The sequence below is a fragment of the Pinus tabuliformis genome, chromosome 3_2, assembly GCF_031772625.1.
Source record: "Pinus tabuliformis cultivar Carrire ecotype Pingquan chromosome 3_2, CPIR1, whole genome shotgun sequence".
NCBI classification, from domain to species: domain Eukaryota; kingdom Viridiplantae; phylum Streptophyta; class Pinopsida; order Pinales; family Pinaceae; genus Pinus; species Pinus tabuliformis.
This window is the reverse complement of record NC_142302.1, coordinates 757,811,548-757,883,636: the sequence shown is the minus strand read 5'-3', so window position 1 is coordinate 757,883,636 and position 72,089 is coordinate 757,811,548. Positions and strand designations below refer to the sequence as shown.

At 38.3% G+C, this 72,089-nt stretch overlaps 1 protein-coding gene and 1 pseudogene across 1 annotated transcript; one reads left to right on the top strand and one right to left on the bottom strand.

Annotated features, from left to right (window-relative positions):
* Nucleotides 1-32,211: 32,211 nt before the first annotated feature.
* LOC149182820 (PI-PLC X domain-containing protein At5g67130-like) lies at nucleotides 32,212-57,893 on the bottom strand (annotated as a pseudogene).
* A 1,364-nt stretch (nucleotides 57,894-59,257) lies between these two features.
* LOC149182819 (UPF0481 protein At3g47200-like) lies at nucleotides 59,258-60,430 on the top strand. The gene has a single exon (XM_089414694.1). It carries the CDS (start codon nucleotides 59,258-59,260, stop codon nucleotides 60,428-60,430), a length of 1,173 nt encoding a protein of 390 aa, XP_089270820.1.
* Nucleotides 60,431-72,089: the final 11,659 nt, after the last annotated feature.

Below are 72,089 nucleotides of genomic sequence, written 5' to 3'. Positions count from 1 at the left end.
ATTTGAGTAGGATCCTTCAGAAGTGAGGAAATTTACAATGTCTGGATCGTCATTGAATACTCTCCAGTTGGTGATGTTCTCAGGGATGGATGGTTTAAAGATTAATTCTATTGAAAACCTATCGGGACTAAAATCTTCGGAGGGAATCAGTCTAGAGGCTACGTTAGCTAACAGGTCTGCGCTCGCATTTTGGAGTCTTGGGATTGACGAAATATTGAATGCTATGAAATGTGAAGTCAGATCTTGTACTAAAGATTGATAGTGCTTTAAATGACTTGACAAGCAATGTATGGTGTTACGTACCTGTTTGACGACAATTTCGGAATCTCCAAAGACTTGAAGATACTTAACATTCAAGCCGATTGCTTTGTATAGGCCTTGCATCAAGGCTTCGTATTCCGCTGTATTGTTTGTGCAATCGAACTCAAGTCTGCATGTAAGCATGGTCTTGTTCCCATATGGGTTAATCAGAACGCATCCTGCTCCTGCTCCCTCGTTAGATTTAGAGCCATCAAAATATAATTTCCAAAATAAAGATGTATTTACAGAACTATCTAAGAAATTAAAACACCTTGAATCATCAGTTTGGGAAAAGTTTTCAACTTGGGACACAACTGAATTTTCTAAGTAAGGTGAAGTGTGAGTATTGAAATTGCCGAGGAAAGAATCTACCGAGTAATTGCCTATGATACTGCTGTTGTATGCTATTGCTTCGTTCTCTCCTTCCAATTCTGTCACTATGTACTTTTGGTGCAATTCTCGTTCAACCTTTATTTGATTGGGTTTGCCGTTGTAGGGTAACCACATGTGCGACCAGTCGGTTGAGAAATATCCGTGGAGTTTCTCGGACCAATCCCTGCTAAGAATTAAACCATAGAATTCAGGGATATCAGCTACTAGAATGTCGATAACCTGACATACTTTCGGGTTAGACGACAATCTTATGGTCACTTGGTTAAGTTCACCAATCACTTCGACTTGAGATCGATCAAGTTGAACTATGCGTACTGCAGATTTCTGAGGCTGAACATTCAATTTGGCACATATTGATCTGGGTAGAATATTCATTGAAGCACCAGAATCAATCAGGCAATTGTGTACGTTTTTATTGAAAATTTCATAAGTGAGGAGAAAAGGAGGAGTATGGGATCTTGACCTTCCTCCAATCAAGGCAATGTCATTCGGATCAATCTTATTGATCATGTTGGTTGGAGGTCTTCCCATGTTGTGGGAAGCTACAGCTGTAGGTAAAGATGTAGTAGGCATGGCATGTAATTCCTTCATCATTATTTTCTGTTGATGTTTCAATCTGCTCAATTCGTAAAGAGTGATATTAGCCCTAGTCTTTTTCATGTCATCGATAATGTTATACTCCATTTCATCCGACACTATCAGTGTTCTTGATGGAGGTGCTTGATCTGATTGGATTGGGCTAAATTGGGTCGCTCTAGCGGTTGTTTTCTTTGTTGCGACCTTATCTTTTGTTGCAGGGCTTGCACCCTTCTGTTTAGGGGTAGTTTGGGGAGGATCAAGTTGATTTTTTCTTCATGTGCTAACCGGAAATGCTTCTTGATCCTCTTCTTGTGGGAGGATGAAATCCCACATTCCTTGTAGTTCCACAACTTCTTCATCATCGGTCTGCCCTTCAGTGGTATTTTCTTCTTCTTCTTCTTCTTCAAATTCGACGTTTGAGACAGCATTGGGTGGTTTCACCTCCATGGGAAGGTTTCTTTTAAAAGATATGTAGGGCTTTTTTGAAGAAGTTTCTGCTACTTGCTTTCTTATGTCAATCATCTCATTGGACATGGCCTTCAACACCTTTTGTAATCCTTCCATATCGAAAGGATCTTTCGTTTGCTTCTTCTTGGTGTCTTCTTTGAAAGAGATCTTCTTAGATTTGCGTTCTTTTATTGCAGATCTCTTTTCTAGGGCGACTACGCGTTTTTCTACTGCTAACGCCTCAGTTAAGTTTTCAACTAAAGTCGTCTTATTTGCCCTATCTACGAAGATAGCCAAGTTAGATGGTAAGGCCGTGATGTACCATTCACATCTTACTTCCTCGCTGGGTTGAGAAGCAGCGGGAATCTTGTTGAGGATCTTATTGAACCGTAAATTGAAATCTTTAATGGGTTCTCTAGCCTCAGCTTTAAGATTAGATAGGTCATTGATCAATGTCGCTGTTGATCTGTCATCGCCAAACTTGGTGAGGAATTGACTCTGAAAAATGTCCCAACTTGTGATGGACCCGGAAGGTAACGAAAAGTATCATGACCCGGCTGTTCCTTGCATTGTGTAAGGAAAAAGTCGGACGACAGCATCTTCGTTAGTAACTCCGTTGAGATTAACAGAAAGCATGAAATTATTGATATGCTCTTCAGCTAGCATGCCTATTTCTGGATTGAATTTAGGTAGCCACTTCTCAGGATGGGCCGGTATTGGGCTCAGGGGTGGAGGCATTAAAACCGCCCCAGGATTGTTCCATGGAGACTGGGCCATCGTTGAGCCGCTAGTTAATGAGAGTGCAGAAGACGGTCCCTGATGCTGAGAAGGTGAAGGTATTATGATCGTTGATGATTGAAGAGGAAGTGTGGAAGATGGATGAGTGATTTGGGATGAGGATGTGGGTGGTTGACTTCGCAGTGAGGGTGTTGAAATGGACGAAGTGGATGAAAGAGTCTCACGGTCAGACTCTGGTGGAGCTTTCCTTGCTCTTTTCCTAGTAGGAAGAGGGAGTTCACTTGGTTGAATACCAAATTTTTCACTCTTCAATCTGGTCAGAGGGTGAGCAGGATTGTACTGCGAAGTCACACTGCTGTTAGATTTATCAGACCTATGAGAAAAAATAGAGAATCCCTGGAGTTTACGAATCAAAGTTTGAATTTCAGGGGGTTCAATAATGAGTTGGTCTGATATATTGGAGTAGGTAGCAGCGGTGGATACTCGAGTGACTTGTAACTCCGGGTTTAACCGTAGTGGAGAAGTCGGGGGAGTTGATGAGGGTGATTTACTCTCAGAATGGCATTTAGATTTTGACTTAGTTGCCATTCATAGTTCGTGCCCTCCTTCTAGCACCAAATATGTTGAGGGCCCCGAAATCGGGTCAACAACAAGGGGGATACCCACCCGGTCGGGAACCTGGTTGGCGGCTCCTTGCCCGTTTGGTGTAGCGGGTCCGACTGGGGATGATGGGACCAGCTTCCCAATCTAAAAGATGTGTGTGTGTGTAGATTTTGAAGATACTAATCTAAAGGTAATTTTAAACTAATTTAATTCTAGACTCTAAACTGACTCTATGCTACTGTAATCTAACAAAAACAGCACATCTAATCTATACTAACCCGAGGTAAAATTCTTTCATTATTCGATCTAAAAAGATTTCATACAACAACTGGTAATAAAGATCATTCAGCTATCATAAGAATATAAATCAATTAAGATGAACCATTCTGCATAAAAAGTTAGGCAAAACAGTTGTGAACAACATATCGCATAATCAGTTATTCATATGTCAAGCACAAACAAATGATTCCACCGTACAAAAGTGCCAAATGGTAATCCAGACATTCATACATTAACATATAAACAAACCAGCTGTATATCACTCTAAGAATATGAGCAGAAATTAATCAAGAGATAAAAGTACCATTTATGACTGATTTTCAATCACAAAATTCAAGCAATAACGATTTATCTCTACTTACTTCTAACATCTACTAAGAGTACAGAAGTGCAACATTAGTAGCAGACATTAAAATGCAAACATAAATAAATCTCGATCCATCCATTCATCAAAAACCCCCTCCGAGGGTGCAAAAGTGCATGTTCTGAGGACAAGTTTTTTGACAAATTTCCAGACCCTTCTCCAAATGGCATGAGAAGGGTTAAATACTACTAACTAACTAATCTTAATTACACAAATTTAGGGAACGGCTTCAAATGACCGCCCTTTAACTAAAGAAAATTTATTTCTAAAAATTGAATCTAATTTCTAACCGTTTCTGTATCTTCTCCTTAGTGCTGTAAGCAATGTGAGGTTCGCCTGGAAAGAGTCAGCTGGTTGTCTTTTCCTTTTGCTCGGGCGATGAAAGTAGAAATAACAAAAGCTGGCACCTCTTTCTGACAACCTAGAAGATATTTTTGAAAATCTTCCTCTGGCTGGGTGTTTTTTGCTGTGTGTATACTTAGTATAACCCAGATTTCTTTCAAACTGATTGTGTTGTTGCTATTTCGGTTTCCGACCGTGTGAATGACTCAATGAGTTAGGGATTTCGTTGCCTGAACAATCTTACGTATTGAAAATTGCTTCCATTCTTTGTTCCATGCTTTTATGAAGCATCATCCCTTTTGAGCGTTTTTCTTTTTTGCTTTACCCAATCTGAGCTTCAGGATCTTTTGCAAACATGCTGCTTTTGTGCGCCTTTGACTCTGAGTCTTGGATAGTCTATTTTCATCAGTGTCTGTGGAGTGATACTCTGGACTCCGCGGCTCTGCTGCATGCGGCATTCATTTGCAAAGGCATCTCCTCTCTGTTCTTCAAGTATTGGCGTTCTCCCCTTTTCCTTAGATGTTTCCTGCATATAGATTTATATCAGTTACTGCCTTACAACTTACGCAAAGGAAAAGAGATATGACAAAAATATTGACATGAAAGCTTTAAACTCTAATGAATGCATAATCATGACACTCATAAGGACTTGACTCTTCGAAAAACGCAACATGATCATCTTTGGATACTCAGGCGTGCAATCATTAATTTCCCTTAAGGTGAGCGCTCGATTTTGGGTTTATAGATCATGCCGAAGAAACTTTGCGATGAGTGGTTTCTGCGATTTGTATCGCATCAATTAATAGTCTCATTCGTTGCAGATCGCAAATCGCAAAATCGCAGTTTGTAGGATCGCAGATCGCAATATCGCAATTTTCATTTGTTCGTTGTGTGCTGCTTTTGCGACGTTTGCGATATGCGACGTCGCATATCGGCCGTCGGTGATTCCTTTTTATTTTCTTTTAAGGGCGCTTTTAAAATATGCGATGCGATGAATTTCGCATCGCTTTCTTTGCAGCTTATTTACGCGCATAGGAAAACTCTTCACTCTCTCTCTGCGATGAATTTAGCTTTTAGGGAGTTAAATACAAAAATTTGGATAAAAATGTTTTTGGGATTTTTTGTTAAGGGTCCCCCTTTGCTTGATATTATTGCTAATACTAAACAAAGAGGGGGGTTGTTGGTGACCACAACACGCTGTGAAAAGGTCACGAGAAGTAAAATCTTCCCAAGTAATGCTCTGCTGTGCCAACTGATGCATCACTATGATTTTGATCAATGCATAATGATAGATGCTTTTATGTTGATGTTCTGGGCTCTTCCTTTGTACTAAAGGCACCATCCTCTCTATGTTGTGACACATGAAAAATGGAATGTTCATCATACGTACCCTTGTAAAATGCATCAATAAACGGACATGGTACGCGTAGAGACGTGAGAATCTACCCTCGCAACTGAAATATCGAATGATGAGTTTCATCAATGGTGCATACTCATCCCTTAGGAATCTGAAAGGAAAAACTGCAGTCAAGTTTCTTACACATCCGGGCTTAATATATGGCTCATAGTGAAACCTGTCTAACTGCTGGCATTTACTCCATTCCTCCCCTACATTTGGTATCCCAGTGGCCTGAGCAATAGTCTCGGGTGACAAGGTGAAATTCACTCCGGCAAGGTTTACATGACCATCCTGCAAATGTAGAACAAATAAACAGACTAGTTCCCGATGATGCTGGATTTGTGAGATCCGCACACAGTATTAAAAACATGATAGATACCGAAAACAGTCCATTGCAAGTGGACAAGCTTGCAATTGAGCCAAAGAGGTAGGCTCCTCCCTGACATGCCGACCACCGTTGCCACCTTTGTGATACCTCCTTGGCACACTTACCTCTGGTGTAGAATCACTATCATAATCCTGCTCATAAGCTGACTCGGTCTCTGACATGTTATATATGCTGATATACAACTGTGTGCAAAATTTGACTGTAGACTTTTGCTTTTTCTCAAAATGCTATGACCAAGGGGACACAAATATACAAGGGAAATGTTAGGAAAGGGGAAACATTAGGGAAATGGGGACAATGGAAATAAAACAAGGAATTTAGGAAAGGGAAGGGACATGAAGATCTTGAAGTTTTAGGGTTTGGGATGAGGTAGGGTAGGAAAATGTGTTTGTAGTAGAAGGGAGGGGTTAAGATTTGAGGGAGAATAGTGTAGGGTTTTATGAGGAATTATTGGGGAAAATATTGATGAATATAGGGGATGGGGAATCAAAAGGAAATAGGAAAATGAGAACCTTGGTTAACATTTATTTTTGAAACCCTACAACAATCTTGGCATTTAAATTCTTACAGCAAATTAACGGACAAGGAGGGTTTTATACTTGGTTTTCCATAGCAAATATATCATAATCTTTTACATAAACCGTCCAAAAACCAAGAACAAGCCGTGAATGTAAGCCTACCTGTGATTTGATGCTTGAGAAGAGGCGTTTTAGTGTTTTCTGGCCATGTTTCTGGGCATACACTTCAACGCGTAGCGCGCCTCACCCAACACGCTGCGCACTCCTGATGCGTAGCGCCCGTGCAAAATTACACTGAAAATTTCGGCCTGATGCGTAGCGCGCCACCGATGCGTAGCGCGCCCAACCTGATGTGTAGCGTGCCCTGGAAACTGCCCGATTTGCCCTCAAATTCACAAAATCGCCTTAACACAATGCTATTTGCTTTTGGAATGTAGAATGGGTTGCAAATGAGGAGAAACATCTTCATATAGACTCCTTTTTTATTTTTGTTTAACCTAAAACCCATTTCCTTATGTTTGGCTGTTGACACTTTTTGAAAATTAATAGGCTTTGACCTTTTTGATTTCCCCTTTAAAATTGGTTGAAATAATGATTTTCTCTGATATTTTTTTGCAGGAATAGCTTTGATATGCTCTGGCAAAGGAGACGAAGGCTACACTTGAACAATTGAAGAACTGAAAATTTTGACAATTTTTTACAAAAATGAGATGGCGACTTATCTTCAAAACAGAGTTTTGAAGAGAAGTCCTAATTCAGCTGTACAATGATGAAAATTATTGAAGTGATGATCTATCAAAGTCATCCCTCTGGCCTGCTGGTCTTCTAAGACTTTTCAAGACAAAATTGACTCAACCCTAGACCTAAGACCTAAAAATTTAAAACATGATTGTAAATGACCTTTGAAGACTTATTTTAATAAACAGGCTTGAGCCCGCAGTGCCAAGCACGAGGGGAATGAATGACACAACCCACTCCATCAGAGTTATGGCATGCCTAACGAAATGCAACTGATCAAAACTGGTGGGACACCTAATCATGAAATGCAAAAGAGCTTTGATCTCTGATGGAGGGATGACTAGACCGACTCTAACATTGGCTCCAATGGGGATGGTAGCTCCTTGGAGTTGCCAAGAACTGCAGATCTCTGTAAGAGCTAGACAGTGCCTTCATCCATTGGGTGATGGAGACATTATTTTCGACACAAAAACTTGAGAAAAACCAAAAACTGCTTTGACCAAACTAGACTCAAAACTAAAAGATTTAGACAACTGACTTGACAAACTTAGACTAACTAACCTTCATTTTCAGAATTATAGCCTTCACCTCGGGCCCCAGACTGAAGATGATAAGTTAGTTTACATGTACAATAGAATAAAAGTAAAATGATATGTACAATGATGATGAAATGAGCAGAAAATACTCAGAAGTAATATCTCTTTAACAGCCGACCATTAATCGGCCCTCCAGGACATTCATCTCCATTCATTTCTTTGAGAAGAAAAGCGTTCTGACCACGATATGCTGCAATCTTATAAGGACCCTTCCATAAATTGTCAAATTTGCCGTGCTTTCCCTTATCTTCATGTCGAGCATCCCATCTCAAAACTACCTCATCTAGCTGAAATGTGTCCGCCTTTGCTTTCCGGTCATAAATCTTTTTGATGCGCTCCTGCAACTTGCAAGTGTTTTGAAATACCTCCTCCCGTGTCTGCTGTAAATGAATCATTTGATTAATCCTTCTCTGCATAGGATCTTCCTCACTACCCGCTTCTTGAAGCAATTTGACTACTGGGACAGCAAGTGAAGTTGGAAAAACCGTGTCTATTCCGTACACCAACTCGAAAGGAGACATGCCAATAGACTTTTTCTGACTCACCCTATCAGCCCATAGTGCATTTATCAACTTCTTGTGCCAGCCCTTTTTACTGATTTCCAACAATTTCTTAATGATATTGACCAAAGATTTATTAGATGACTCCGCCAATCCATTTCCTTGAGGATGATATGCGGTTGAATGTCCCAAGCTGATGTTGTACTTATAACAAAACTCAATCATCCTTTTTGACTTAAATGCTGCTGCGTTATCTGTGATTAACTTACTTGGGCATCCAAAACGTGACAAAATATTGGTTTCAAGAAAAGAGATAATTACCCCATCCGTGGCTTGTCGAGTAGGAATTGCTTCAATCCATTTTGTGAAGTAGTCTGTGGCTGTCAATATCCATCGATGCTGTCCTGATGATGCCGGATGAATTTCCCCGATGAAATCCAATCCCCACTGCTGAAATGGTGCTCTGACCTCAATTGGTTTGAGAGGCAATGGCTGTAGTTTCTGCTTCCGTTCGAAAATTTGGCATTCATGACAATTCTTAACAGCGTTATATACATCTGAAAATAATGAAGGCCAATAATAACCTGCCCTTAGAATCTTGTTCGCTGTTGTTTTCCAAAACAGATGGCCTCCACAGTCACCTCTATGAAAGTCTTCCAGAACTCTTTTGGCTTCCTCCTCTACCAAACAATTCAATAACATTCCACCAGGGTCTTTCCAATACAATGCAGAATTTAGTATGTAGAATTTTGCAGCTTTCAATTTCAATGTTCTACTTTTGTTTCTAGGCATTCCGGGAGGTGAAGACAAATGCTGAAGTACGTATAAAATGTCAGCATACCAAGGAGAAGAAAGAAACATTTCAGATACCTGAACGGATGAATTCTCCTCATCTTCATCAGACATGGCAGCAATCAAATTTATGTCTAGAACTTGCAAATTCGTTTCAGCCATTAACTTGGCGAGTCCTTGACCTTTGATCAGCTTGGTTGGTTTAATCTCCACATCATACTCTAGCAACGCAGCAATCCACTTACCCCGCCTGCCTTCTGGATCTGCCTGTACTAAAATATCTTTAACTGCTGCATTAGGAACATAAGCTAGAACATGGGAATGCAATAAATACACACGGAAATCTTTCAAGGCCTTTACAAGCGCAAGTGCTTGCTTCTCAATGATGTTATATTTTAAGGCTCCATCTCTTATAATCCGACTGAAAAAAGCAATGGGCTTTTCAACACCTTCCCTCTTCTGCATTAATACAGCTGCCAAAGTATGCTCAGAAGCAAATGAGAACAAAATAAAATCCTGAGTATAGTCGGGGCTGATCAAAATAGGAGCTGAAGAAAGAGCTAACTTCACTAAATTAAATGATTTCACCGCCTCTTCGGTCCACTTTACCTGACTGTCCTTTTTCAACATGCTCGTGATTTCTCTAAGATGCTCTGCTAGATTTGGAATGAAGCGACACAGAAAATTCGGTTTACCATTGAAGGACTGTATTTCTTTCTTGTTCCGTGGCTGTTCAATTTGCTGAATGGCTTCAACACGTGTAGGGTCAATACGGATGCCATCTTTAGATATGATGTGACCAAGAAGTTTGCCCTCCTCCATGGCGAAAAGACTCTTTTTCGGATTCAACGAAATGCCATATTTTCTGCACTTTTGGAAAACAATTTTCAAATGATACAAATGTTCCTCATCAGAATTTGAAAACATGGTTAAGTCATCAAGATAAACAACCAAAAACACATCTTTCTCATTGGCGAAAGCCACGTCCATTGCGCGCTGAAAGGTGGCGCCCGCATTTTTCAATCCAAACGGCATCTTTGCATAATGAAACGTTCCCCATGGAGTGGTGAATGATGTCTTGTCACGGTCATCTTCATGTACTAAAATCTGATTGTATCTGGAATAGCCATCGAGTAGTGACATCCTTGATGCTCCAACTACTCGCTGCAATATATGGTCCATTTTGGGCAGCGGATAATTGTCTTTTAAGGATACTTTATTCAAATTTCTGAAGTCAATACATAAACGGATTTCACCTGTTTTCTTCCTTACAGGTACCAAGTTTGATATCCAATCTGAAAATCGGATAGGCACAATGATTCCTGACTTATACAATCTGTTTACCTCTTTTTCAATTGATTGCAGCAGCTTCGGATTGATTCTCCTCAACTTTTGATGAAAAGGCTTCTGATTTGGCTTAATAGGAATAGTATGCTGAATGATATTTGTGTCATATGTTTTCAGAGCTGAGTAATCCCATACAAAAACATTAGAAAATGAAGACAGCAATCTGATATACTCTTCTTTTACCTTTGGTGACAATGACTTTGATAGCTTTACCATCTTGGGATTCTCAGTTGTCTCAATGTTTACCTCTTCAACACCTTTTTCAGTCGGTCTTAATGTCGGTTTGCGGGCCACATCATCTTGGTCAAAAAGCTCCTCTAAAGGAATCAATCCCTTAGGAATAATGTTATCTTTAAGTTGCAACACGTCCATTTGATTTACTTGTATATTATCACTACCATCATCATGTTCAGTATCTATTGAGGTATCTTTGAACTTACCCTTATTTTGCAGAAACTGATAAATATCTTCATCATCTTGAAAGACCTGCCAACACTGCTAATTGTCTGGGACGGTGGGACGATGTTTCACATGAATCTCAAACTTGTTTCTAGGATTCATCGGAATTTTTAGATTACTTGCTGCTTTAGCAAGTCCATCAGCAACACCATTTTGTGTGCGAGTCACACATGTCAAGGTATGATCAGAAAATAACTTCAAAATATCTAAGACTGCATTTTGATATGCCCTCATACGAGGATGCTTGGCCTGAAACTCACCCTTAACTTGCTTTATCACCAACTCGGAATCACCATAGACTGCAATCTTCTTCGCTTTCAGCTTTCTAAGAATCTTAAGGCCAGCAATGAGAGCCTCATATTCCGCCTCATTATTTGAACAGTCAAATGCTAGTTTATAGGAACACACTCTCACCTTGCTTGGAACTTTGTCTTGAGCGGAAAAGGGACTTCGAATCCACACACCAATACCAGCACCATCACTACCTACTGCGCCATCAAAATCCATGGTCCAAAGACCATCTTCATCTTCTTCCAAGTGTTGAAATTGTGTTAGCTCTGTTTTTTCTGTTTGTTGCCCCTTATCCTTAGCTGATTGCTCCATAGTAGCTTGTTTTTCTCCTCTTTCCTTTTGCAGAACTTCTCTGAAATTTTCAGTGATCTCTGGTATATCTTCCGCCTGAACTAACTGACTATCTAGATCATTAAAACTATCAGCAAATAAAACAAATGACTCCAAATCTGTATGTACATAATTTACAGGATGATTGATTGGCCTCTCTTTGCTGGTTATCGTGTATTTCATCTTTTGCTCTCGATATAGCTTTCTCATTTGACCGAAGACTGGAATTGTAGCATAAGAAAAGTCTAACTGTAGAGTGCCCTTCAACTTAGCCCCCCAAGATCTTGAAAGTAGCATACCAAAACGTGGAGGAATGTCCGCCACAACCACATCCATCAAAACATTCTTTGCTGGGATTTGGTCTAAGCTAACAACCAAATCTTTGATGAGCCCGATACATCTTATACGGCTAGAATCAAATGAATACAAATCATGATATTTCCTTGTAATGTCTAACCCTGGCTTCTCCATGATCGCCTTTGGCATCAAATTGTGCGAAGCACCCGAATCGAACATAGCATTGTGCAAAACATATTCATGCAATCTCAAACTGATATAAAAGGGAGGAACATCACTATCAGGGGACTCACCATCTAATGCTGGCCCGAATATCAATTGTGGCTGATCATCTTCAATGTTCACCGTGTCAAACATGGGATCAAAATGCAGAATTTTAGAGACTTGACCTCGATAGCTGCTGTTTTTCATGATTTCAGTCAAAGGAATAGATACCTTTAATTTGGAAATTTTATTTTCCAAACTAAATGCTGAAACTTTGTCGACTTCTTTGACCGGAACTTCCCTCCTATCTTTGATTACACTTGGCTGATTTATCTTTTCTGCTGCTGATATCTTGCTAGTTGTGGGATCAATTGTCTCCTTTCCTTTTTTTTGTGGTATCGGTGAATCCGTCTTTGGTGCTGTAGCTTCTTTTCTTTTCTGAATCGGATTGATAGGCACATCTCGGTTCCTCAATGAATACTGCTTCTGTTGAGTGGACAAGGCATTCAAATATCCTCTTTGGTAATCATCTAAATCTGCATCATTAGCTAAGATAAAATCTTCATCATGCTGGGCGCCTGAACTTTCTCCATACTCTTCTTCTTCAGTGATGTAAACGGGCAGATCATCAGGAGTAAAGAAGTGATTTTGGTCCCCTACTACATCAGCATCTTCATCTGAATCTTGACTCACAAAATTCTGCAAAAGAGGAGTCTTGATCAGTTGCTGGGATGCCAGCTCTTGTATTCTTGGTTCACGCTGCTTAATTCTGAACTGAGGTTGTTGCTGGCCACGATAATTTGGATTACGAATCTGCGGTTCTGATTTGTCAAGGTTGATTATTTTGAACATTTTTTCCATCTCACGAAGCCAAGGTGGTTCTGATGTAGATTCTTCCTTTATAGTCACTCTTTTCTCTACCTTCAACCGTGCTCTCTTGTCATTCAGATTTGCCTCAACATTAACAACAATCTTTTGCATATCTTCTAAAGTAGGCGTATCTCTATCTCGTAATGAATAAGCCATCTCTGGATCAAAACTATCTGGGAATTTGAGAAGGGCTGATTTTCTAGATGGTCTTAAATCATCCGGAATAGCATTATAAACTGTATTGAACCTGATAATATAGTCTTGGACAGATTCACCATGATTGCGTTTGATATTATTGTACTCGGCATTGATCTAAAGTGAATCCTTTCTGAGTTCCCAACGATCTAGAAACTGTCTCTGAAGTTCAGCCAACGTAGGTATACTTCTGGCTCCCAAGCCTCTGAACCATTTTATTACCTCTCCTCTGAATGTTTGCACAAACAGCCGCATAGTTACATCCTCCTCATCAATCTCATATAAATCACAAAAATTTGCCCTTTTGTCTATGTGCTGCTGAGCGGACACACTTTGAGGAGTGCCATCGAATAAAGGAATCTTACTCTGATAATCTGCGGGCATATCATGCAAATCTTGAGGGAGAGCGAGAGGAGCAAACCGAGCAGCCATTACTCTAGGCGGATTTGGTCTAGGAGTAGTTGGTGGAGAAGATGTAACCGAAGTATGAGGAGAATGAGGTGGTGTATGTGGGGTTGAAGCGATGTGGGATGAAGGAGGGGAATTAGCTGCAGATTCTGAATAAGTAATTATAGGTTGCACAGGAATGGTGGGAATGAAAGGCGGTTCGGTGGGATTTTTCGAAGCAGAAGCCGTGACAGCAGATCCAATATTCACAGATGCAGCTTCTAAGAAATCAGCAATACTTTCAGCCTGAATGTCACTCTGAAGGTGCCTCAAGATAAAATTTTCAATTAATTTATTATGTTTTTCAACTTTAAGAGCTGCAGCAAAGTCAGGATTTGGAACTAGAGAATCAAGTGCACTTTCGGATTGAGTTTTAAACAGCGACAATTCAAATTTCTCATCAAAATCAAGTTCTTCAAGATACTCAAAAATTGCAGGACATGAATGAGATTTAACCAAGGGAGTCGCCGAGCTTTCTTGACGGAGGATTTTTCTAATCAAGTTTGGATTTTCGTAAATAGGAGGTGGATTCGGATCTGGATTAGCTCTCGTATGTCTTTTTGAAGCCAGTGTGTTTATCAGAAGATCAAAAGAATTAAAATAATTCAGCCAATCGTTTTCTAGACTCAATCATCCAAAGGTCTAGAACGAACAAAAGTACTGGGGTGATTTGCAAAACAGGTTTCACAAGCTAACCGGAGATTGACTGAAGCAGCGTTTATCTACTTTCGCTAATGCAAAGCAAAAGCGTTTCGAAGGCTACCTGGCATAACTTCAGGCTCCGTCTAAGACTTGTGAAACAAACTCATCAGCAAGAAAACCATTGAGATTTCATCCCCAGTATGGTCGCCACTATGTTAGCGTTCGAATTTGCCTCAGGTTGAGGAAGACAAAACTCGAGGCCACATCAAACCACGCTCAACCTCGTAGCTAGCCCTACGAGGACAGGAGAGGGCTCTCTCCGGTCAATCTCGGCAAAAGGTAATCAAAGGGGCTGAGATGACCAATAAGGAATACTGATCTTAGGCTAGATATTAAGTGCAGAGGTTTAAAGGTGATTTTTTTGGATTTTTGTCGAATCAAAGGGAAAAGCAATTTTGGGTGCGGGGATGAGACACAGTTTCTGCAGAGGTCTGATTGGAGCAAGGTAGGCAATTGTTTTGATGCTTTTAAAGTGATGAGGTGAATAGATCAGACAGTTGAGGAGCTAAGGAGAGCAAGCAAGCACAAGGGTTCTCTTTAAACTGAAGAAAACATGGAAAATTAAACAAATTTAAAGGCAGAGCATGGCAAATTTATGGATTCTACCTTAACACTTCATTTGTTCAATTGCAGAAGATGAGAGAAGGAAAATGATACACATAACAAACTTAAAAGTACTGAAAGAAGCACATCATCAAGACATAAAGCCACAAGAATTCGAAATAGTGCTGCAAATCCCTGGTCTTCCCTTTGCTAAAATGCTGAAGTAAAATGTACAATAAAGTCTCAGAGCCTCTTCCCAAAGAGTCCAACCATGAAAATGACTAAGAAAATACATAATATAGGCAAGCTAACACATTCCCTTGCCTCTAGGGGTCGAGCTCATCATCCTAGGAGCTGTTTCAACCAATTCTAAACAAAGCACTATAATCTAGGCAGTCAAAACAACTTGCCTCTATAAGCTAGGAAACCAATTCATTCATTAAATGTTTGCTATTTTATGAATGAATCATCTAGAATAGGTAAATAAGTGTCAAGTCAACATAAAATTACATTACTTATGTCAAGGAGGGTGAAAAATCCCATCACAAGTCAAAACTGGTCAAAACTGGGCGAATTCTTGAGCTGGAAGGTGCAAAATGTGCAAAAACTCCTGATGCATAGCGCGCCTGAGCCCTACGCGTAGCGCGCCTTTCCACCTACTTTTGGGGCACTTCTCGGCATCCAAATTGAGCTTAGGTTGGCTTGTTGGAAAGCCCCAGATGTCTACTTTCCAACCCAAGTGGAATTTTCCAATTTGATGTCCATTTGCCCCTCCAAAAGTGCATTCTCCCAAGGCTGCTACCTGTGTGTCCAAAAAGGGGCAGTGAGGTCATTTTTTGCATGTTTTTTGACCTTTTGGGGACCCAAACCTTGATGAAATGCCTTGGCAGTGGCTGAGCAGATGTATTTCATCATGAAAAATCCAAAAATGCAAACCTTTCGTGATTTGGACCTCCCAATCTTCAGGGTAGCGCACGGCGCGCTACGCGTTGAGCCCAAAAACCTGTTTTTTACATAAAAATTTCAAAATTGACAAAATTTTCCCCAAATTTCTTGAAATTTGGGCTGGGTGTCCCCAATCAAGTACTATGTTCAGTCAAAGAGGCTTCGGCCAAAATTTGGAGTGGATCGGGCCTTTTCCGCCGTTTTAGTGCCTTTCTCAATCGCCTCTTAAGGATCTTAATTTTCGCTTTGCAAACATGAATGCGGGCCCAGTAATGATTCTTCATGTGACAAAGCAAGTCTTTGTCTCTATTGGCTTTCGCCAACAACCCCTCCAAGTGTCGGTTGACCTTCTCAAGTACAAATTGCCGCGCAACAGGTGTCAAATCACCCGGTCTTTTACGGGCTAACCTACGGTCTTTACGGATTCGTTGCAGCTCTATAAGTGTGTGCTCGTCCTCTAACTATTTATTGCACTGCTCTAGATACCTGATATATGAAGCTGTCTCATCATGACTAGTAACAAAACCTGATGGCTCACCTGAAGGCCTCTCCTCATGCTTGGGTTTCTTGCCCTTATCTGTACCTGCGGTGCTGCTGTCGAAAGCGAGGCCCCTTCCACACGAGGTGGAGATAACACTCATTGTGCTGAAGAAGTCAACGAGACCCCTTCCACCCCGGGTGGAGATAGTACTTGTCGTGTAGATGCAAATAAGGCCCTATGTCCTCGCTGATATGTCACACATGCTGGAGTGCTGACATGATCTATCTCAGGAATATCAAACTGATGTGAAGTCCCTCCCTCGTCATGAACAATCTCAGGAGGTGGCTGTGGCACTGTGAAAAGGTCACGAGAAGTAAAATCTTCCCAAGTAATGCCCTGCTGTGCCAACTGATGCATCACTATGATTTTGATCAATGCATAATGATAGATGCTTTTATGTTGATGTGCTGGGCTCTTCCTTTATACTAAAGGCACCATCCTCTCTATGTTGCGACACATGAAAAATGGAATGTTCATCATACGTATCCTTGTAAAATGCATCAATAAACGGACATGGTACGTGTAGAGACGTGAGAATCTGCCCTCGTAACTGAAATATCGAATGATGAGTTTCATCAATGGTGCATACTCATCCCTTAGGAATCTGAAAGGAAAAACTGCAGTCAAGTGTCTTACACATCCGGGCTTAATATATGGCTCATAGTGAAATCTGTCTAACTGCTGGCGTTTACTCCATTCCTCCCCTACATTTGGTATCCCAGTGGCCTGCGCAATAGTCTCAGGTGACAAGGTGAAATTCACCCCGGCAAGGTTTACATGACCATCCTGTAAATGTAGAACAAATAAACAGACTAGTTCCCGATGATGTTGGATTTGTGAGATCCGCTCACAGTATTCAAAACATGATAGATACCGAAAACAGTCCATTGCAAGTGGACAAGCTTGCAATTGAGCCAAAGAGGTAGGCTCCTCCCTGACATGCCGACCACCGTTGCCACCTTTGTGATACCTCCTTGGCACACTTACCTCTGGTGTAGAATCACTATCATAATCCTGCTCATAAGCTGACTCGGTCTCTGACATGTTATATATGCTGATATACAACTGTGTGCAAAATTTGATTGTAGACTTTTGCTTTTTCTCAAAATGCTGTGACCAAGGGGACACAAATATACAAGGGAAATGTTAGGAAAGGGGAAACATTAGGGAAATGGGGACAATGGAAATAAAACAAGGAATTTAGGGAAGGGAAGGGACATGAAGATCTTGAAGTTTTAGGGTTTGGGATGAGGTAGGGTAGGAAAATGTGTTTGTATTAGAAGGGAGGGGTTAAGATTTGAGGGAGAATAGTGTAGGGTTTTATGAGGAATTATTGGGGAAAATATTGATGAATATAGGGGATGGGGAATCAAAAGGAAATAGGAAAATGAGAACCTTGGTTAACATTTATTTTTGAAACCCTACAGCAATCTTGGCATTTAAATTCTTACAGCAAATTAATGGACAAGGAGGGTTTTTATACTTGGTTTTCCATAGCAAATATATCATAATCTTTTACATAAACCGTCCAAAAACCAAGAACAAGCCGTGAATGTAAGCCTACCTATGATTTGATGCTTGAGAAGAGGCATTTTAGTGTTTTCTGGCCAAGTTTCTGGGCATACACTTCAACGCGTAGTGCACATCACCCAACACGCCGCGCACTCCTGATGCGTAGCACCCGTGCAAAATTACACTGAAAATTTCAGCCTGATGCGTAGCGCGCCACTGATGCGTAGCGTGCCCAACCTGATGCATAGCGCGCCCTGGAAACTGCCCGATTTGCCCTCAAATTCACAAAATCGCCTTAACACAATGCTCTTTGCTTTTGGAATGTAGAATGGGTTGCAAATGAGGAGAAATATCTTCATATAGACTCCTTGTTGATTTTTGTTTAACCTAAAACCCATTTTCTTATGTTTGGCTGTTGACACTTTTTGATAATTAATAGGCTTTGACCTTTTTGATTTCCCCTTTAAAATTGGTTGAAATAATGATTTTCTCTGATATTTTTTTGCAGGAATAGCTTTGATATGCTTTGGCAAAGGAGACCAAGGCTGCACTTGAACGATTGAAGAACTGAAAATTTTGACAATTTTTTACAAAAATGAGATGGCGACTTATCTTCAAAACAGAGTTTTGAAGAGAAGTCCTAATTCAGTTGTACAATGATGAAAATTATTGAAGTGATGATCTATCAAAGTCATCCCTCTGGCCTGCTGGTCTTCTAAGACTTTTCAAGACAAAATTGACTCAACCCTAGACCTAAGACCTAAAAATTTAAAACATGATTGTAAATGACCTTTGAAGACTTATTTTAATAAACAGGCCTGAACTCGCAGTGCCAAGCACGAGGGGAATGAATGACACAACCCACTCCATCAGAGTTATGGCATGCCTAACGAAATGCAACTGATCAAAACTGGTGGGACACCTAATCATGAAATGCAAAAGAGCTTTGATCTCTGATGGAGGGATAACTAGACCGACTCTAACACCTGGAAAGGAAGCAAGTTTCAAATTTTCACCTTGAGGATCCAATGTTATGCCACCTGGGACACATCTGTGTTCCTTCAAGTAAGCATGCCAGGATGATTTGGGGGGCGCACTACAGTCGAGTCGTTGGACATTTCGGAGTAGAGAAAATATTGGCAGTATTGCAGAAGTGTTTTTATTGGCTGAAACTTCGTCAGGATGTTGGGAAGTACATTAGATCTTGCACCGCCTGTGCCATTGCCAAATCAACCATCAAGAAGAAAGGCTTGATTAATCCTCTACCTACTCCTAGCAGGCCTTGGGAATTTGTCTCCATGGATTACATGTCGGGCCTTCCTTGTATTAAGCATGAAAATGATTGCATTTTTGTGGTTGTTGACAGATTCTCTAATATCGTCATCATGGCGGCATGGAAGAAGAGTATCATAGCAAATGCCACTTCTAAGCTCTTCTTTGAGCGAGTGTGGGTACACTTTAGGATCCCACAGTCCATTGTCTCAGATCGAGACAATATATTCCTAAGTGAATTTTGGTCAAGTCTTTGATCGATGTTGGATACAAAACTTACTAATTCCACGACTTTCCATCCCCAAACTAATGGCCAAACAGAGGTTGTCAACAGGATTATCGTACACATTCTGCACATGTACAACTCGAAGCATCAACTCATGTGGGATGAAATTATCCCTGATGTCAAACACAGCTACAACAGAGCTCTCCATAGCTCAACAGGCCACAGACCCTTTCAGGTAGGGCTAGGATTTCATCCATTATGCCCCATTGATGTGGCCATACCATTTCCAACCACTCAGGTAGATTCGACTCACGTTGAGTCTAAATCCGAAAGGGCTAACAGCTTCATTGAGCACATTCAACACATCCGCTAATAGGTCCATGATATTTTGGACAGAGCCAATGCTAAGTACAAGCAATGCCATAATCAACATCGAGTGTTGCACAAGTTCCAGGTGGGTGACAATGTTTGGCGACATTTGTAGAAGCAGCACCTTGTTGGACCCCTCCGCGAGCTTCGCCCGCTCCGATATGGGTCATACACCATCACCATGGTCATCAATGATTATGCCTTCAAGCTCAACATCCCATCGTTCCTTGGTCTGTACCCAGTGTTCAATGTAGATCACCTTCAACCATACTTTCCACCATTGTTGGACACCTCTGACATTGTAAAACAACTCACACCAACAGAGCTCAACCCGGATTGCATGGAACATGTCATAACTCATCAGATCATGGACACATAGATCAAGAACACTCACCAATAGAGGATACAATTATATTGAGTTGTCAAAGAAATCCAACTCCTCCACCAGGGAAAGTGGTTCATGAGGGACCAGGTTCAACAAAAATTTCCTCACCTCATGGAGGCTCTACACGCAATGGGGACCATTTCTTCTTAAGGGGGGAGGAATGATCTAGGTGGATATTGGTGGCCACCCACCTATTCCACCTAGACCCCCCAGTCAGTTTCATTTGTTTCTTTGTTCATTTTAGCATTTACTATTTTTAGCATTTTTTTAGGTCCTGAACTTCTGGAGTAGTTTTGACCCCCTAAATGGCATCTTTTTTGGGGTCCACGGCAAGCCCATTGTCATAGGCAGGAGCTTGTGGCGAAACCTATAGTACTCAACAACAAGGTATCGAATGCGCCAAACGGAGATAATATGACCCAGTTACGACCCCCGAAAGTTGGCTGCCTAACTAACCTCAACGAGACCGACAAACTCTTGGTCTTACATCTCCGGGGGTTAAGGTTTTGGATGTTTATGGTTTTCTCATGTTTTCAATAATAAATAGACCCTTAAGCCTCATTGTAACAAAGTTCAAAGGCATGTAGCTGCCATATCTCTTCTCAAAGACAAGCTACCATCGCGTGAGCTATCTTATTTCCATTTTGTTTGTAAGCATAGTTCAATATTTTTCAATTAATTAAATGAAGATTTTTTGTATTTCGTCTTTGTTTCTATGATTATATATGTAAGTTGTTGCATTCCTATTTAAGTTCGGATCAATATGCATTAGGTTTATGTACATGTATTTTGATGTTATGGTTACATACATAACAGATGATGAATGCACATGTGTTAGATAGTCAAGAATGATGGTAATCTATGGTTGTATGCATTGTTATTCTTGTTTTATGTTAGATAACTTGATGATTAGGGTTATTTCATTGAGATCTTGATGTTGTAATTTGGATTGGTCATATGCATGATGGTTATGTTCATTTTATTGAAGATCTTGATGTTATATGTATTGTGTTAACCTGGTTTGATCTATGCAGATGGTTATGGTTGTGATATTCAGGGATGAGTCAACATATTTGTGATATGGTGTCATACTAATATAAATTGATTGTACATATGTGATTGTTATGCATGAACTACAAATGCTTATGAGCTTATGGTGTGAACATGTTAGTTAGTTACTATTATGGATATCATGATTTATGTTTGAGTTGATATGTTGTGAATTTGTATCATGCTAACCTAGATTGATTTTGCAGACAAGATAGCCTCCCCTTAAATACACTAAGATATGAGTTTTCTTATGTAGTATATTGGGTGGTTCATTGTTGATTATGTCGTCTATTTGGTGTTTGAGTGTTTGGTGCCTATTATGTCATCTAGTTGATTTATCTGACATGGTGCATTCATAGCTTGCTTCAATCTTTGATTAATTGCATGATATGAGTATGATTCTATACGGATGCATGAAGAAATGATGTTGTTTTAAGATGATTGCACTAATACATATGTGTCGAGACAATTGATATGTACTTGCGTTTAAGTAGGTGATAGTTGTAGCATTATGTCTAATGACTATGAGTTGACTATGGATTATGACATGATTGTTAGTCTTGCTAAATGTTGATTTCAAATTGATAGATATGATTGTATTGATATTTGGAATATGTGGTTGACAAGAGTGAATAGTTGAAGGAATCATGATTGTATTAGCTTGAGAAGGTAATAGTTGATGTGTTTATATCACTATTAGTCAGGTGATGTGACACTGCATAGTAGCACTCAATTGCAGCAAGGAAAAGGTCAAAGAAAGTAATTGGGCAAGAATTCATTTCGCTATGTTTCGAAACCCTAATTCGAAATGAATGATTTCTTTGCATACAGGAAGTATTCTTAACCTTAATCTTGTCTAACATTATGTGGATACATGTTATATTCTAGAACATGTACTTGACAGGTATATTAGCTAGTCTTTAGTTACAGGTGGATTTGTAAAAGGATTGAATTCCCTTGAGAGATGGCATGGATGTGTTTAGTTGCAACCAACATGCTTGACACAACAACATGAGGTAGGTGGTGTACTGTTTTGTTTATTTATGCACTAACAATTATGTGCTAGTGATATCATGATGCAGGGAGTTGCATGGCAAAAGAGGTTTCCATGAAATCTCAAAGAAGGCTTAGGTCGAGCTTTCCTTCGGAACCATGGTGATTGAGTCATGGTGTCTGTTGTTAATATTGTGATTTTGGTGTTTTGTGATTGTTGTGCTTGATTTGCGATTTATATTATGTCTGGTGCATATCTATGCCACTTTGTTGCAGTGTTGTATTGCTTTTGGAATTCATGGTATTCTTTTTGTTGTTTTTGTTCTTGTCTTTTATTGTTTTGAGTCTTGGGAATTGGTTGGGAAAGAGGAAAGTTGATGGGGCTTGGGGAGCTCTGTGTGGTACCCAACAGGTAATGTAAGACATAGATGAAGCTCAGTGGATGAGTAAGCATAGCAGAAGGTAAGACTATAAAAATCGGTTTGATTGGCTGGGTCCATTATGGTAAAAGGAAGGTGGCAGTAAAGTTGTGAGAAACGTAACCAAAAAGGTAAAGAAAATGGATATGAGGTGTTAGATGCCTTGGCTGTGTTGGGAATGAGCATTCTTAATGTTGCGCATGTGTTGCATGAATAAAGGAAGTTCCCTTAAACCTTGACCTTGATATATGGTAATTATGTTATGATCATGATTATGCTGATGTTTATATATGCATACATGTAGGTATGTATGTATGTCATGTTTGACAGGGTCGTCATGGATCATGATTATTAATGCTAACATTTATGTGTATATATATGTATGTATGCATATTGTTGTCTGACAGGATCGTGATTTTTTTTGCTAATGTTTACATATATGTATGTATGTATCCATGTATCTATGTCACTGTCTGACAGATCATCAAGAATCGTTCTTGTGGTGGAATGATTGTTTATGCAGGCAAATGACATGAATAAGTTCCTTGCTATGTGGAATCAAGTGCAAAGAGTAGTCATGACAAATATATGAGGTTAGTATCATGTGAATATGAATTTATATTGTATGCTTGTATTATGCCTATGCTTATGTTATGGACATGTTATACCAAGGGATACATCAGCAAGGTGAAAGCAATGTGGTTTGCAACATGCTAGGATAAGCATGGATAAGACACTGGGAGTAAGGTTTCTTGGTAAGGACACTGTGGTTTTGGATTTGTGGTACTACTATTGTGCATTTGTTGTATATGTTTTACATGTTGCATCTATTATGTGTGCACATGCGGTGTTGTGTATATATAGTGTGTGTACATGTTGTTTATGCAATGTTATGTACAAGATGGTATAGATAATGTTGTGTGAATATTGCATATGGTGTTTTGTGCATGATTGGATATGCAATGTTGTGTATAGATGATGTTATGTACATGTTAGATATGCAGTGCTATGTACAGGGGGTGTTGCTTGCATGTTTTACCTGTGGCTCTATGTATATATGGTGTTGTGTGCATAATTGTACAAGTGGTGTTGTGTGCATGTGGTGTTGTGTACATCTTGTACAAGTGGCACTGTGTGTAGGTGGTGATGTGTACATGTCGTGCATGTGGCATTTTGTACATGTGGTGTCGCGTACCTATCGTGCAAGTGGTACTGTGTACATGTGGTATTGTGTACATCTTGTACGATGGTGTAGTGTACATGTGGCATTATGTACACATTGTATAGATGGTGTCATGTATATGTGATGTTGTGCACACATTGTGCAAGTGGTGCTTTGTGCATGTGGTACTAGTGTACATGTGGGATTGAGTGCATGTCATACATGATGTGTTGCGGGCATGCGATACTATGTATGTGCATTGTGTAGTCATGGTATCGTGACATATGCATTCATTGTGTTGCACTATATATACGTATTTGTGTTGTGTTGTACACCGGGTGTAGGTGTATGTGTTGTATGTCATGTGTAGGTGAATGTATTGCATGTTGTTGTATGTAGTGTATGATTGTATATGTGTGATGCTCACTATGTACATGCACATGGTTTAGGAGAAGGAATTGGGTGTTTTTCTAGTGTGGAAACTGATCTGGAGTGCATATAGAATAAAGACAAAGGTAGAAGCTAAGGATTAATGAAAGGATAAATATCAGCATTTTATTTAAGTTTTATTATGCATGTGATTTATGATTCTAGTTTATAATGATTACATGTAACCTATGATTCTGATTTATGATTTTGATCTACGATGGTTGTGTTTTGAGCTAATCTGAGGTGATATGTTTATACATGATGATTTGGTCAAAGATGCTAGTTGATTTGTTGTGACAGGAAGTAAACTGATTGCAAGTGTACCTTATTGACAAGCTACTAATGAGTTTTGATGTGAATTTATTTCAATTTATTTTAAATCTAATGGAAGTTATTTTCTTGGTACAAGAAAGCATGAGAAGCTCAGTTCAGTGGTTGAAACTGACGACAAGCATTAGAAACAGCAACAAAAGAAATTGGAAAATGCTACAGTTTGTTGGTAAAGTATTTAGGAGAAGAGCTGTTGTGAGACACTTGTACACAATAATGTCCATTGATTTCCATGAGCATCCTACGACTGGTATGATGGTTTTGAGGCAAGGATATGCCTTGGTTTTTGTATATTCCAATGCGAGGAATCCTTGCCAAGGGATGGACTGCCCGGGATGGGGGTGCCGGCTGAACTTGGAAGGTGAGTGACTGCATGGAAGGGATTGACCAGATTTCCCAAGGGACTATGTAGTAGAGAAGGGAAGGTTGGGAATAGATTTTTTTTTGGTCATTGGAATTTCCAAATGGAAATTAGATGCACATTGGGAGTGTGTCCTGGAATAATGAGTCAGTAACTGTTCACTGAGAGGACAAGTGGCATAAGATTATAGCGCTAGACATTGGATGCAGATTTGACTTCGCAGTGGATTCTAGACTTCCTAGGAAGGAGGTGAATCCTAGTGTTACTTTGAGGGTGGAGGTGTGATCCTCTGGATTCCCTTGTTGATTGATATGGGCATCGTATCCTTTTATTTGTTGGTTTAGCAAATGTGCATGTGTGTATATGTGGTTATTGTAAATAATGTATTGAGATGTGTTATAAATCTCCAATACGCAGTATGGTTTTTATCTAGTCATGTTGTCATGATGTTTTTCTTTTGAGTGAGTCATTCATTATAAATATTGAAACAAACTATGTTATAAAGCTCCATGAGTAGTATGTTTTGTTTTCAGTAGTCTTGTTGGTTATAGGTGTCATTGAACACTGAGGACGGTGTTCCCCCAAGGGAGAGGGTTCTGTAATAGTCCTCGTGAAAATCTCATGTTAAAATATATAAGACCACGGTCAAAAGGATATGTATTCCAAGATGAATGTTGGGTAGGACATCCTGGTGTTGGTGTTCATTCGGTTGTTTATGGCTAAGGAAATTGGAAAAGGAAATGGCTAAGGCTTTGGAAAGGCATGAGGCATTTATTGGCATTTTATTTATGAAAATAATGAAAAATAGGAGAAAAGGAAGGTGAAAAGTCACAGGTTGCATGTGAGGAGGAAATTGAACGAAAATATTTGAATATGAAGAAATAAAGTCTGCATTGATAAAAAGGCTTCTGAAGATCAGTGGGCACGCTGGATCAGTTCAGTTTTGGAGCTCTCTTCTATTCTCTCTCTCTCTCTCTCTCATACCCTTGGAGACTTAGAGTTTCTTGGAGCACTTTGGCATTGGAGCAGGAAAGGAAAAGAAGGCAAGAGGAAGCAAAGATCAAGTAGGGAAACGCAGGATGAAGTAGCTATAGCAGGATTCGTTGTAGGTATTGATTTGCATGTGTATTTTCCTTGCTGGATTTGGGATGCATGGTATTTCATGTGGTTCTTTTCTATAATGTAATTGGTTTTTCCAAGTGTGATGGTGTTCTTTATCCTAACCTTGCCATTTCCTGATAGCCTTGATGAGATGGGTTCCCGTACTTCGGTTGATGTGGGATGGCCAGATGGATTCAAAGTTGAGTGGGGTGCATCTCCAAAATGACAAACACATGGCCTAGTGGTCCCCTAACTAGACTGTGGATCATGGTAAAGCCACTGGCCTAGTAACCCCTAAGCTAGAATGTGGGTTGTGGTAAATTTAGGATTATGTTCCTTGGTGGGCCTAGGAATCCTAGCTGGTGAATGGCACGATATATGGTAAGCCAAGAGGTGGATTCCTCTCCGTTTGGCCTAGTAGTCCTAGGATGGATGTATGGTAAAGCTTGGAGAGTGTGTCTTGGTGTAGGGCCTAGTGATCCTTGGATCACACTATGGATTATTGTAAAGCTTGAGAGACTAGGAGGTACTCAAATTCCTCATGGTGTAGGTGAAGAACTCCAGTGACATCATGAGTGTTTAGTTCTCTTTGGTTTGTTCTATGAGTCCCAATTCATGCTTGGAATATGGCATGGCGGTGATTGGATGAAGAGAGACTTGGCTTAGCCAATATATGGTCTAGTGGAACGTGGTAGTCCCATCTTCGGTTGGTTTATTTCATTCATTAATGAGACATTCATTCCCTTGGTTTACATGTGTAAATGTACTGATTTATATGTGGATTTTATGCATGATATAATCATGGTATTTATGTTTTTTTTTTTTCTAAATAAAATTACTCTATTAACATTAAAGGGGTAAAATTACATCTTGACCGAAGTAAAAAACAACTGCCCTGAAGGAGAGGTAGAGAATATCAGAAACACTGCCCATGACAAAGAACTTAGTCGAGAACCAGTTATCAAATCCCACACAGGGGAACAAGTGTTGACCTTCTTGATATTACAGAACTTATAGAAATTCACAAAAACTTGCAGAGATGAACCCACGAATCAGCTTGAACAAAAATTTTCCCACTATTATGGGCTGCATGACATGAAACAAAAGCAACAGAGAGCGAGCTAATCATCAGGAGGCTCTTCCACAATTCTGCACCAACCAAAATCAGGTAGATCCCTTGCACAAGCAGCTTCAGTTTCAGAAGGACCAGGATCCGTCAGCACCATCACCACATCAAGAGCATTGTGAGCTTGAACCTCCGAAGCCTGCAAAGAGAACAGATTCGGCGCAGAGACAGAGCCAGGGACCTCCTGATGTGAGCTAGACTCTCCCACCTGGGCTTCCTCATGAAAGAACACCGAAATGTGAGCTGTAATCCTTGGACGATTCAGAGAGCAATTGAAGGTGAAAATCACAGAGCCAAATGAGGGAGAAGACGTGGAGTCTGGAGAATGGGGCTCAGGGTAATGGCTGGGTAGATGAAGACGCCCTCTCCCACTGCGAGTGCGAGGGTAATGGCTGACTATGAATTCACTAGAGAGGGAGGGAGAATGGGAGGACGGGCTGGATGGCGCAAGCCGAGGAGTACCCCTGTGGCACCTCATTTTGTGGCGAAGACGGGGCATAGAGAAAACAGCAATGGCGCTATGAAAAACAGGCCAGGCAACCACGATGAACAAGCATGGGTGAATCAAATAGTCATCCAAACGAGGGCCAGAGGCCCTAGAGAGAAGCCAGGGAATTGACAGAGGCATCTCCTCACGATTACCAGAGCCTAGCTCTAGCTTAGTTGCCCCTTTCAATCCGCTAGAGCTAGCACCATACAGACCCTAACCAGACTGATAAAACAACAAAGGCTCCATAGCAATCCCATGGCTGAGCCTAAATTTATCTCCCTCAGTCCTCACTTGAATAGCACCCACCATTACTATGGCATTGAAGAGAGCCGAGGTTCGGTGCAGTCCAGAAGGTGCGGAGGTGATAGACATATCGGAGGACAGGCTGGGAGGATCAGAGCTGCTTGAGGTGAAGCCAGGGAACCCTGCGATCCCCAAATGCCAAGGTTCTTCCTTCGTCTGGAAATTATCTATGCGGTACAAGGCAGGTAGGTGTCGTCCCACCTCACCCCACCCCAGTCCCATCTCGTTAACACCCTGGTATGGCACCCGCATCCAGGGGAGCTGCATCCTTTTGGACCAGAATTTTGCATTCTTGTTCTTGATCATGATTTTGAATTATGTCTAGAGCTCCAGTGAGAAGAGAATGCCCATTTTCCACTCCCAGGTTGGCCAGTAGGTCAACGACCTTGTTGCCTTCTCGCTTAACATGATTGAATATGATTGCTTGGTTGGTGTTGAGCAATTTTTCTATGGCATCCAGTTTGGCTTCAAGTCTCCAACTGTTGGCAATTTTATGCGCATGAGCCCCATTGAGAAGTTGGTTGGCCAAGTTGATGAGGATTAGGGAGTCACCTTCTATCTCCAGAGGATGGAAGCCATGTTGCTGGGAAAGGAGTATTCCTTGCCAGAGACCCTCCAGCTCAGCTGAGTTATTCGTGTCCCATCCAATGGTGCCAAAGTAAATTAGGAGTGGCAAACCCTTATGATCTTTGAAAATGCCTCCAAATCCAACTTTGTCGGGGTTGCCCTTAGATGCTCCATCAAAGTTGAGTTTGAAACTATGCCTTGGAGGGGGGGACCAGAAGTGCTTTCTGATGTTTATGCTTTCTGAAGGTCTGTGAGTGGGAGTTCCTTGAGGGAGTTGTATGTTCCAGTTTTCCCAAATGGCTGCCTCATTTGCCAGCGTGGGAAAGTCATTCGGAAGCCAAGATTGAAGCGCCAAGGTCTCTTTCAGATTGAGACAGAAGTTGCCCCAAATGATTTCTAAAGGAGTGCTTTGGTCTTTGAAAATACGCTTGTTCCTTTCTTTCCATATTGTCCATAGGAGAAGGCCAGGTATTATTCTCCATAATTGGTTGAGAAGTGCGCTTTTATAAGGGCTTTGGTGCCAATGGCGAATGGAGTTGATAATATCCTCGGACACTCGACATTTTCTTTGGCAACGGAAGCTGGCCTTCTCCCACAGTTGGTTGGCCAAAGTACATGAGTCCAAGAGATGTTGAAGCGATTCCTCCTAAGAATGACAATTGGGACAAATGGAGGGCCCATGAATGTTTCTTTTCCTTAAATTGTCCCAAGTTAGGATTTTCCGGTGCCCAGTGAGCCAGAGAAATAAGGATACTTTGGGCCAAATACTCGGAGCCCAGATTCTTCCCCAGATAGGATCGAGAGGCATTGAGTCTTTGCATATAATTTTGTATGCCTCTTTGGTGGTGAAGGAGCCTCTAGGGGTATATCCCCATCTCAAGATATCTTTGCCTTCAGAATATCTAATGTGACATTTTTGGAGCTCACTCTCCAAGACCTCTTTAGTCTGGTTATCTGCATTTCTGATCAGCTTGTCGATCTGCTTCTGTTGTCTGTACCCTTGTTCTGTCTCCAGAATCCACTGTTTCTTAACGAATTCCTTTTGTTTCTCCTCCCATTCTTGGCAAGGAGGTGGGCTGAGGATGCTGTTGAGCTTTGGGAGCTAATTCCAGGCGTCCATCTAGAACCGGGCAGTGCTACCATTTGTAATTTCCCAAAAGTTGTGTTGTTGGATCAACAAGAAGTGTTGTCTAGCAGCATTCCAAATTAGCGATCCTTTTTCAATAGGAGTGAATCTAATAAGCTCCTCCACTGGTCTGTGATTGGCGTATTTGGCTGTCCAGATGGCTGCCCAAGGCTTATTGGGCGTAGAGAGCCATTGCCACCATATTTTTGCGCCCATGATTTCATTACTATGATTAGGATCTCGCAGACCTATGCCCCCTTTTTCTTTTGGCTTGCATGCTGTGGTCCATTTGACTAGGGCCCATTTGCGATTTGTGCCAGATGCACCCCAGAGAAAATTGCGTTGTAGAGCTCTGATTTTTTTAAGGACCCATTTAGGCGCTGCCAGGATTGAGAAGAGATAGAGAGGCATTGCCTGAAGCACAACTTTGATTAGCACTAATCTACTAGCTATGTTCAGAGTTCTGTGAGTCCATAAAGTGAGACGAGATTCAAGTTTCTCAAGGAGCATACGCCAGGAGGCGTGCTTGATTGCAGAGTCTATAAGGGGGGCACCCAGGTATTTGGAAGGCAGGGAGGCTATGGAGAAGCCGAGAATGCAGGCAATAGCATGTTGAGTAATAGGAGGGGTGTGAAAAAAGAAAATCTGTGATTTTGCCTTATTTATGCTTGTTCCTGAAGCATCAGAGAAATCATTCAAGAGGGATTTAAAGATGGAGGCTTCCTGAACAGAACGGTACCCGAAAAGCATGTTGTCATCAACGAATTGTTGATGAGTGATGGCTGGAGAATTGTGAATGGATATTCCTTTGAGATGCTGGGAGAGAAGGGCTTGCTTGATATGGCGACCCAGACCTTCAGCCATTAGAACGAAAAGGAATGGGGATAGGGGATCTCCTTGCCTGATGCCTCTGGAGGGATTGAAAGGTCGAGAGGGAATGCCATTTATGAGGATTGAGAAGAAGGTTGTAGAAATTAAACTCTGAATCCAGCGAACCCACATTGGTGAGAAACCAAAGGCATTTAACATTTTTTGAATATAAGTCCAACTTAACTTATCAAAAGCTTTGGAAAGGTCAATCTTGAGAATCATACCTGCCTGTTTGGTGTTCTTGAGGGAGTGTATGATCTCATGAGTGAGGATAATGCCGTCCAAGATTTGTCATCCTTCAACGTATCCAGATTGTTCAGGCGATATGAGCAAGGGCAGAAGCGGCTTCAACCTGTTGGCAATGACTTTAGATATAACCTTGTATATGACATTGCAAAGAGCAATAGGGCGAAATTTGTCCGGAGTGAGGGTGCTCTCTTCTTTGGGTATGAGGGCGATAAAAGTTGAATTAAGAGAGGGCAGCAGCCAATGAAGAGTGCGCGATTCCTCCACCACTTGCCACACTTCCTCTTTTATAAGATCCCAGAAAGAGTGGAAGAAAGTAGTGGTGAAGCCATCCGGACCAGGAGCTTTGCCCTCCTTAAGCTGGTTCATAGCCAGATCCACCTCCTGAGGCGTTATAGGTCGAAGAAGGAGATGGTTGTGTTCTTCTGTGATAATTTTTGGCACATTTTGAGTGATCTTTTCTATAGCTGGTCGTCTATCAATTTGGGGTTCTTGAAGGACCTCCTGGAAGTGACTGATGAGTTCCTGTTCAATCTCTGCATGGTTTTCCACTCTTTCCCCTCCTTGCTTTTGTATGAAAGAGATGGTATTGTGCATTCTTCTTTGAATTGTAGTTCTGTGGAAGAATTTAGTGTTCCTTTCGCCTTCTTTCAGCCATCGAATCCTAGATTTCTGCTTCCAAAGAATTTCTTCCTGCTTTCTCCTCTCCTCCAATTGATTGTGAATGTGCCTTTCCAGTTCCAAAGTCCCGTCCTTGTATCCCTCTGTGATTATCTGTTGCTGGAGATCTCTCATTTCTTTGTTTAGATCTTGTTGAGCCTTAAAGATGTTGCCAAAAGTCTCTTGATTCCAGCGTTTGATTTGGGCTTTCAGGAATTTGAGTTTCTGTTGAAACTGGAACATTTTTTATCCTTCTGGCGCTGGGAAGTTGTTCCAAGTGGATCTGATGAGATCGTTGAAGGCGGGATGGGAGAGCCAAAATGCCTCGAATCGGAATGGACGTCTGGTTGAGTTGCCTGGCCTTTGCCATTGGAGAGAGATCGGCCAATGGTCGGAGCCAGAATATGGAAGAATAGATGCTGAGAGGTCGCCGCCGAGATGCACTGCGTTATCAGAGATGAGGAATCTATCGAGTTTTGAAGCAATTTGTTGCTGCCCAGCCCTCCGATTGCTCCAAGTGTGCATTCCATTGGATGATTTCATATCTATTAACAAGTTGTTTTGGATAAATTCTTTGAAGTGGTCATTTTCCTGTTCTAGCTTGGCTCGACCTCCCTTCTTTTCCTCTAACTTGGTGATCATATTGAAGTCTCCTCCAATGATCCATAAAGGATGGACTCTATTGAAGTTAAGTGCTTCTATTGTGTCTAGAAGAGCGATTTTGTTGGCTGCTTCCTGTGGAAAGTAAACATTTGTGAGATGACCATGAATGTTGGTGCCGATTATATGAAACGTTGCCTGTATAATGTGATGGGAGGCATGGAAATCTGAAAGCATTATAGCTTGCATGTTCCAGGAAATTGCCAGTCCTCCGGAGGCACCCGAAGCGTCCACTGCAACCGATTGACAACCTGGCCATGCTTTTGAGAGGATGTTTCCCAGGGTGTTACTGTTACATTTTGTTTCCTGCAAAAAAAATATCTGGGGTTGCTCCTGCTTTATCATATTTTTTATCATTCTGAGTTTCCCGGGGCTATTGAGCCCTCTTAAATTCCATGAAGTGAGCTTCATGATTCACTGTTAGTGGTGGGCTTGTAATACTTTGTCAATTTAGCATATCTGCCTGAGTCAACCAGGATTTTCCCTATGGCAATAGTTCTCTGGAGATCTGTCTTTCTTCCGCATTTTTTGGAGTCTTTAGGGAGGAAGTAGCCATCCCATTGACTTCCCAGCTGTATTCCCAGTTGTTGTTGCTGATAGGCCCTGGATATGATAACTTCCAAAGTACTGAGTTGATGCGCTTGAATCTTATCATATTCCTTCTTTCTACATACTTGTTCCAGCTCAAAAATGTCTAATCTGCCCAAATCTATGCTTTTCGGCTCTTCATCCATGTGTTGCGTTTGACTGCTTTCCGCTGAGGTGAGAGCTAAGTGCATAGTTTGGCTGGGGAGACCATCAACATCCATTTCATTGGATTTCCCATCAGGGTTCTTTTGAGTCACCTTAGGAGTTCCAATGAAGACTTTTGGAGGCAGGGGAGTGGGAGAGGAGGCAGAAAGAGGGGCCGGAGGGGAAGGGATGATCAGCGGTGGGATTGGCACAGAGTTCTGGGGTGGGTCTACCGAAGCTTTGGCAAGAACCTCGAAGCTGTTGCTCATGGAGGGGATGGAACCATCGTCCTGCTGGGATTTTTTTCCAGATTAAGGTTTTTTATGCGATATTTTGTGGTTTGCAACCTTAGTGAAGCCCTCATGGTCTGCCTTGCCTGAGGGTTCAGAGGCTTGAGGTTTGGCATTTAGAGGGCAATCTCTAAAAATATGCCCAAGGGCATGGCACTTACGATAACGAAAGGGAAAATGTTCAAAATATAAGGGTTGAATCCATTCATAGTCATCATGGAAGAGTGTTATCAGGAAATCTAGTGTCTATGCAGAGCTGCTAGCACCACTAAGGCTAGTAGCTACCTTAGAAACAAACAAACTAAAACCACTTTCGTTTTCCTTTATGAGAAGTAGATAAGAGGGGAAAAGAGGAGACCAACCTCTGTCTTGCGCTTGGTTCCTTGTTCGATTCCTCTCCCTTCTGATAGGTCTTTGCCACTCGCTTCCTCGTCTACCCAACTTCAAAGAGCACCTGTGGAATCAAAGCAGCATAACACTATCCAAGAACAGATATCTATAATCATAAACAATATAGGACCAGATATATATTAACTACACAAATGCATATATCATCAATCATACAAGAATGTGGAGGAAAACTTGAATAACTTTATTAATAATCAAGAATAGCAAAGAGGATTACAACCAATTGTTCTGACCCAGCATCATCCTCTTAGCAAGAAAGCCCTTCTTCACCTCATGAAAAGCTTAGATCACCCAACACTATGATGTTACACCAAGAAACCAGCAGCACTTCCTTACAAGATACAAAATTCTAGCCTCCGGATCTCTGGGATGAGGGATCCATATATAGATGTTTGCAAGGGGGGTGAGTCAGCTTTTGAGATTTGATTAGTGTCCTCTCTCTGATAGTTCTTGATTCCACTTGGAGATTGATGATCTCTTACTCATCCCTGGGCGAATGCAGAGAGGCAAGTGTCACAGGAGAAGTTTCTGGAAGATTCCATGATCCTCCACCTCACAGATTGACCCTGCCATTTGTCCACTCTCGCCCATCGCACCCCATAGAAGGGCTTTTCAGTATGCATCGCACCTCTCGTGTGCATTTAGGTGGGATGCAGTGTACTTTGACCATGGAGCAGGTGAGATGGTCCAGTTTTGAGTAGTTTTTCATGGAGAACTTCTGGAAGATGCTGTAATCAGTCGACCTTGTTCTTTTAGGGGTTGGAACAACACTTTTAGGGACTTAGGAGCCCTTGGTTTATGGACATTTATGATTGGGGTTGCAGTGCCCAAAAATGTCTATAACAAAGAGACTTACCAAGTCCGGAAGGGCTTTGTCCAGGCGCATGAAGACACAAATGCGGGTGTAGGAGGTATATCTACACAACTTCATTTCTTCAACAATTTTGATGAACTCTCCCAGCCCCTTACCAATGCCTCTGAGAGATTCTTCATCCCAATATTCCGATGGGAGCGAGTACATCCTGATCCATACTGGCGCCCAATTGAGATCCTCCTTTGATTCATGATCCGGATTGACCACAGTCTTCAGTTCATTCTGCCAACGTTTCAAACCCCAAAGGGGGTCCATCATCAGGACAAGATAGAAAGAATAAGAATGAGAGATTATTGAGAGAGAAGAGAATTGCGACCTGAAAATAAATACAAGAACCCTAAATTCATAAATAAAAGCCGACATATAATTTTTAATTATTATTTTATTCATTATTTTCTATTTATTAGAACAGGTTTTTATTATTTAAAATTTTTACTATAATTAAAATATATTAATTATTAAAATTTTTATATTAATTATTAAAATTTTTATGAACAAATATTAAAACTTTTACTCTAATTAAATTACATTAATTAATATAACTAAATTATATTAATTATATTAATATATAAATAATATATATAATATATATAAACTATAATTGATTTATATAATTATTCCAATTAATTTAATTAATTTATATATTCAATAAAATTAATTACTATAATTTAATATAATTTATAAGATTTTATAAGATTTTTAAAATAATTAATATAATTAATATAAATTAATATGATTTATATAATTAATATAAATATAATCAATATAAATTAATTTATATTAATTTGTATTAATATAATTAATATAATTATATGATTATATAAATTTTCTTTAATTGTTTTAATTTATTCTTTTCTTTTTATTAGATCAGGATTTTAATTATTAAATTGATGAATAAATTTTTATCATAATTAAAATCTATTAATTATTAAATTATAAACAAATATTAAAATCTATACTATAATTCATTTATATTAATTAATATAACTAGATTATATTAATTATATTATTATATATAAATTATAATTAATTTATATAATCATTCTAATTTATATAATTAATATAATTAACATAATTTAATATAATTTATTAATATCATTAATATAATTTGATATAAGTTAATTAATATAATTTAAAAGATTTTATAAGATTTTAATATAATAAATAGTATAATTAATATAAATTAATTTATATTAATATAATTAATATAATTACATACTTATATAAATAACCTACTTTAATATAAATTAATTAATTAATTAATATAATAAAATAATTTAATATAATTTAATATAAATTAATTAATATAGTCGGTAAGATTTAATAAGATTTTAATATAATAAATAATATAATTAATATGCTTAATATAGTTAATATAATTAATATAAATTAATTTATGTTAATTTATATTAATATAATTAATATAATTATATACTTATATAAATCTCCTTTAATTGCTTTTAGTATGCTCCCGGAATGCAAGACCCCTTATTTCCAATCATGAGCTTCCAGAGGTCTGGGGGGTTTGTTTGCTTTATCAGAGGAAGCCAATTTCCACTGATTTCACTCCCTGTTGAGGTTCTGAGGGTATTTCATAATTTCAATGGCCTCCCTGATTTTTCTTTTATGATAGTTGTCTTCTCTTGCAATTACCCTGGCGCTTTCCAAACACACATGATGTTTGGTTTTGGATGAGTGCTCTGCAAGGGCTGATGTGCGGGATCTTTCATTCTTTATGTCAGCGGCATGTTCTTTAAGCCTTATTTTCAGAGATCGACCTGTTTCCCCAATATAACTCTTGCCACATGAGCAATCGATCTTGTACACCCCCTTGAGCTGTTGACGATCAATGTTGTCCTTAACCGACCTCATTATTTGCCTTATTGTTCCACATGTTGTAAATTGAGTGTGAATGTTCTTCCTCCTTAAAATTTTTGCAATCTTATCTGTAACCCCTTGGATGAATGGAATGTAAACTTTCCCTTGATTTTCTTTGTTGTCACCAGGGGGATGCTCAGAGAGGGCCCTATCTCGAGCCCTTCTTATAGCCTTCGTGATACTCCACTCCTTGTATCCAATGTTTCTGAAGACCGAGGTCAAGTGATCTATCTCATCCTTTATGTGATCAGGGTCAGAGATCCTAAAAGCTCTCACAGCTAGGGTGTTTAAGACGCCGGATTTTTGTGAGGGATGATGATAAGAGTCAGCGTGAAGATAGTTATCAGTATGCGTTTTCTTCCTGTAGACCTGGTGTCCCAAAGTACCATCCTCCTTTCTACTGATTAGAATGTCTAGAAAGGGGATCTTACCATTCTCCTCAAGCTCCATCGTAAATTTGATTTCGGAAGATATAGAATTAAGATGGTTGAAGAACTTCTCAAGCTCTGCCCTACCATGAGTCCAATTCAGGTTGGTGTCATCTACGAATCTTTTCCACCATGCTGGCTTCAAGTGGAAGGAATGAAGGGCTTTTCTTTCAAAGTACTCCATGTATAGGTTGGCGACAATAGGTGAGAGCGGGGAACCCATGGCAACTCCAGAAATTTGCTCATAATAGTGATCTTGAAAACTGAAAAATGTGGATCGTAAACAGATTTCTGCAAGCTTTGCTGTTACAGGATCGGTGGCCATCTTTATGACATGGACAGCTTCATCAAGAGGAATCTTTGTAAACAACGATACGACATCGAAGCTTACAAGAATATCATCCTCCTTGTCAAGGTTGAATCTCTCTCTCCATGTCCCTTAAATACAGACCAGCAGAGTTGAAAAAGTAGGGACCTTGATCCATGACCCTGTTCCGATCTTTGATGCAAATAAAAATCGCCGTGAAAATCCCTTTTGGTCCTAGCTGTAGGGTAACCTGTCCCTTGGGTTTCCATTTGGCAGAGATCCATCCTTGTAGAGCTTTTTCCGTCGGCTAGAATCCAAGGAATTTTCCAATGAGCGCATGGTCCTTCATGTATTGGATTTGACCATTGATTCTGTGGCTGGAAAGTGCTATTTTTGTTCTTTGAGCTGCTATGGGTCTACATGTCGCTGAGGTAATCTTTGGCATTTCCTGTTGCTTGGACTTTCCCTCTTGTTCTTCATTGCTTCTGTCAGACTGCACAGTGGAATCTTTTGTCGTTTCCTGCATCATGGGGTCCCATTTGTCTGTGTCGTCCTGTTCTGGTCCCGAAGGCCTGGTCGTATTCATCGCTTGAGGATCGCTTTCTAATGAGGGGGAAGGCATTGAAGCCCCCCCTAGGGGAAAGCCATTGCAGATCAAGGTATAACAACAATCTGTTGTCACCGAGAGGAAGGCGATTGTTAAGAGGAGTCAAAGAAAATTCAAAATGCGCCATTGCAAAGATGAGCCAAAACCGTAGGTTGCAGATCGCCTCCCTCTATAATCCTTATTTCATGGTATTTATGTTGTTACTATGCTAGTTATATGAATGTTTTATGACAATAGTTATGTATGGCTCTCATCATGTTTTTACTTGTAAATGAATGGATAATGTATCTATGACCTGATAGAAGATAATGCAACAAATGACATGAGCGAACAATGGTTCTTAGTGATTCTCAGATAAGTATGAGATCTTTATGTTTCATTTTATTGGTTACACCTGTAACTTTCATGTTTGTGATATGTTTCACGAAATGTCTGTCATGGTTAGGCTTGGTTAGGTCAAGCCCTTGATTAATTTTTTTGTTAGAGGCTTTGTCTTAGTGTCATTTCTTGTCTTGGAAAGTCTCATCAAGTTCTAAGCATTGGTTTGGAGACTAGCCCTGAAAAAGTGTCTTAAATCTCACAGTCTCTGGCACAAAAATGGCTGAAAAAACTACAATCTCTCCCTTGTAGGCATTGTGGGAGAGACTATAGGGTTCCATTCGCATGCATGCCTTGTCATGGGAGTGAATGGGGGTTTAGTTAATTGAAATGATAGGTAAACTCAGGGGTTGGGTACTTGGAGTGGTGGATTAGCTCCTGGACACCTAGAAGCACTTGAAGGAGGTCTGTAAGGTCTTGTTTTGTTGACTCCATCTCCTTAAGGTTACCTAGGAGGTTGAGTCTTATCATAGTGACCCTTAGCTGATCTTTACCCCAGGAAAGTAGGTGAAAGTTGGTAGATGTGGGTGGAGGCATTACACGTGTATGTGTGTTGCGCCTTTATTAGATTGTACCCACAAAGTTTAAGCTCAAATCCCTCTAACCTATCCACAAGATCAATTTCATTATGATAATCAAATACCTTATTTCCATCTTTCTTTCTTATTCTATGAACTCTTAAAATTTACCAAACCCCACAAGAAAAACCATTTTTTATAATTTTGGAAACGTTTTTTCTTTCACCACATCCAAAGATAAGAATAGACACATTTTCAAACAAATTACACAATTCTAGCCAATAAAATACAATAAAAAGTAGTTTTCTTACTTTTTCTTTTAAAATACATAACTACTATTTTATTATTTTATTATTTTCCTTAGGAGACCTATATTATACCTTAAAATTCCTGTAATGTATGTTATCATCTATAGCCTCTTGATCTAGTATTACACGATGAATCTATGTAATACTTCTGGGTTTTTTAAGAAAGGTATGATATATTAGTTGAATGCATGATATGGACCTAAAACTAAAATCAAGTTCATAGAAATTTCATGTATAGTAAAAATAGCACTCGTTGTTTGAAAATATAGTAAGCATGAAAAGAAATATGACAATCCTCATAACTATTCATCGAAGTTAATGAATATCTATCAAGCTATATGTCTTCCAAATTTTGAAGTTTTAAAGTGGTATATGAAATACAGTTAAAATAGGAACGTTGGAGAAGAGGACAAATGAGTAATTTTCCTTACCCACACTTGTAAAAAAAAAAATCAAATTCGTGGTGGATGAATGAATGAAAGAATCTGAAGATGATGTCTTGATCATATACTTGGAATATCAGTGAACCCCTCACCTGCAAGCCTGATTAGAACCCCCCCATGAGCAAAAGAATGCCCACCCAATATATATATATATAAAGCCTTTCTACCTCACAATACAATGCAATATATTGTTTTTAACTTTTGTTCATGTTTTAACTCCTTATATGAACTGACGTGTTATGATATTGTCCATCAAGTTAAGTACCTATGCTCTATCTAACTCCAATCTCTTTTTCCTATCTCTACCTATATCTCTCCTCTCTCTTTCTCTCCCTTCTCCCTTCTCCCTCCTTTTATGTATCTCCCTTTCCCTTTCATTCCTTCCCTCTCTATGTCTTCCCCTATGTGCCTCTCTCTATGCATTTTTTCCTGCATATTTCCCAACTCTTTGTTCCCCCCTCTCTCTCTTTCTATGTCTCCCTCCTATCTATCTCTCTATTTCTCCCCCTAAGCTCCCCTCTCTCTACCCTTTTCTATCTCTCTCCCTTTCCCTATTCTCTTGTCTCACTTTCTCTTCCTTTCCCCATCTCTCTCTCTCTCTCTCTCTCTCTCTCTCTCTCTCTATATATATATATATAATCTTACTCTCTTTTACCTTATATCTCCCTTTCTCTTCCCAATTTTCCCCTTCTCTCTCCTTTTTTATCTCTTCTTATTTATTTCTTTCTCTTACTCTCCCCCCCCTCTCTCGCTCTTTGGTACCCTAAGCTCCCCTCCCCCTCAACTCTCTCTCTCTCTCTCTCTCTCTCTCCACATCTCTCTTTATCACCCCCCCCCCCCCATATGTCTTCCTCATCTCCATCTCTCTTTCTCTCTCTCTCTCTCTCTCTCGCACACACACACACACACTTCCTTTGTAAGTCTCCCTCCTACATCCCTCTCTCTATCTCTACCAACCCTCTCCCCCTCTAACCCCCTTCTCTTTTCCCTCTATCTCATTTTATCTCTCTCATTCCCTTCTGTAACACCCCATGTATACATCCTTGTGTTTGTAATGATTGTAAATATAAAATAATTTATATTAAGCAGGCCTGAAGAGTGGGATGACAGATCCATGATCTGGGGGAAAAATGAGTGGTGTTGATTAGCACCACCTAATAGTTATCTCACAATTATAAGAAGAGGAGGTGTACATTTTCCTTACTTCCATGATGTGAGGTAAAGGGGAAAACAACAAGTCTCGTGGGGGACACAAAGAGAACCTAATGGAAAAAGAAAGGACACGAGCAAAAATAGTAGAGATCATTCAAACAAGAGGATGCTAGACCAATAGTGCAGAAGAGAACGTTGGTGATAGAAACACGTTTATAGCGCAAGAGCAAGAATGTTGCATGCTGGAAAAATCCTATTGAGGATGATGGGATATGATTCCTTGTGTTGATGTAATGGAACAGTTGACTATGTGTGTCCCAGATTTAAAATATCACTGGAGGGCTCAAAGGAGAAATGGGGTGATGGGTGTTTGTTGTATGGTTGATAAACCACTAGGAAGGATAGAAATTTACTAGGATGCTTGCTAAAAAGGTATGAAAAACCACTAATTTCTTACCAAGAGGGTTGATAAACAACTTAGTGCTTTCCAAGTAAGCGGATAAAACATCTAGACAGTGTGATACAGGTTCCCATAGTGCTTTCCTTGAGAACACAACTGACAAAACACCTATGAAGTGATCCCATACCCTTGGAGTTGAGCATTTTTCCAGCGGAGTCTAATAAAAATCCCTCAGATCGTGGATTTGGCTCAGGCGTGGGCAACCGCAAGAATAACTGTGGTGCAGCTGGCCTATGGTTGGGTGGAGAGTTGAATACCCACCTTTAGATTCCAGCCATCTTTAGTCATTCAGATAAGTGTCGTGACTTGTGTATAATAGACTTAGATTAATTACCTAGACTAGTATGTTAATGAATAGTGAATGGCTCTGTGTTATCTTGACTAGTTATTGAAAATATTTGCATGCCTTTGAAAGGTAATAGGCCTTGATTTTCTTTTTACTAAGTTGGAAATGCTAGATTTATGTGGATGTTATGAATGTTATATATATATATATATATATATATATATATATATATATATATATATATATATATATATAGATATATATAGATATATATAGATATATATATATATATATCTGCAAATGTGATTGGTTGCATAAGAACATGCATATAAATATTGATAATAGTTCTTTGATGGTTGGAATGTTTATAAACTGTAAGGTTCATTATTCTTGCTTAATATGCACTCTTCTTATGCTTAGGATGGATATGCCTTGTGTATGGGAATAGTGCAAGAGTATATATTGTAGAAATTCTGCAAATTCTCTACAAATCTCACTCTAAGACTATGCAGAAAATCTGACTGTAGATTAACCCGATAATGTATTATAACTAAAGCAAAATACTATAATCTACTTCTACTATCAATTTTCTTTGTGGAAGCTTAAAGATCTAGCTGAATCAGAGCTAAACACATATAACCAGAAGAAGAAGAATCAATACACAATACACATGAAAATACTTTGGGGAAAGCCTCAGCTAAAAACCCCACTATCTATATTATCATACAAGGTGGAAATATATCAGAATTATACAAAGCCTTAGCTCTCATAGCTAGCCAGCTATCAGTATAATCCTCTCTTTATATGAGAAAATATGCAGTTGATAGTACATTGTCCTTGACATTTAGCTCAACTGGGTCTTTCTCAGAATAGACATGCATGAGTTAGTGATGAGGGAATCTTCAATTATCTGAAGTACACTAGTTGAGTGTATGCATGCATCAACTGACTGATAACTCACAATTAGTTCCTCAAATAGTTTGGAACTAATTTAACTGGACTTAACTCAGTGAACTGAGCTAACTAATTACAACTCAAATATAACTCAATGTTATCTCCTTAATTTAAGGAATAACTATTGCATGACTTCAGAAAGACTTCTAACTTGAATTTTTCCAACTAATTAATCCATAATGAATTAATTAATTAATTCCAAGCAACTGGTGAGACTAAATTCGAATTTAATTCACAATTTTAATTCAAGGACAAATTAAAATTGGAATATTCTTGTTGCCACATTTCAACACTCCCTCTCAACAAGAAAGGGATTATCTTTCACCCCGATCCTGTCTCTATGGAACTCGAATTTACACTTTGATAATGCCTTTGTCAAAATGTCAGCATCTTGCTCCTCTGTCGAAATATATTGCAACAACATGATCCTCCTTGTGACACAGTATCTGAGATGATGATACATGATGTCGATGCGCTTAGACCTATCATGAAATACTGGATTCTCAGAGAGTTTGATACAACTCTGATTATCAAAATAGATCACAGTTGGATCCATCTTCTGATCAAACAAACCAACTAGGATTTTCCGCATCCAGATGGCCTCACATGTTGCCTGACTTGTAGCCATGTATTCTGCCTCTGCCGAGTTGAGTGCAAACGACCTCTGTTTCCTACTGTACCAAGAAACTACCTCTGACCCAAGGTTGAAAATCCCTCCTGATGTGCTCTTCTAATTTGATGGACTCCCTGCTCAATCTGCATCAGTGAAGCCCTGTAGCTTCACTCCCTCTATTCGTCTATACCATAATCCATACTAAGATGTGCCTCTGAGGTATCTCAATACATGCTTTGCTACCTTCTAAAACATTTCGGTGGGTTGAACCATCACTTGACTCAGCTGGTTCACCACATAGCACAAATTTGGTCGTGTGTTCACTAAGTACATCAGTGAACCCACAAGCTGCCTGTACATAGTAGCCTCCACTACTTCTCCTGAAGTAGCATCCTCCTTCCTCTAGTTACCTGCTAGAGGAGTTTTCATGGGCTTGCACTTCTCCATGTGGAATCTCCTGAGTATCTTGTTGGCATACTTGCCCTGAGACACAAACAACTCCCCATCCTTCTGCCACACTTCCATACCAAGGAAGTAATGCATGAGACCCATGTGTTTCATCTCGAATTCTCTTGCAAGGTCCTCCTTGCAAGACATGATCGACTAATCATCACCAGCCAATATGATATCATCAACATAAATAACAACGATCAACAAATTACCTTTCACCATGATGCTGTATAGGTTCACATCCGCTTCACTATTTGTGAAGCCCAACCAAGTGAAGTAGTTGTCTATCCTGGTGTACCAAGCACGAGGTGCTTACCTTAGCCCATACAACGCTCTCTTCAGTTGGCACACATGAGACTCACGATCGAAGTTCTCAAAACCTTCCAGCTACTCTATGTACACCTCTTCCTCAATCTCACCATTGAGGAATGCAATCTTCACATCCATCTGATGGATCTTCTAACCCATCTGTGCTAATAGTGCCAACATTGATCTGATAGATGAGTACCTTGCGACAGGTGCAAAATTATCATCATAATCAATCCCCTCAACCTGTGAAATGCCACGGGCAACAAATCTTCCCTTATGCTTCTCCACACTACCATCAACAGCTTCCTTTACCTTGTAAATCCAATGGGAACTCACCACTGACTTATTCTCCAGTCTTGGAACCACGTCCCAAACACTATTACGAACTATGGAGTCATACTCCTCCACCATAGCATCAACACAAATCGGTTGCTGCACTGCTTCCTCAAAGGAAGATGGCTCGGTCTCAACATATCCCAACAAGGGCCATGTATCCAGTGTACCTCTCAGGTGACCTCCTATGTCTACACTGAGAAGATGGTACTCCCACATCCTTTCTCGCATCCTGAAACAATTTGTCAGATTTTTTTTGCGCTTTCGTCCATCTCTGGAAGACTCTGCTTGAGTGGATGTATCCACTCCTAGAACCTCTGCATGCAGCTGCTCCGCATCAGTCTAAGGCTCCTCCTCCTTAGGAACCAATCGTTCATCCACAACCTGTAGTTGGAGCTCCCTCTCAAGGGAAACTCGCATGGCCTTCTTCTCATCAAACTTGAGATCTCTGCGAACCACTCTCCTCCAACTGGTAGGCAAGTACACCCGATAGTTGTGAGGTGTATCAGTGTACCCCAAAAGTATCCCCAACTTTGCTATTGGCTCAAGCTCTTTTGTGCATCCTTTGTCACATGGCAATATACTGATGAGCCAAAGATCCTAAAGTGACCCACATATGGTCTCTTACGGGAGAAATATTTCTCTGGTGTCTTCATCCCAAGTATGAGATGTAGGCTTCTATTCTGAAAATAGACCATTGTGTTGCATGCCTCAGCCCACAAGTGAAGTGGTAGGCCTTAGTCATGCAGCATTTCCCATGTTGCCGCTACAATTGTTCTGTTCTTCCTCTCAGACACCGCATTCTGTTGTGGGTTATGAGGTGCCATCAACTCTAGTTTAATTCCTTCCCCTGTGCAGAAGTCTTTAAACACTCAAGAGACATATTCTCCACTGTTGTCGCTTCTCAAGGCCTTGATCTTCTTTCCTTAGCCTTTCTCGACCAAAGATTTGAACTCACAAAACTTTGAGAAGCTTTGGTCCTTCTTCTGCATGAAATAAATCCAACATTTACGAGAAAAATCATCAATGAAAATCACATAATACCTTTGCTTTGCTGTGGATGCCGTCGAGAATGGTCCACACACATCTATATGAACTCACTCTAAGATAGCCTTTGATCGACTATCTCGATAACGAAAGGAAGACTTAGTGTACTTTCCCAAGGTATAACCTTTGCATGTGTCAACTTGCTCAAGTTTACCTTTGGGAAGTCTTGTAGATATCTGTTGCATTATCTTCAAAGCCCCATGATGCAAATGGCCCAACTGCTTGTGCCACAACTCGCCAATGTCTTGGATTTGCACCAGTTTTGCTTTCATACTCAATGTTGCACAATCATCTACCTCTAGTTTATAGAGATTCTTCACTTGAATCCCTATCCTCTTGGTCTGACCTGTGTCTATGTGTCCTAGGAACACCTTTCCTTTACTGAAGACAACATCATAGCCTTTGTCCTCCAACATCGTGACTGATACCAAGTTCTTCTTCAGTCTAGGCACACACATCACATTTGTCAAGGTGAGAGGAGCTCCATGCTCCCTCTGAAAAGCAATCGTGCCCACTCCTGAAACACTATACTTTCCTTTGTCACCCATCTCTATGCGCATCTTGAGGTCTTTCTCCTCCAAGGCACTGAATAAACTTTTATCGCCGGTCATGTGGAATGAGGTTCCACTGTAAATATACCAAACACAACCCATCATCGATGACACCATGCATGTGATGAGGGTAAAGTCCATTTCGAACTGAGAGGCTAATGCCTCACCTTCCGATCCTACTGAGGATCCCTTCTTGGACTTCTCTGATGGGAAATTAGTCGCCTAATGTCCCATATCAATTTGAAGTATGATATGAATTCAATTTGCTCCTGCAACCGCAAACTTCAAACTTTGAATTCTCTTCTTCGTATACTGTTCACTGCTCCGATAATCTTGGCTCCGATACCATGTAGAAATTCTACAAATTCTCTATAAATCTCACTCTAAAAATATGTAGAAAATATGACTATATATTAACCCGATAATGCAATATAACTAAAGCAAAATACTATAATCTACTTCTACTATCAATTTGCTTTACGGAAGCTTAAAGATCTAGTTGAATTAGAGTTGAAAACATATAACTAGAAGAAGAAGAATCAATACACAATAGACATTAAAATACTTTGGGGAAAGCCTTAGTTAAAAACCCCACTATCTGTATTATCATACAAGGTGGAAATACATCAAAATTATACAAAGCCTTAGCTCTCACAGCTAGCCAGCTCTTAGTACAATCCTCCTAGATGCTCACAGGGAAACCTAGATTCTCACAAGCCTTCCTCTCTGACCTCCAAGCTCCTATTTCCTTGCGCAGTTTCTCCTAGGTGATCCTCCTATTACCAAGTGGAAGACTCTCAACCTAGTGGAACATTGATTTCTCACACTGATCTCACAGTTATCTTCAGTTATCAAGAGTAAAGTATTTGAGTGCATGCATGCATCAACTAACTGATAACTCACAATTAGTTCTTCAAACAGTTTGAAACTAATTTAACTGGACTTAACTCAGTAAAATGATCTAACTAATTACAACTCAAATATAACTCAATCTTATCTCCTTAATTAAGGGATAATCTCCTTAATTTAAGGGATAATTGTTGCATGACTTTAGAAAGACTTCTAACTTGAATTTCTCCAACTAATTAATCCATAATGAATTAATTAATTAATTCCAAGCAGTTGGTGAGACTAAATTCGAATTTAATTCACAATTTGAAATCAAGGACAAATTAAAATTGGAATTTCTTGTTGCCACATTTCAAAATGAATCTCTGTGATAAATAGATGCAAATAGTTGTATCCTTAACTTCGTAGACATTCATCATCATTTTGGATGATCTCTATTTAGAGTTGATATCCCTACCTGGGACCTATCTATATGTTTGCGTATAGCGTTGATGCATTGAAACTACAAAAAATGGCTAGTTATGGTTTAGCCTAGTGTGAATGCCAGATGGTAGGTATGTTTTGAATATAATTGATGTATTTCTAGCTTGAGCTAATGTTTGAAAAGTTGGAATTTTTTGGTGAATGAATTCAATCTTGTTGTAATAGCAGTGTTGAATATTGCTCAGAATCGAGAACGACATCACAAAATCCACCAAAACCCTTAAGATTTCTAATCTTGGTCACCGCAAAGCATGATGGTTTGTGTTCAGGTTGAATATGCCTTGTTATATTTCAAAGGCATTTGTAAAGATCACCAAAGAATGAAGGAGTTTATTAATTGTCATAAATTACCTTAATTAGAGGTTAATTATCCTTCTGACTACTTAATCACAGAGTTTAGAGGTGTATTATGTGTTAGTCTGAAGATTAGTGTGCAATATTGTGCCATGCCCATCACTGGGTAGTAACTTATTAAAAGGATGGACGTTATGATATAACGCGTGAGTTTCATTTTTTCTTGCCTTTTGGTGTGTAATTTTTTGTTGTGTCACACCCCATTATCAGGTGGTGACTATTTGGAGGTTGATGCTATAACAAAAAGTGTGAGACCAAGTTTTTCCCATCTCTTGGCATGAAAATTATTGTTTTGTTGTGCTCAGTTTAGGCATGAGCTTCCATCGTGATTTGGGATGATGGTGCTAGGCACACTGACGTGGAGGAAAGGAAGAGGAGTCAGGCAGGGGTCCATCGAAATTTCGTATAATGTGAGTTCACTGATTTATGCGGAGGACTGAGACCTGGTGGGACCCCGACTTAAGTTGAGGTGGTAGGCGCCGTGTAAGCTAGGGTATAGCCACGTGGTTTCCACATGTGACTTTGAAATACATGGATCAATGATGTTACAAGAGTGTCAACATGGCATGATACTTATGTGACATGTGGCAGGAAGAATTTGGACTCCTAAGTGGCCAAGGTGGTGACTCTTTGTATGTGTTTCACAATGCATCCTTGTTTTCATCAAAGACCACAACCTTTTTTGACAATTCAATTTTATTTGAAATAATGATTGATGTATGGAAATTTTATTAATTAAATCAACATTGCTTTGAACTTCCCATTATATTTTATGCATAGTCATGATAACACTTGGACTTTCAATGCCAAATGCATCATAATTTTTTTTACATATTTGTTAAAAAAACCTAATGTTTCTATTTTCCAATATTAACTTGTAACAACATCCTCTTGGTATGACATTCAATAATATTGAATGCATATGAAAATATGGAACATTTCATGGAAAAAGTCTTTGTTTCTTTCTTTACACACTTATTATCCTGCACAACACCTGCTTCTCACACGCATTAAAATAACATGTAATTGAATATTTGATAATAAGTATTGAATTCACAAATGTAGTATCACAGATGCACACAGTATTTGAAAGAATATGACAAAATAGGTGTGCAAAATAATTTTCAACAAGAAATTTATGCAGAGGACCGCAACATTGTGGATGAAAGTTTCTATCACATTACGAATTAATTTTTTTTTTCCTTTCTCCACACATTAATTCTCTCATACAACACTCCTTTCTCACACGCATAAAAAAAACCTTCATTTAATATCGAATACTAAGTATCTTCTTAAAGTTTTAATAATTTCATGTATACGGAATAAAGTTCCCTCAACAACATCATCCCACATTACTAATTGATTAATAATATGTATTGTCATGTGGGAAAGATGTGTGTGGAAGAAGTTATTTGTTTCTCGCTCCACACACCCATTCTCTTGCACAACATTACTTACTCACACACATTAAAAATGAAAGAGTCTCAAACTCTCCAGGGTCACACTACAAAGCTAACCTTCTAGTTTATTGAACACAAAAAATGAATGTGTATATATACAATGGGATAAGCCCCATCGATAACCTCCATAGTGGGGAAAATAGAAAACCTACATGAGCTTACAACTCACAACACAACTAGGAAAACTAATTTCCTTGGAATTTACTTTCTTTGGAAATAACCAACACCAACACCCCCCCATAAGCGAAATGTAGGGAGGAAATAAACAAATGGGTCCCAACAACTAGGAATGATGATGTACCCATGTACAACAATAATGAAACCTCATAGGAAAAACCTCCTCCGAAAAAGAGACAAGAAATCATAAACAAGAAACCAAAAAAATGGTGAAGGTAGGAGGATTCAAGATGACCCGCCAAAGACTACTTCCTTCACCCCAAGAATCAAACGAAGTTGAATAAACCTTGGAAATGCAATAGGTTTAGTGAAGATGTTAGTCAATTATGCTTTGGTAGGAATTTATTCCAAATTGATAACTTTATCTTGGATCAACTACTAGATAAAGTGCATGTGGATCTCTATGTGTTTGTTTTACTGATGTTGAACTGGTTTTGTTGAGATGTTGATGGAACTTTGGTTGTCACACAAAAGAATGGTAAGATGCTCCTATTGAATTCCAAATTCCATCAGTAACTTTCATATCCAAAGGACTTCTTGACTAGAGAAGACTGCAGCATGGTACTCAGCCTAAGCAAAAGACAATGCAATTGTTGATTGTTTCTTGTAGGACTAGGAAATAGGATTTGAACCAATATGGTAAACAAATCCTGATGTAGACTTTCAATCATCAAGAGAACCAGACCAATAAGAGTCGGTAAAACCTTTCATCTCAGAAGAACCAACGATGTACTGAATGCCAAACTTAGAAGTGCCTTGAATATACTGAAGAATGCACTTACCTGCTTTCCAATGGCTCTCATGTGGATCACGGGAGAACTGCCAGACAAGTCCAATTGCAAAAGAGATGTCTGGTTGGTATGTCTCAATTATAACAAATTCCCAACCAACTTTCGATACAAGGTCAGACCAACACTGGGTGATGAGCAACTAACAATAAGTTTAACACCTGACTGAAATGGAGATGGTTCTAACTTACAATCAACCATGCAAAATAATCAAGAACATGCTTTTGCTAATAGATGAAAATACCATTTGAAGATTGATGAACCTGCAAAACCAACTAAATAATGAAGATGACCAAGATATGTCATGTCAAACTCTTCCATCAATTATTGTTTTACACTTTGTATCATGGATGAACTCCTAGTAAGAATCAAATAATCCACATATAGAACAAATATCAAAATATCAGTTCCTTTTCTTTTAGTATAAACTGTAGGATTTGAATGACATCGAGCAAATCTTGTAGATAGTAGAAACCAATTCATCTTTTCATACCAAGCTCATGGAGCCTGTTTGAGACCATACAAAGAAAAGTGAAGTTTGCAGATAAGAGAACAGTCCTGTAAAAAACCAGGAGGCTACTCCATGTAGATTTCTTCTTGCAAATCTTGGTGCAAGAAGGCACTCTTCACACCCATATGATAAACTAACTGGAATTGTAAGGTAGCAAGAGACAACACTAAACGTATAGAATTCATCTTGGAAAGAGGGGAAAATGTCTCATAGTAATCAACACCTTCAACCTATGAAAAACCCTTGGCCACTAGTTGTTCCTATAGACCCATTTACAACGAACTAGTTTTTGTGCCTTGGGAAGAGGAACAAGATCCCATGTGTGATTCTTCATCAAAGAAGAATACTCCTCTTTCATGGCAGCTTCCCATTCAGGTATCCCAACAACATCAAAACATTGCTGGGGATATCTAAAATGGAATGAATGAAAAGAGCAATACCAATTGTCTTAGGTTGAATAATGTTAGGGGCAAGAGAAAAATAACTGAAATCAGATACATCATAGGCATACCTTTCAGGTCGCTTATTTTGGCGAAGGCTTCTCCTCTCTTGTTCTTGATAAAGATGTCCTTGTGTAGGTTTATCGACTGCAAGAAGTGGCTATTCTTCTCGCTATTTTTCATCTTCAAGAGGAGGATTCTCATAATCCCATTTATCATCAAGAATAAAACTATCAACATGACCTACACCATCATGGCAATCTATGGAGAGAGAGGGTTCTGATGACAATTTGAAGTTCTCATCAAAACAAACAGCTCTGTGAAATAAAACATCCTTTGTAACCAGATCAAACAATCTATATGCTTTCATTTCTTCACAGTAGCCAACAAAAATCAATGGTTGGCTCTTCTTCTCCATAGCTTCGCACTTCTCATTTGGAATCAAGACCCATGTTGAACTATTAAAGACTTTGAAAGTAGAGACATCAAGTTTGACATGACTCCAAGCTTCCTATGGAGTCATATGTAACACTGCTTTATGAGGCATCTGATTCTGAATATAATCAACACAGTTCACTGCTTCGGCCCAAAAGGAGGATGGCAGTTTCTTGGATTGAATCATGTAATTGGCCATTTATTTTAGTTTCTTGTTCTTCCTTTCAGCAATGGCATTTTTCTAGGGGGTGTAGGGATTAGAGTGCTTATGCAAGATGCCAATTTCTCTACAAAAAATATTGAATGCCTTACTGACATACTCCCCCCCATTATCTGTGTGTATATTATTGATAGAAAGAGAGGATTTCTTCTCAAAAAAATATTTAGAAGTTTTGAAAGTGGCCAAGACTTGACTTTTAAACTTAATAAAATATACCCAAGATTTGTGTGACAAATCATTAATGAAGGTAAGTGCATACTTAGCTCCTGAAAAAGAACGAGTTGGAAAGATCATAAGATCACTATGCACCAACGCGAGAGGAATAGTAGCCTTCAATGCTTTCCATTTTGGAAAGGGATCTTGATGTTGTTTTCTAAGAATACATCTTGGACAAACTCCATCTATGCATGACTCCTTAGGAAGCCCAAGAACAAGATTTTGATAATTCATTTGTAGCAAATATATGTAGTTAAGGTGTCCAAATATTTTATGCCAAAGCTTACTTAATGAATCAACATGTGCAATAAAAGAGTTACTAGAAGAAAGCTCAAAACCTGAAAATTTGTTTAAGTGAGAGTTGTGATCTACCTGTCCATATGCAACAACAACTTTTAGATCTTGTAGTTCTCGAATAGATACATCATTGGGAGAAAACTCAATTGTTTTCCCATCACTAGAATGGCAGATATGATAAATAGAAAGTAAATTTGTAGAGATGTCAAGAACAAGAAAAACGATCTTTATGAAACCATGATCTAACTACATTATGCCTAATGCATGAACATCAAGATATGAAGAGTCTCCCACTGTAATCTGGGAAACACTACACTCAGATGGAGATGGAAGCAACTTATTGGAATGAGTCATATGATGAGATGCACCTGAGTCAAATATCCAATTGGCTGAGAATGCATGCAAAGGTTGAGGAGATAAAGCATGCCCTCTGCCAAATCAAGAGGGTTTGGATACTGAAATATTATGCTGCTTCATCACTTCAGTCAATGCTTCAAGTTTCTTATAACACTTTTATTCTCGATACCGTTCTCCTCCACAAAAGTTGTAGGTTTCATTTGACCACTTCTTCCATGGCTTGAAGGCAGACCTTTTGGACTTGGAAGAAGATGGAGAGGGCTTTGATTTTTGTTGAGATTTGGAGGGAGACTTGCTACTTTGAGTAGAATCCTTCTTCTTTTGAGGAGTATATTTGGATTCTAATTTGGATATATTTGCTACAAGATCTTGAGATTTAGATCTAGAAAGAGCATACAACTGTTGAAGCTTAGATTGTTCTCTTGTTAAGCGTTCACAAAATAACTCAAAAGAAGGCATTTTAAAATTATCAGCAAATGCATCCATTGTAGAATAAAATGTAGAAGCAAATACCTGATACAAACCCTTCAACTTGGATAGGATCGGTAAAATTCACTCGCTGTCTGATTTTGTGTCTCCACGTCGTTTCAATTGTGCAACCAATGACCGAAATTTGACAAGATAGTCGTCAATAGAGGCATGCTCATCAAGGATCAATGAATACAATTACATTTCCAATTGTAAGGCCTTGAACTCGCTGACCAAATAGAGAGGCCAACTTGTCCCAAAATTTCTTTGAAGTGTCACATTTATCAAGATGAAATATCAAACTATCCGAAATAGGAAGCCCAATTAACCCCATGACTTCATCAAGATTTTTTTTGTAAGCAAACTTCTCCATTTATTTATTGAAGGTGGGTTGATTTTCTAGTAAAGTTTGCCACAATCCCTTTGATTGCAAGAATTGCTGCATTTTGATCTTCCAGGTATGATAATTGTGGGGAGTGAGGAGGTCAACGATCCTCAATTCAGCCATATTATCACATATAATAAAAAATCCCGCTTTAAATAAAAGGTCACAACAACAAAAAATTGCAAAAAAATCTTCAATTAAAAATACCTCTGGTGGAAAATCTGCAGATGATGTGTAGCTTTGATGATGAATTTTAAATGCATAGCGGAAATTTTCCAGCATTGAAGAAACACATTATGCTGCAGAAAAATAGAAAAATGAGGCAAAAAAATCAATATGGACGAATGTCAGACCTATGGCGTGATCCAAAAAAACTACCCAATCCAGATTGAATATATTTATTGAACTATCTAAAGAGCGGGTGCCACAATCTCAATGATTTCAAAGCTTAGAAATTGATTTGGCTCTGACAATCAGAAGGTTGAACGTGCCCCGCCAATCGAAAAAATAATGGCAACAAAGCAATCAAATACATCAACAAAGAAGATTGAGGTTTATGCTGTGATTTGCAATTATTTCGCTCCAACATTGATCCAATATGGGTCTAATATGTATGGATATAACTCCAAGAAAATAATCAAGAATTCTTTAGTTAGACAATTGTTTTTGTTATCTCTTGTTATTATCGCGTACACACTTCTTTACTGCGCACAATGTGATGTAGGTGCATAGGCCAAGCACAATATTTGATGAAGCCTAGACAAGAGCTTACAAATGTGATGGGATGGTCACATAGTAATGTCGGGAAAAAATTTCAAATGTTTAGAAATTCTGAATATTTACATGAGGAAGTGAGTTTTGACTTTTAGAATAAGTTGGAGAAGTTATTTTCTATTGTAAATATAGTTTTAGTTTCTCTTATTTTGTGGAGAAGGGGAAACGATTCACCCTTTTTGACTTTTGGTTGTCATGATCGGTTTCTTTTGGGAAACAATAAGAAAATAATGTTTGGAGAGGAGAGAGGAGAAGAGGAGAAGCTCCTGAGAGAGGATAAGAGAGAGGGAGAGAAGAGAGGAACCGTTGTTTCTCTATGCAACTACAGTCCTGAGTTTGCATACCTACTTGTACTTTCCAATCTGTGTGAAATGGAAGGTATTTATCTATGAGAGTGGCATAAATGAACAAAATATTAGACTATAAGTTGTGTGGTTGTGAAATGGTGTATATTGAATCAAATTCCTATGATTAACCAATTTGATTTATGCTTGTGAACTCATGGTTTCTATTCTTGTGCATTTGTTCATTTAAATATTGGTCATTTGAGAACTTGTAGCTTGCTAGACCGATTTACATTAAAAAAAAAAATTAACCCTATGGCTTCAATCATTGTTATGATCTATTTGTCTTTTGGGGTTCTTATTGTATCAATCTTAAATTCTGTAGAAGGAATGCCTTGCTCTGTTATGGAAAAATGGTTCTTTGGTATTTACAACAATTTGAGTGTTGTTATAAACAAATTACCATATTTAGATTTCTCAAAAAAAGAAAAAGAACAAAAAACGACCCTCTTTGATTGTTTATCGATTGGAAAATTTAGTATTGCAAACCTTGGTGAAGAAAAGCAAGTAAAATCATTCCTTGTGTCAAGGAGCAATTTAGGGATGTTGGAAGTTGGTAGAGGCATTTTATCTTCCCTGAAATTGAAATACATAATTTTAACAAGCACTATGAAATCATTTCATAGCGACGGAACAATAAATTGGAAAACAACTGCTACGAAATCGTTTTGTAGCTACTGATAAAAATATATAAATTTTGAAAAAATGCATGTCGATATGAAATACCCATGGTTACAAATCTTTTCATATTGTTATAAAATATCCATGCTTACTAATCTTGTCATATTGTTATAAAATATTTTGTTTGTGAAATAAGTTATGGTTTTTGGGCATGCGGTATTGATAAGACATGGTATTGGCCAATAGTATTGTAACAAAGCCTATTCACAAGTTAATAACAAAATCATTACTTTAACTTTTTATTATTAATTGAACCAACATTTAAATGTTTATTATTTATTATTTTTTAATTAAACCGTCATTTAAATTTGTCTACACACTTATTACACCTACATGTCTACTCTATATTGAGTTGTAGAGTGCCTCTAGACACAACAACCAATTTAAAAATCTTCTATTTGAAAAACACAATATAACCCATTCTACATTGCAACTACATTAGTCGTTAATAAAGCACCAATTAACATCAATTTGGAATGCATGTTTTCTTAAGTAATTTTCTCTTTCTACCAATGACCCTATCACAAGCATGTTGAAAATGTCAAATGAATATCTTCATCTGGTACATAGAAACTACAACCTCCCATCAAATAGGTGTTTTGGAGTCCTATTACTAAGATTGAGCTTAGTTTGTATGTAAGGAAGGAATAATCCCTGTCCAATTATTCCATAGATGGCGAGAAAGAGCTTTGACATATCTTAGACTAATGTATGACAAATAAAATAAAAATAAATAAAGTAGTTAAATATGTTTAAATAAAGTATGAAAAATTATAATGCTATTGGAATGTTGACAGATTGAGCATTTGTTGATTATGCAGTTTGACTAGTTCGTCGGCTGCAAATAAGTCATTGAAGCATGGAATGGAAATTATTGAGTTTATTTTGGAAAAGGAAAGAGTCTATTCTTGATATGAACAAATACAACATGGAAAGTGTTTGAGCTCATTTTGGAAAAGGAAAGGGTCTATTCTTGATACGAAAAAAATACACCATGGAATGTATTGAGCTCATTTGGGAAAAGGAAAGAGTCTATTCTTGATATGAAAAAATACAGCATGGAAAGTATTGAGCTCATTTTGGAAAATGAAAGAGTCTATTCTTGATATGAAAAAACACACCATGGAAAGTATTGAGCTCATTTTCGAAAAGAAAAGAGTCTATTCTTGATATGAAAAAATACAACATGGAAAGTATTGAGCTTATTTTGGAAAATGAAAGAGTCTATTCTTGGTATGAAAAAACACACCATGGAAAGTATTGAGCTCATTTTGGAAAAGAAAACAGTCTAGTCTTGATATGAAAAAATACAGCATGGAAAGTATTGAGCTCATTTTCGAAAAGGAAAGAGTCTATTCTTGATGTAAACATAACAATCCTAGTTTAACATGGATCAATAAAATTGAACCTCTATGTGTATGTCATAACACCTACCGAGGTTAAAGATTGGTCTATGCAAATTGAAAAAATGAAGTGATAAATTTCACTTGAAATAATTCCATTGCTAAGAAATTAGCCCGGCAGTTTCTTCCAGCCTAGTGATACATATTCAGAATGTTTAATAGTGCATCCGAGTTTTCTGCGTAGGCTTTGGGTACATTGGATTGATCTTGGAAGAAATTCTCGAGAACCAACGACTAGGATTTTGAGCTTAGATTCTTCGAATCAACGTGATCAGTGTTGGATCCTGCTACCAAACCAACAACCCCATCTACCAAAATAGTTTCCCATCAATACCTCCCTTTACATCATTAAAAGTGTGGGATAGGTTTTGTAAAACTTACATTGATTTTCCACTACATAGTTCCACTGATAAGAAATTCCCTTTGAGGCCTCTTTGGAAGCTATTGAGGTGATTACTATAAGGCGATAGTTTTTCATGACCATGTCGCTCACAGTGAGCCAATCATTGCCATATTGGGGCATGACAGACACTAGGTACTAGTACTTCATCAAATCATCTTCAGTGAAGACGTTGGTCAAACCTTTGGTAGATTTAACATAGTCCTCGATGAATATGGTGATGATTTCAGAGGGATTGGATGTCAGAAATTCCTGAATATCCTTCAATGTATTCACAACTGGCATCTGTAATAGAACGATATTCCAAATAAACAAAATATTTAAATATTGGTTTAGTTAAACTTAAACATGGTTAACAAAATCTATAATCAGTTGTAATCTATCAATGTATATAATGCTTCAAATGTCTAGGTTCAAATCTCTTAAATGAAATAGACTTCAATATGAGTCGAACTGGTTTAAGTTTACATCTAAGGCTTTAGTTTCACTGATAACCCTTAATAGTATTGAACATTTGGGTAAATTCAAATATCATGAATAATGTGGCCTTGGAGGTATGGTGCATTGATTTAAAGTGAAAAATAATACCCTAACAACCCAAATAACACTTGGAATGTGGAAAATTATGGGCGACAGTATTTAATTTAAACAATCATTTTTATTTTTTTTACAGTAGCTAATCAAGGGACTTGGGATTTTAACATACAAAACTTGTGAAATTGTAGCAATTGCCTCCAAAGGAATGACAAAGCTAAACATCATTTTCGTAATCATACATGTCCCACATTAGCCCTCTAGCACCATTCTACAAAATTTTCCCAAATTAAATACCCTAATTTCTTGAAGTCCCGACTAAATTCCCAACTATTCAAATACCCTAATTGCCTTGAAATATTTTATAAGCCATGCATACATTTAATTGATCTGTAACGCTAACTTATTGCTTATTGTAAGTGAATCTTTGGACAACCATCTATGATTCTTCTCTGATGATTTCATAAGAATTGTGGGTCATCAGGCATGAGTATTTATTGAAAGGTAGGCTACCCACCTAAACAAAAATAAAAGGAAATGTCAATGATTTGCAAAGAAATTAAATGAAAATCAATCAGAATCTTTCAAAGTTGAGAATGATGCCTTTAAAGTTGGATTTGTAGTATTAGTCTTGGTGCATCTATAACTCGAGTCGCCCACTGAACTATGCAATATGCATTGAAGACCCACGACAAAGTCACTATCCTTTGTACAAATATCATGGACTTGTTGGGAAAAAAAGGGAGAAATGAATGAGAATACCCTCTGACTGTCCTGATTGATTCTAAGATTATTACAGTCAAAATATCAGATGTGGGAAATGCGATTTGATCGCACGACTTGACAACTCCCATTGGAACAAGTTTCTCGTGCACCACTCGTAGGCAAGAGCACAATTCCATCCATGAACAAGAGGATGCATCACATATGCACATGTACTTCTGGAAATCCTAATACCAGTCCTTAGCATGCTTAATCTAGAGCGGGGAGACGACGGAATCAAACCTTCAGTGAAGAGAACATTTTCAATATTCCTCACCCTTGGGCTCACACTAGTGTTGCATTGCAACTGCATGTTGCATTGAGACTAAGAACACATCCTGCGACCGAAACTCAAGACAACTGACGAACAGAAGATTGAACTCGGGGGTCGAAGATGAAATCCAAGAGTTGCGAGATCCCGCCATGTGGTAAAAATTGATTTGATAGAGGAGGAAAAAAATCGAATGCTCTGATTGGCCAAATCTATCCAATCAAAGAACGTAGAGGAACACCTTTAGTGTAAGTATATTTTTAAAATGTGGTATGTATATTGTAATTGTTTTGAAATCACATTTTATTTAATTTATCACTTTTATGTAATTTTTAATATAATTTTCAAATAAATATACATTAAATTAAATAATTAAAACTATTGTAACTTTTAGAAATGTTATATTTTAATTTTATAATTAATAAAAAAATATAATTAGCATATTATAATTTTATATTTAATTAAAAAAGATTAATGAAAGAGGAAAAATATAATATAAATGAAAGAAATTGATATCACTAAATTTCATGTGGTTTGAATGTCTATTTTCAAAAACTTAAAATAAATTATCCCCTATCCACTCATGTAATCTCTATGCAAACTTCCCGAATGCAATCATAGACAAGTTGTCTCTAATAATATCAGGAGAGATCAAAGGGACAAAAGAGGAATTGATGTCCAAGAGGAAAAGTCCCACAAAACTAAGAGTCCAACAAATCGTTGTCTTTATATAAGAAAATGTTAATGGTAAGTGAAATAGCATCCCCGGTATATGCATGAGACAATAGTGACCTGCAAGATGAGACAATAGTAGCCTACAAGATGGAGCCAATTTTGCAGGTATTAGATAATATTGTCTTAAATTGATATGGTTTTGTCTTAATTGTTAATTGTCTTAAAAGGCTTTCATTGACATTGTCTTAACTAGCCATTGTCTCAAACTATTTTAAAATTTTGTTTTAAAATATATATTGTCTCAAACTATTTTTGTCTTAAATATAAAGTTTTGTATTAAAATATTTTTCTTTCAAACAATTTTTGTTTAAATATAAAGTTTTATCTTTATTTTTATCTTAAACATAAAAATTTTGTCTCAAAATATTTTTTATTAAATATAATATTATCTTAAAATATTTTCCTTCCCCTTGATATTAAATTTTAATATAAAATAACTCATAAATATAATATTGTCTTAAAAGATTTTCCTTCCCATTTATATTAAATTTTAATATAAAATAACTAAAATAAAAAGTAAATTCTTTAGCCCTTTAGTAGTGTTTACTAAAAATTTTCCATTATAATATTCATAGTGTTTAGTAAAATTTTGCCCATTATAATATTCAGTTTCGGATTAAAAAGGATTTTGTATTTTTATGTGAAAGGAATAATTCACTTTAAAAAGTCTTTTGTATTTTTATGTGAAAGGAATAATTCACTTAGAGCCGTCTTTATGTGAAAAGAATAATTCACTTATGGCAATCTTCTGTTTTGCTCCAGCATCACGGATTTGGGGAAGACATGGGCCAGTGTAATCGTAAATCTGCGGGATTACAGCTCGTGGAATCTGAACCCTTGCCACAGACTTCGGCCATGCCAAGCATTTGTGAACCTGGTGAGCTGAGGTACCCTAATCGAAGGGGGATGGTGAAGCATGAGCCTAGGGAAACGGAAACATGGATAAGGGAAGCAGCAAGAACTATTCATATTTCAGAGGAATCCTATATTGATCCCAGATTGCGGTCCGTTGTATCGATATTTAGAGTTCCTAACTTCCTCAAAGAGTTGAAAAACAGAGCATATGTCCCTCAGATGGTTTCGTTGGGTCCATATCATTCCAACGGATCAGCAAATCTTTCTAGAATAGACCATCTGAAAAGGAGAGCCCTGCGTAGAATGTCGACGAGGTTCAATGAGAATTTTGGTGTTTCAGATGATATGGAGTTCTCCGTTCGTGCAATCGATAAGATCTTCAAAATCAAGGACTGCTACGAAGAACAAATCAAGGAGGAGCCAGAGCACCTGGTTGTAATGCTTACATTGGATGGTTGCTTCATTCTGGAAATATTGAGGACTCTCGCTGGAAACAATTTAAGAGGGGAACGACTGGGTAGAGATAAGTATGAACCTATCTTTGAGAGGAACAAGGTTGATTTTACTGGATTCGATATATTGAACGACCTTTTGATACTTGAAAACCAGATCCCCTTAATAGTTCTCCGAAAACTAGTTCAATTAGAGCTCAACTCGGTCCATGATACCGAGAATTTTCTTTTGGATGTGCTGGTAAAAAGTCCAGGGAACAAGCTCTACCCTTTCGATTACGAACGTGATATTAGAAACTGGCCCCAGCCGCCACTGGATGACGAAGCTCATCTTCTGGGATTGTTGTACACCCTCATTGTCTCTCCACATCTGAATGACGGTGCAATTCAATTCGGCAACAATAGGGGTATGGACAACACACGCTTCCCTACTGCAGTAGAACTAAGTAATGCAGGCATCAAATTTAGTCGACGCGATGGAGGCACCAAGAAAATAGGATTTGATGGGAAGAAGGTCACAATGTATCTTCCTCCCATCAATGTCACAGACCACACAGAGGTACTCTTCCGTAACTTGATCGCTTATGAGCTATGCAAAGAATCTGAAATTAATTACGTTACTTGTTACCTGAGTTTGATGAGTAAGTAACCTGAGTTTGATGAGTAACTTGATTAACACGGAAAAAGACGTGGCTCTGCAAGAAATTGTGACATCATTAATAACTACCTTGGGAGTGACTAGTCTCAGAGGTTGCCCAGCTCTTCCATGGTCTGTGCAAGGGAGTCACCCTGCCTCGCAAATTTGTCTTCGAGAAACTGCACAACGATGTGATAGAGCACTACAGAAGTAACGTCAAGGTCTGGATTGCCCAGTTTGTGAAGGAGCATTTCTCATAGCCTTGGAATATTCTAGCTCTCTTGGGGGCAATTATTGTTGGGGATTTTTCTGGTAAAATCCCAAAAACAGACAAACTGAACACACAGAGACAATGCTTTGTTTCTCTGCCACAGGATCTTTTGCACAGGGAAGCTTTAAAAAATGACTGAGAACAGAGTGTTACATCACCATAAAATGATTTCTATTCATTAAAATATATGCCTGATACATATTCATCCTCTTTGCTGAGAGGGATTTACCAAAAATTACATTCAACAAAACTCTGTCTCCACCTGAGAATTTACACTGCTGGGTAAAATTCTCTTTTTCTTTTACTGCTGTAAAACCCCTTTTTACATTACTGCTGTAAAACTATTTTTACATATGCAGTAAAATTTTCATTACATTTACAAAAAACTTTACTCACACCATATGATTCTTCTTTCGCTTGCTTGCTTCCCCTTTGTTTAGACAACACCCAAAATACATTTCAACCTCTGTTCTTTTGTTTCGCACTGCTATGCATTTTTACAACATACATAAAAAAAAATTACAGAAGCTCTCCCCGTTTTTTTCATATGCACTGCTGTGCATTCATATCTTTTCTTACCACAGGAAACCAACACTTCTTTCACTGCCGCGAGCTTCACCACCAGTCAACAACAACATACCATTACATTTGCGCTCCCTTGTTCTTCTCTTTTATGCACTGCTGTGCAAAATTAATTCTGCGTTTTTCGCTGCTCCTTCATTCTTTTTCAATGGTCAACGCACATTCTTTTTTTAAAACATATTACAACCCCTCACGAGCACTTTCCATTTTGGCTCATACAACAAAAAAAAACTAAACAAAAACATATATATCAAAACATACTACGAACATAAATAAATGCTTTATGTGCCGTATATAAAAACTTAACTATTCACCTATGCATATGACACTGCATTAATAAAAGGTATGGTCAACCAAACTTAATTTTACTCCACGCAAAGCTTTTAATGCAGGCTCGTATGCAACTCTGGTTGATGAACGGCGGAGAATGATGGAGCAGATCGGACGGCGGTGGAGGATTTCGGGAGGCAATTTTATGTTGAACTTTACGTCCTGAAATGTCAGAAATGATGACGTATGTAGAGAACCACGTCGCTGCATTACATTGTATCGGGCTCGATCATACGGAAACTGCTTGCTAGTCGAAGGCGGTCCGATATGCTGGTGGTTTTTGCTGAGCGGTTTTGTGCTGCCTTCGCTGTCCAACTCTCGGCGTCCGCAACCTGCAGTTGGAATTAATATTCCAACACTCCCCTTTAATTTCAACTGCTGGGCGTTCAAACATACCCAAACACTTCCTCACATAGAGGGATTCACCAACTACTGTTACAAGAACATCTTCCTCACATAGAGGGATTCACCAATACTGCTTCTGATGCAGTTCCACAACCAATGAAAGTTGTCTTCCTCTTAACAGAGGGATTCACCTGAGAATGTGCTGAAGAGCACCTTCCTCTTGACAGAGGGATTCACCTGTGACTGTGCTGAAGAGCACCTTCCTCATGACAGAGGGATTCACCATACTATGTTGAAAAGCATCTTCCTCTTGACTGAGGGATTCACCATGACACTGTGCTGAAAAGCACCTTCCTCTTTAACAGAGGGTTTCACCAAATGACTGTGCTGAAAAGCACCTTCCTCTTTAACAGAGGGATTCACCAAGAACTTCACTTCCTCTCACAGAGGGATTACAACCAGACACTGCTTTAGATGCAGTTCCAAAACAACCGAAAATATTACTCTGTTTTCTTCCTGAGATTTTACACTGCTGTGTGTAGAAATCTCATTTACATTTACTACTGTAAAAACAGAGTATTACATATACTTCTGTAATTAAAAAAAAAAAAAATTACTTACATTTACTGCTGTAAATGTAATTCCTTACACACAAAAAAAATCTCCTTCACTGTCGCGCTGCTGCACCTCTCTTGCTCTTCATGATTGCCCTTTTCACTGCTGTGTAAAAACACATTTCTTCATTCTCTCTTAGCTCTGGTTTCATTTTCTTCGCACTGCTGTGCTTCTCCTTCTTGCCATCACGCTGCTGCCTTTTTCTTATGCACTGTTGTCCATACCCATAACCATAGACTCTATCTCCCCTGGGTTTTTATTCGCTGTTGCGTTGCCTCTGCAATTTGCACTGCTGTGCGTATTTCATTTCATCACACTGCTGTGCCCATACACTAACTCTTTACTCTGCATTACTTGCATATAAAAAGAAATCATCCTCACGCTGCTGCGCTTCATTCTCCACACAAAAAAAATTAACACGGGTTGCCCCTGTTCCTTTTTACACCCTTGCTTCACACAATCTTCGTCTTCATTTTTTTTATTTACACAATGCACTGCTGTGCAATTCCTTTCGTTTTTCTGCTGCCGCACACATTCTCATTCATCCCATGTGCATTAAAAATATATGCTACCCCAGTTTTTCTTTATGCACTTCTGTGCATATTGCATTGCATATGTGATAAAAAAATTACATTTTTCAACACCGCTGCATATTACATTTCAGAGGGATTAACAAAAAGATTTCATTTGCGCTCTGCTGCGCTGCAATACATCCTCCACGCAGTCTCCATGCCCTGCAGATTTTTTTTCTGCTTTTATGGCAGATTTAATTCCATATCTCTCCCCTATAAGAAGATCTTCATCAAAGAATGACTGTTAAAACAGTTCAGCAATAATGATTAATAATTACAGGCTCCCCCTTAATGTATGCATTATTTTCTTTCAGCAAAGTTTTCTCAAAAGAAACTTAGATCAGCTTGAGAGCTCAAGGGACTTTCAGACTGTATTTCCTTCCTTCTCCATACTTGTGTAACTTTTTTCTTTTGCATGGGTCTAGCTTGTGTAAGAGCCCATGTTAAGTTACAATCACGTGCCATATGCCCAATGTTATGACACTTGAAACATTCTACATTGTTCATGAATAAGAATTCATGATTTCTTCTTGCAAAATTATTTCTTGGAGATTGTCGGAGACTACAACATCTATCTCTATGAAATGCTCTACAGTCTTTTGCCATATGACCAAAGTTTGAACAAGAGTAACAATAACCATAAAATGAACTTTGGTACCTGGGAGATGGAGGTTTCCTTGATGTGCTTCTGAAGCCTTGCTGCCTTGAGATTCTTTGATGATAACCATTGCATCTTGCCTCTTTGACATCAGCTACATTTCTTCTTGGAGCTGGTTTTCTGCTTGGAGTAGGATTTCTTCTATTGTAGCCTTCATTTTTCTCCTTGCCTTTGCTGGAACTAGGAGCATCACAATTTCTTTCTGGCTTCTTCACATCTCCTTTGCTTAAAGCATCTTCATTCTTGTTTAAGGGTTCACCTACATACCCAAGTCCTGATTTATCAGATGGAGATCTATGATAGCTGAGCATGTCATCCAAGGCTTGAGAGCTCTTCATGATTTTGTTCATCCCTTCAACCTTTTTCCTGAAGAGGACAATCTCTTCTTCCAATCTTTCACACTCATTATTCTTCTCTATAAGTTGTTCCTCAGTTTCTTCCTTGCTACGAGTAGCTTCAGCTGCTACTATTTTGAGAGAGATGATGTCTGTCTTCATTTTGGAGATTTCTGCTTGACTGCTCTCCATTTTCTTTTCAGCTCCTTGTGCCTGCTTCCTGGCCTCTTGTAGTTCAGACTTAAGGGAGGAGACCTCTACCTTGCACTGTCCAATCTCTTCTACAAGTTTGTTCACTCTCATGTGCCTTTGTTCAAGTTGACTTAACAAGGCATCTTCCTGCTTCTTTGCTTTATTCAACTGATTTGTCATGGATATGACTTCTTCATGATGTTTCCTCTTGCATTGATCAAGCTCTTTCTTAAGCTTGACGAGCTCTTCATCCCTTTCTTTTACTTGAAGTTTGATGAGGTCAACCTTCTCACATTCAGCTTCTATGATGGGTTCAGAATTTTCTTCTTCACTGATGGTCATGGTCAGTGCTCCCTTTGCATGAAGGTCATGAAGTCTGTCCCATATCTCCTTTGCTGATGAATATTTTCCTAGATTCTTCTTTATAGAATCAGGCAGTCCATCCAAGATAGTCTTTGCTGCTTTTGCATTGTACTCCTTGGATTCTCTATCCATCTTGCTATCATCAATCACTGATTCCCAGATTTCAATCCCTTCAGACTTTAAGAAAGCCCTCATTTTTATTTCCCATATATCAAAGTTCCCATCGAACCTTGGAGCCTCAAATAGAATGCTTTCAAATAGATTGTTTTCTATTTTAATAGTAGAGGGAGACACAACCTTAGGAGGATTGGAGGCTTTTTTCTTTGACCTTGCCATTCTTAACTATGCTTTAAAATACTTGACTGTGTTTTTTTAAAATGACTCACTGTTTCTTCAACAGCAACACAGAAAATTAATCTGAGAAATACCTGAATCCTTTTGCTGAGTCTTCACACTGCTGGAGAAGCTTTCTCTGCTGCAACAAGAATCTTTCCTTCAGCTTCTTTGATGCCTTCAAAGAGCCTGAACCTGCTCTGTCACCATCAAAGAGCCTGGACCAGCTCTGATACCACTGTTGGGGATTTTTCTGGTAAAATCCCAAAAACAGACAAACTGAACACACAAAGACAATGCTTTGTTTCTCTGCCACAGGATCTTTTGCACAGGGAAGCTTTAAAAAAATGACTGAGAACAGAGTATTACATCACCATAAAATGATTTCTATTCATTAAAATATATGCCTGATACATATTCATCCTCTTTGCTGAGAGGGATTTACCAAAAATTACATTCAACAAAACTCTGTCTCCACCTGAGAATTTACACTGCTGGGTAAAATTCTCTTTTTCTTTTACTGCTGTAAAACCCCTTTTTACATTACTGCTGTAAAACTATTTTTACATATGCAGTAAAATTTTCATTACATTTACAAAAAACTTTACTCACACCATATGATTCTTCATTCGCTCGCTTGCTTCCCCTTTGTTTGGACAACACCCAAAATACATTTCAACCTCTGTTCTTTTGTTTCGCACTGCTGTGCGTTTTTACAACATACATAAAAAAAATTACAGAAGCTCTCCCCGTTTTTTTCATATGCACTGCTGTGCATTCATATCTTTTCTTACCACAGGAAACCAACACTTCTTTCGCTGCCGCGAGCTTCACCACCAGTGAACAACAACATACCATTACATTTGCGCTCCCTTGTTCTTCTCTTTTATGCATTGCTGTGCAAAATTAGTTCAGCGTTTTTCGCTGCTCCTTCATTCTTTTTCAATGGTCAACACACATTCTTTTTTTTAAAACATATTACAACCACCCACGAGCACTTTTCATTTTGGCTCATACAACAAAAAAAAAAACTAAACAAAAACATATATATCAAAACATACTACGAACATAAATAAATGCTTTACGTGCCGTATATAAAAACTTAACTATTCACCTATGCATATGACACTGCATTAATAAAAGGTATGGTCAACCAAACTTAATTTTACTCCACGCAAAGCTTTTAATGCAGGCTCGTATGCAACTCTGGTTGATGAACGGCGGAGAATGATGGAGCAGATCAGACGGCGGTGGAGGATTTCCGGAGGCAATTTTATGTTGAACTTTACGTCCCGAAATGTCAGAAATGATGACGTATGTAGAGAACCACGTGGCTGCATTACATTGTATCGGGCTCGATCATACGGAAACTGCTTACTAGTCGAAGGCGGTCCGATATGCTGGTGGTTTTTGCTGAGCGGTTTTGTGCTGCCTTCGCTGTCCAACTCTCGGCGTCCGCAACCTGCAGTTGGAATTAATATTCCAACAATTATTGCACTGTTGCTCAGCTCTGTGCAAACCGTCTTCACCATACTTCAAGTATATAAGAAGTAGCCTCTTAGAATGATCGGACTTTATATATAGCTTTGGTGATAGACTTTTATACATAGTTTTTAGGACTAGTGATGCAGTTGTTATAGTCTTTTATGCCCAATTACTGTTATACTTACATGTCAATTTGAGGCTTATGCTGGTTTTTTCAAAATGGTGATGTATCCATGTTTTACTGGTTTTTGGCTTTGAAATGACTTCGATATATTATGTTTATACAAACTGGCTTTTTAATAATAGAAAAATTGTTTGATTTTTCTCTCTCGGAAAAAAGATGGCTTTTCCGCTGTTTTATGTTTGTGCATTATTGATCTTAATTAGAGTGACTATATGTCTTTTTGCTGGGTTAATGGGTATTATTTCAGAGAGTTTGGTTTCTAAAATAAAATATAAAAATTATGTTCTAACTAGAAAAATAATATCAGCGATAATTTAAAAAAATGAATATGTCCTAAAGTAATTATAAGTAAAAAAAATGTGTGAACCATACGCTTAAATCTTATGCTTTTTAAAAATATTTTTCAATTAGAAATTTAAATAAACCATTTGAAGATTTATGTTAACTAATTTATGTAGATATCAACTTCATATATATATATATATATATATAAGTATGTATATTAATGGTAATTTTACAATTCATTAAAATCAATATAGATTTATTTTACGTACGGATTTAATATTAACTAAGAAGATCAAAGTTTCAAGTGTAATTTTTTTTTTAAGTACAAAATACAATATATTATTTTTCATTGTTTAAATTGTATTTTTGTATTTTTAAAATGTATGGTCATAACATTGTTAGGATAATATCTCATTTCATTCTTTTTCATGGTACCGTAATATATTATAAAGTTTAAATTTCAATTTTTTTATTAAAAATTATAAAAATGTAACGACTTATGATAATGTCTCATTTCATTCTTTTTTATGGTATTTTAATATATTATAAAGTTTAAATTTCTATATTTTTATTAAAAATTATAAAAATGTAACCACTATCATTAAAATGCAAGATGGCAACATTGTTAGGGTGAAAAATTATAAAAAATTAATTATTCATTATTAAACTTGAAATTTATGGTGAGAATATTGTTACGTTAATAGATGTATTTATTTTAATTTTAAAATTTTAAAATTTAATTTATTTATATGAAAAATTTAATTAGACTATAAAAATTTAATTTCTACTGTAATGTAAAAAGAAAAACTACTTATAATTTTATAATATCGAAAATATTCATAGTTTTATAATATCAATAGCTCATATTGATTTCAAAATTACTTATGAGTTTCTTAAAATTTATGTGAAATTTTTAATTAAAATCAATTTGTGATAGCAGTCATGAATGAAGTTCGACAAAAGCTTCCACTCCCTATTTATAATCTATAGACTAAGCTTAACATCTTATTTATAATCTATATATACTGAGTTGGACATTAGTTAGAGGAAAATGCATAAATACCCAAAACAGGTATAAAAGGTTGTTACTCGTTGCAACATCAAACAACTTAGAGTCCACCTCACTGCAGCTTGCTCAATTAGTTATTAATGAGTCAACACCAAGGAGTAGTTTCGAGACCCATTCAATCTCAAACGGTTACTAAGACTAGCAAGAAGAAAGGAACATCTTTAGCCATTAGAAGAGATGGTTAACCTGGGCATTTGTGCTTTACCAAGGACCAGAGGAAGAAAGGGGTTGATGCCTAAAGAAAGAAGAGAAAACATGTGTCTTTATGACCAAAAGCTGATCTGGAAATTCAAATTTGATGTCTAAATTTTATTTAGGATTCATCATTGGATGTGAATCAATTTACTTTAATATTTTATAATAGAACAATGTTGTATAAATATTGATATTAGCCATAAATTTTAATGCAAGCCATTTATTTGATTTCAGTAGATAACTCAAAAAATGATTTGTATGGGTGATGATCAATTGTCTATATAGTATTCATTGCTATAGATAAATTTCAGCTTATTTTATTGCATTATGTTTTTTATGCTTGGTTTAAAGATCAATTATCTTGAAAAATGTTTTCAAGAAATTTATTTATTAAAACTTATTTTTGTATGGTGGTTTAAATTGATAAAAGTGTTTTAATTTAAGTTCTATAACTCTAATTTTGATTTTACACATACATCCACAATTTTATATATATATATATATATATATATATTTGGGTTATAAGTTATCATATATCTTGATTTTTTGGAGTAGTGGGTAGATGTTGTTCGTGGACTTAGCTAGTACTAGATTAGTAAAGTGAACTACCTAAGAAAAACTAATGCAAGTGGATTTGGCTTTTATATATTATGAGGTAAGGGTTAGCTCATAATGGGAGTCCCCCTCAAGTCATTGAATCATTTTTTGGTCATTTTTTGAGGAAGGGGGTTTATTTAACTACAAAAAATCTGGTTAGATAATTCTAATACAGAAACTTGCTTGCATCTCTATATGAGAAAACACATTAAATCATACTACATCAATGTCTTTAACTTCTTTTAGATAATTCTAATACAAAAACTTTCTTGCATCTCTATATGAAAAAAAAAATTAAATCATACTACATCGATGTCTTTAACTTCTTAAAAAATAACCATATAGCTGCATTTTAGAAAATGCACCATGAACAAGAAGCCATTACTTATGATTAGATTTATTCAAAGTTTTTTTTACCGAGTACCCAAAGGAACTCAACAGAACAAGGAATAATGAAAAGATTAAATTGTAAGTTTATATGCCACATTTTCAATTCATTGAAACTTCAACATGGGAATGGCCACCAAAATGTGATATACATAAACTTGTTTCATCCTTTTAAAAGTTTCAATAAGTTTGATGCCTTGTTTCCACTCCATAACAATGTATGACTATAATATCCAATCAAAAAAGTAATAAGAAAAATCTAAATCCCAACAATAGCATGTTGAGTTATTCCAACTTTTCACCATCCAAACCATGCACCTTACTTGAGGTCAAAAGTTATAAAGTGAGTATAAAATTACTATAAACAAATCAACAATGATATGACCAAGAATACTTTACAAATTAACTACAAGATAGTAAAAAATGAAAAGAAAAAACCATGTCGAATATTTTTAAAACTCTGCATTGTTTATATTTTTGACAAAATCTTCAAAAGAAATCATAATCACCTTTTTTTAGTTTTTATGTGTCATTTTTTTATGCAAAATGGATTTTGGCTAGACTTCTAAGTCTAAAAGTGTTCCTCATAGAGGAAAATGAAAGTCCAAGGATGCTCCTGGAAATAGTCTCATTACGTATATCTTTTCATTCTGAATCTACTGCAATTTGATTGGGCTAAAATGGACTTCAGATGCAGAAGTTATCACAGAAAGAAGAATGCCTTTATCATTTGAAAAAGGAGGCATTTCTCCAAAAAATGGCATAAAAAGCCTTCTAAAGGAAATCGCATCGGAAATGGTTCAAAGGGTGGACTTAAGGCAAGCGGAGGGAACCCCTGGTCAACGAACTCCGATATATCGGGTCGAAGATAGGCCTTCGCCCGATGTTGGGACCCCGAGCTATGCAATATGCGATTGCCGATATCAGTGTCGGCGGATCGGCATCGGCGTATGCCATAAGGGAAGGACCCTCGGGCCAATGCGACATGCAATTGCCGATTATCGGCGTCGGCGTATGGCATATGAAAAGACTCAGGCCGTAGCAAATGTGATATGCGATAAATTGATCCGCGGTGTGCGATCTCAGCCATCGGATCAAGAAAGGAGATCAACAGCCAGGAATTAATCGGTGGTGGGAGATCGATGATCCCCAACACAAAGGGCTGATGTGATAGCGATATGCGATGTGATATGGACCGTCCGTTCGGGGAGCAGATCAACGGTCCAGATTTAATCGGCGATCGGTGATCGGCGATCCCCGATAATAGGGCCAATGCGATTGCGATAGTGATAAGCGATAAAAGGCCGGGCTTGACGGGATTATAGACTCGATTCTATAATTTTTGAAGTTTGGGAATTCAGATTTTTCAATGTATTCCCATGTATTTGGGGTTTTGGCCAATCCAACTATATGATGCAATATGCGACTAATGGCAGAACCGATAGGGTTTATAGGGGCAATTTAATGCCCGATAATGTATTTTCCGATAAATCTCTGTTTAATGGAATTTTGTCCATTTTCGATTTTTTTCCTAGAAAAAGGCCCCAATCCCTTTGTAACCTCTCTTGATCGTTGTGCCACACTGCAAGCGGGCATTTTGCAGACAATGATGTGTTTGGGAATGCGCAAAGCCACAAAGCCACAGAGCCAGATGGCTAGTTGAACAGACAAGGAGTAGAGAAGTCACAGAGGGATGATTACACGCAGAGAAACGGCTGGGGAAGCTGCAGAGGGATGATTACATGCAGAGAAATAGCTAGGGAAGTCGTAGAGCTGGAAAATTGCCTCAAAGGAGCCAGAGAGCCCAATTGAAGGGAGTTGGAGGTCACTGAAGAAGAGCTGTTAACTGAGAGAGCGAAAAGCCAGAGGGCACGATTGACAGGCAGCAAAGCTGCTAAAGGTCGCTGGAAGGTTGATAAAGGTCGCTTGGAGGTCGAGTGAACCATTAATGCACGCAGAGGCCAAGAGAGAGCTCAGAGAAGCTAGAGACGAAGAGCCAGAGCCAGAGCTGAGAGCCAAGAGTCAGAGCCAGAGCCAAGAGCCAGATCCAGAGCCAGAGCCAAAAAGCTGAGAGCTTCAGAGCCAGGGATGAGATGGTGTTCTAAGCCCATTGTTTCTATGTCAAGTAGTGAAGTTGAGTGTGGAGCTTGTAAAAGAATTGATGCCATAATCCCAGAGAGCCTAGTCCAATTGACTAGAGCTCAAGGAGATGTAGCCCAAGAGTTTTGGGTGGACTCCAAATTAATATTGTTGTTATGTGTGTTGTTTTATTACTGCACCTTGCTGCTATGCGTGTGTTTCTTATATTCTGCTTTACTTACTGTCATATGTATTTTATATCTGCATAAGCAAGTGAACTTAAAACACATAAATAGTCAACAACAAACACAAGCATACACCTTGTTTTCAAGCATACTATTAATTCTACAATTGGTTAATCATTTGGGTCTTGGGAATATTTAAGCTTTGGAAGTGGGAGAGGTTTTTGTAAGCTCACAAGAAGCCTTTAGTGTCCCATTTTCAGATCAGGTGGTATCAAAGCCTAAGATTGGTTAAGCCCACCTTTAAAGAAGGTGATATCAAAGCTGGGTATACTAGAGCAAGTGGTATCAGCTCAGAATTCTTGATTGACGGAGCAAAGATTGCTTGTCTGAAAGGTGTTTGGGTAGTCAAGGATTGATTGTTTGCTTGTTTGCAGACTGACTATTTTTTGAGTATGCATAGGTGAAGGGAAAGCTATATTGATAGCTCAGTCTAGGAAGGACAAGAAGGAAGAAGGGCTGAAGGCATTCTTCTATCCCAAAGGACCTCAAAGCAATCGTTGAAGCACAAGAGGTTTGTTGCAAAAGGTTGCTTAAATAAGCTCTTTATTA

Coding starts and splice junctions, on each gene's coding strand:
- LOC149182819 (XM_089414694.1), top strand. CDS start 59,258: ATGGGCCAGTGTAATCGTAAATCTGCGGGATTACAGCTCGTGGAATCT.